Below are 72,089 nucleotides of genomic sequence, written 5' to 3' on the forward strand. Positions count from 1 at the left end.
TCTGTTAGCAATTGTTCAAAAAATTGTTTGTGTCATGAACAAAGTAGATGTCTTAACCGACTTGACAAAACTATAGTTTGTTAACAAGACATTTGTGGAGTGGTTGAAAAACTAGTTTTAATGACTCCAACCTGAGTGCGTGTACATTTCTGCCTCCAACTATAAGTTGTGAACCCTCTTCAGGCGGAGCGTCAGGCTGTTAACACGACAGTCCAGGGGTCAGCCGCTGACATCGTTAAACTGGCTACGGTCAACATCCAGCAATGTCTTAGAGACACCTATCCTGCTGCTCCCCTCTCACACCAACACACAGGTAACACACACACCTACCCTGCTGCCTCTCTCACACCAACACACAGGTAACACCTACCCTGCTGCCTCTCTCACACCAACACACAGGTAACACCTACCCTGCTGCCCCTCTCTCACACCAACACACAGGTAACACCTACCCTGCTGCCCCTCTCACACCAACACACAGGTAACACACACACCTACCCTGCTGCCCCTCTCTCACACCAACACACAGGTAACACACATACCTACCCTGCTGCCCCTCTCTCACACCAACACACAGGTAACACACACAGCTACCCTGCTGCCCCTCTCTCACACCAACACACAGGTAACACACACCTACACCTACACACCTACACACCTACACACCACACACACACACACACACACACACACACACACACACACACACACACACACACACACACACACACACACACACACACACACACACACACACACACACACACACACACAGGTAACACACACAGGTAACACACACAGGTAACACACACACCAACCCTGGAGCACCAGTGCAACTATAAGAAAATGGCCCAGATAATTGTTGTAATAACTGTACCACAGCCTCTGGGTGTCATAGTGAAAACACTGAGCTCTGGGTGTCATAGTGAAAACACTGAGCTCTGGGTGTCATAGTGAAAACACTGAGCTCTGGGTGTCATAGTGAAAACACTGAGCTCTGGGTGTCATAGTGAAACACTGAGCTCTGGGTGTCATAGTGAAAACACTGAGCTCTGGGTGTCATAGTGAAAACACTGAGCGCTGCTGTACCACAGCGTCTGGGTGTCATAGTGAAAACACTGAGCTCTGGGTGTCATAGTGAAAACACTGAGCTCTGGGTGTCATAGTGAAAACACTGAGCTCTGGGTGTCATAGTGAATACACTGAGCTCTGGGTGTCTGAGTGAATACACTGAGCTCTGGGTGTCATAGTGAAAACACTGAGCTCTGGGTGTCATAGTGAAAACACTGAGCTCTGGGTGTCATAGTGAAAACACTGAGCTCTGGGTGTCATAGTGAAAACACTGAGCTCTGGGTGTCATAGTGAAAACACTGAGCTCTGGGTGTCATAGTGAAAACACTGAGCTCTGGGTGTCATAGTGAATACACTGAGCTCTGGGTGTCATAGTGAATACACTGAGCTCTGGGTGTCATAGTGAATACACTGAGCTCTGGGTGTCATAGTGAATACACTGAGCTCTGGGTGTCATAGTGAATACACTGAGCTCTGGGTGTCATAGTGAAAACACTGAGCTCTGTGTGTCATAGTGAATACACTGAGCTCTGGGTGTCATAGTGAAAACACTGAGCTCTGGGTGTCATAGTGAAAACACTGAGCTCTGTGTGTCATAGTGAAAACACTGAGCTCTGGGTGTCATAGTGAATACACTGAGCTCTGGGTGTCATAGCTCTGGGTGTCATAGTGAAAACACTGAGCTCTGGGTGTCATAGTGAAAACACTGAGCTCTGGGTGTCATAGTGAAAACACTGAGCTCTGGGTGTCATAGTGAAAACACTGAGCTCTGGGTGTCATAGTGAATACACTGAGCTCTGTGTGTCATAGTGAAAACACTGAGCTCTGGGTGTCATAGTGAAAACACTGAGCTCTGTGTGTCATAGTGACAACACTGAGCTCTGGGTGTCATAGTGAAAACACTGAGCTCTGGGTGTCATAGTGAAAACACTGAGCTCTGGGTGTCATAGTGAATACACTGAGCTCTGGGTGTCATAGTGAATACACTGAGCTCTGGGTGTCATAGTGAAAACACTGAGCTCTGGGTGTCATAGTGAATACACTGAGCTCTGGGTGTCATAGTGAAAACACTGAGCTCTGGGTGTCATAGTGAAAACACTGAGCTCTGTGTGTCATAGTGAAAACACTGAGCTCTGGGTGTCATAGTGAATACACTGAGCTCTGGGTGTCATAGTGAATACACTGAGCTCTGGGTGTCATAGTGAAAACACTGAGCTCTGGGTGTCATAGTGAAAACACTGAGCTCTGGGTGTCATAGTGAAAACACTGAGCTCTGGGTGTCATAGTGAAAACACTGAGCTCTGGGTGTCATAGTGAAAACACTGAGCTCTGGGTGTCATAGTGAATACACTGAGCTCTGGGTGTCATAGTGAATACACTGAGCTGTGGAAGGGCCAGTGCATGTACAGTGCATTCTGAAAGTATTCAGACCCCTTGACTTTTTACACATTTTGTTACGTTACAGCCTTATTCTAAAATTGATGCTATGAGACTCGAAATTGACGTAATAAAATGTGGAAAAGGGGAAGGGGTCTGAATATTTTCTGAATGCACTGCATGGTAGGGTATATATACAATCACACTGCATGGTAGGGTATATATACAATCACACAGTATGGTAAGGTATATATACAATCACACTGTATGGTAGGGTATATATACAATCACACTGTATGGCAGGGTATATATACAATCACACTGTATGGTAGGGTATATATACAATCACACTGTGTATATACAATCACACTGTATATATACAATCACACTGTATGGCAGGGTATATATACAATCACACTGTATATATACAATCACACTGTATATATATACAATCACACTGTATATATACAATCACACTGTATGGCAGGGTATATATACAATCACACTGTGTATATATACAATCACACTGTGTATATACAATCACACTGTATGGCAGGGTATATATACAATCACACTGTATATATACAATCACACTGTATGGTAGGGTATATATACAATCACACTGTATGGCAGGGTATATATACAATCACACTGTATGGCAGGGTATATATACAATCACACTGTATGGCAGGGTATATATACAATCACACTGTATGGTAGGGCATATATACAATCACACTGTATATATACAATCACACTGTATGGTAGGGTATATATATACAATCACACTGTATGGTAGGGTATATATACAATCACACTGTATATATACAATCACACTATATGGTAGGGTATATATACAATCACACTGTATGGAGGGTATATATACAATCACACTGTATGGTAGGGTATATATACAATCACACTGTATGGCAGGGTATATATACAATCACACTGCATGGTAGGGTATATATACAATCACACTGTATGGCAGGGTATATATACAATCACACTGTATGGTAGGGTATATATACAATCACACTGTATGGCAGGGTATATATACAATCACACTGTATGGCAGGGTATATATACAATCACACTGTATGGCAGGGTATATATACAATCACACTGTATATATACAATCACACTGTATGGCAGGGTATATATACAATCACACTGTATATATACAATCACTCTGTATGGTAGGGTATATATACAATCACACTGTATGGCAGGGTATATACAATCACACTGCATGGTAGGGTATATATACAATCACACTGTATATATACAATCACACTGTATGGTAGGGTATATATTCAATCACACTGTATATATACAATCACACTGTATGGTAGGGTATATATTCAATCACACTGTATATATACAATCACACTGTATGGCAGGGTATATATACAATCACACTGTATGGAGGGTATATATACAATCACACTATATGGCAGGGTTTATATACAATCACACTGTATATATACAATCACACTGTATTGTAGGGTATATATACAATCACACTGTATGGCAGGGTATATATACAATCACACTGTATGGCAGGGTTTATATACAATCACACTGTATATATACAATCACACTGTATTGTAGGGTATATATATACAATCACACTGTATGGCAGGGTATATATACAATCACACTGTATGGTAGGGTATATATACAATCACACTGTATGGTAGGGTATATATACAATCACACTGTATGGTAGGGTATATATACAATCACACTGTATGGTAGGGTATATATACAATCACACTGTATGGTAGGGTATATATACACTCATACTGTATGGTAGGGTATATATACAATCACACTGCATGGTAGGGTATATATACAATCACACTGTATGGTAGGGTATATATACAATCACACTGTATGGCAGGGTATATATACAATCACACTGTATGGCAGGGTATATATACAATCACACTGTATGGCAGGGTATATATACAATCACACTGTATATATACAATCACACTGTATGGCAGGGTATATATACAATCACACTGTATATATACAATCACTCTGTATGGTAGGGTATATATACAATCACACTGTATGGCAGGGTATATACAATCACACTGCATGGTAGGGTATATATACAATCACACTGTATATATACAATCACACTGTATGGTAGGGTATATATTCAATCACACTGTATATATACAATCACACTGTATGGTAGGGTATATATTCAATCACACTGTATATATACAATCACACTGTATGGCAGGGTATATATACAATCACACTGTATGGAGGGTATATATACAATCACACTATATGGCAGGGTTTATATACAATCACACTGTATATATACAATCACACTGTATTGTAGGGTATATATACAATCACACTGTATGGAGGGTATATATACAATCACACTATATGGCAGGGTTTATATACAATCACACTGTATATATACAATCACACTGTATTGTAGGGTATATATACAATCACACTGTATGGCAGGGTATATATACAATCACACTGTATGGCAGGGTTTATATACAATCACACTGTATATATACAATCACACTGTATGGTAGGGTATATATATACAATCACACTGTATGGTAGGGTATATATACAATCACACTGTATGGTAGGGTATATATACAATCACACTGTATGGTAGGGTATATATACAATCACACTGTATGGTAGGGTATATATACAATCACACTGTATGGTAGGGTATATATACAATCACACTGTATGGTAGGGTATATATACAATCACACTGTATGGTAGGGTATATATACAATCACACTGTATATATATACAATCACACTGCAGGGTATATATACAATCACACTGTATGGTAGGGTATATATACAATCACACTGTATATATACAATCACACTGTATGGTAGGGTATATATACAATCACACTGTATGGAGGGTATATATACAATCACACTGTATGGTTGGGTATATATACAATCACACTGTATGGCAGGGTATATATACAATCTCACTGTATATATACAATCGCACTGTATGGTATATATATACAATCACACTGTATGGCAGGGTATATATACAATCACACTGTATGGTAGGGTATATATACAATCACACTGTATATATACAATCACACTGTACGGTAGGGTATATATACAATCACACTGTATGGTAGGGTATATATACAATCACACTGTATGGAGGGTATATATACAATCACACTGTATTGTAGGGTATATATACAATCACACTGTATGGCAGGGTATATATACAATCACACTGTATATATACAATCACACTGTATGGAGGGTTTATATACAATCACACTGTATATATACAATCACACTGTATTGTAGGGTATATATACAATCACACTGTATGGCAGGGTATATATACAATCACACTGTATGGCAGGGTATATATACAATCACACTGTATGGCAGGGTTTATATACAATCACACTGTATATATACAATCACACTGTATTGTAGGGTATATATATACAATCACACTGTATGGCAGGGTATATATACAATCACACTGTATGGTAGGGTATATATACAATCACACTGTATGGTAGGGTATATATACAATCACACTGTATGGTAGGGTATATATACAATCACACTGTATATATACAATCACACTGTATGGTAGGGTATATATACAATCACACTGCATGGTAGGGTATATATACAATCACACTGTATGGTAGGGTATATATACAATCACACTGTATGGTAGGGTATATATACAATCACACTGCATGGTAGGGTATATATACAATCACACTGTATGGTAGGGTATATATACAATCACACTGTATGGCATGGTATATATACAATCACACTGTATGGTAGGGTATATATACAATCACACTGTATGGTAGGGTATATATACAATCACACTGTAGGGTATATATACAATCACACTGTATATATACAATCACACTGTATGGTAGGGTATATATACAATCACACTGTATGGTAGGGTATATATACAATCACACTGCATGGTAGGGTATATATACAATCACACTGTATGGCAGGTTATATATATATACAATCACACTGTATGGTAGGGTATATATACAATCACACTGCATGGTAGGGTATATATACAATCACACTGCATGGTAGGCTATATATACAATCACACTGTAGGGTATATATACAATCACACTGTATGGTAGGGTATATATACAATCACACTGCATGGTAGGGTATATATACAATCACACTGTATGGTAGGGTATATATACAATCACACTGCATGGTAGGGTATATATACAATCACACTGTATGGCAGGTTATATATATATACAATCACACTGTATGGTAGGGTATATATACAATCACACTGCATGGTAGGGTAGATATACAATCACACTGTAGGGTATATATACAATCACACTGTATGGTAGGGTATATATACAATCACACTGTATGGTAGGGTATATATACAATCACACGGTATATATACAATCACACTGTATGGCATGGTATATATACAATCACACTGTATGGCAGGGTATATATACAATCACACTGTATGGTAGGGTATATATACAATCACACTGTAGGGTATATATACAATCACACTGTATATATACAATCACACTGTATGGTAGGGTATATATACAATCACACTGCATGGTAGGGTATATATACAATCACACTGTATGGTAGGGTATATATACAATCACACTGTATGGTAGGGTATATATACAATCACACTGTATGGTAGGGTATATATACAATCACACTGTATGGTAGGGTATATATACAATCACACTATATATACAATCACACTGTATGGTAGGGTATATATACAATCACACTGTATGGTAGGGTATATATACAATCACACTGTATGGCAGGGTATATATACAATCACACTGTATGGTAGGGTATATATACAATCACACTGTATGGTAGGGTATATATACAATCACACTGTAGGGTATATATACAATCACACATGGTAGGGTATATATACAATCACACTGTATGGTAGGGTATATATACAATGGTAGGGTGTATATATACAATCACATGGTAGGGTATATATACAATCACACTGTATGGTAGGGTATATATACAATCACACTGTATGGTAGGGTATATATACAATCACACTGTATGTAGGGTATATATACAATCACACTGTATGGTAGGGTATATATACAATCACACTGTATGGCAATGGTATATATACAATCACACTGTATGGTAGGGTATATATACAATCACACTGTATGGTAGGGTATATATACAATCACACTGTATGGTAGGGTATATATACAATCACACTGTATATATACAATCACACTGTATGGTAGGGTATATATACAATCACACTGCATGGTAGGGTATATATACAATCACACTGTATGGTAGGGTATATATACAATCACACTGTATGGTGGTATATATACAATCACACTGTATGGTAGGGTATATATACAATCACACTGTATGGTAGGGTATATATACAATCACACTGTATATATACAATCACACTGTATGGTAGGGTATATATACAATCACACTGTATGGTAGGGTATATATACAATCACACTGTATGGCAGGGTATATATACAATCACACTGTATGGTAGGGTATATATACAATCACACTGTAGGGTATATATACAATCACACTGTATATATACAATCACACTGTATGGTAGGGTATATATATACAATCACACTGCATGGTAGGGTATATATACAATCACACTGTATGGTAGGGTATATATACAATCACACTGTATATATACAATATATATACAATCACATGGTAGGGTATATATACAATCACACTGTATGGTAGGGTATATATACAATCACACTGGTATATATATATATATACAATCACATATATACAATCACAGGGTATATATACAATCACACTGTATGGTAGGGTATATATACAATCACACTGTATGGTAGGGTATATATACAATCACACTGTATAGGGTATATATACAATCACACTGTATGGTAGGGTATATATACAATCACACTGTATGGTAGGGTATATATACAATCACACTGTATGGTAGGGTATATATACAATCACACTGTATGGTAGGGTATATATACAATCACACTGTATATATACAATCACACTGTATCACACTGTATGGTAGGGTATATATACAATCACACTGCATGGTAGGGTATATATACAATCACACTGCATGGTAGGGTATATATACAATCACACTGTATGGTAGGGTATATATACAATCACACTGTATATATACAATCACACTGTATATATACAATCACACACTGTAGGGTATATATACAATCACACTGCATGGTAGGGTATATATACAATCACACTGTATGGTAGGGTATATATACAATCACACTGTATGGTAGGGTATATATACAATCACACTGTATGGTAGGGTATATATACAATCACACTGTATATATACAATCACACTGTATGGTAGGGTATATATACAATCACACTGTATATATACAATCACACATGGTAGGGTATATATACAATCACACTGTATGGTAGGGTATATATACAATCACACTGTATGGTAGGGTATATATACAATCACACTGTATGGTAGGGTATATATACAATCACACTGTATGGTAGGGTATATATACAATCACACTGTATGGTAGGGTATATATACAATCACACTGTATGGTAGGGTATATATACAATCACACTGTATGGTAGGGTATATATACAATCACACTGTATGGTAGGGTATATATACAATCACACTGTATGGTAGGGTATATATACAATCACACTGTATGTAGGGTATATATACAATCACACTGTATGGTATATAATACAATCACACTGTATGGTAGGGTATATATACAATCACACTGCATGGTAGGGTATATATACAATCACACTGTATGGTAGGGTATATATACAATCACACTGTATGGTAGGGTATATATACAATCACACTGTATATATACAATCACACTGTATGGTAGGGTATATATACAATCACACTGTATGGTGGCAGGGTATATATACAATCACACTGTATGGTAGGGTATATATACAATCACACACTGTATGGTAGGGTATATATACAATCACACTGTATGGTAGGGTATATATACAATCTGTATGGTAGGGTATATACAATCAGGTAGGGTATATATACAATCACACTGTATGGTAGGGTATATATACAATCACACTGTATGGTAGGGTATATATACAATCACACTGCATGGTAGGGTATATATACAATCACACTGTATGGTAGGGTATATATACAATCACACTGTATGGTAGGGTATATATGCAATCACACTGTATGGTAGGGTATATATATACAATCACACTGTATATATACAATCACACTGTATGGTAGGGTATATATACAATCACACTGTATGGTAGGGTATATATACAATCACACTGTATGGCAGGGTATATATACAATCACACTGTATGGTAGGGTATATATACAATCACACTGTATGGTAGGGTATATATACAATCACACTGTAGGGTATATATACAATCACACTGTATATATACAATCACACTGTATGGTAGGGTATATATATACAATCACACTGCATGGTAGGGTATATATACAATATATACAATCACACTGTATGGTAGGGTATATATACAATCACACTGTATGGTAGGGTATATATACAATCACACTGTATGGTAGGGTATATATACAATCACACTGTATGGTAGGGTATATATACAATCACACTGTATGGTAGGGTATATATACAATCACACTGTATGGTAGGGTATATATACAATCACACTGTATGGTAGGGTATATATACAATCACACTGTATGGTAGGGTATATATACAATCACACTGTATGGTAGGGTATATATACAATCACACTGTATGGTAGGGTATATATACAATCACACTGTATATATACAATCACACTGTATGGTAGGGTATATATACAATCACACTGTATTGTAGGGTATATATATACAATCACACTGTATGGCAGGGTATATATACAATCACACTGTATGGTAGGGTATATATACAATCACACTGTATGGTAGGGTATATATACAATCACACTGTATGGTAGGGTATATATACAATCACACTGTATGGCAGGGTTTATATACAATCACACTGTATATATACAATCACACTGTATTGTAGGGTATATATATACAATCACACTGTATGGTAGGGTATATACAATCAGGACTGTATATATACAATCACACTGTATGGTAGGGTATATATACAATCACACTGCATGGTAGGGTATATATACAATCACACTGTATGGTAGGGTATATATATACAATCACACTGTATGGTAGGGTATATATACAATCACACTGTATGGTAGGGTATATACAATCAGGACTGTATATATACAATCACACTGTATGGTAGGGTATATATACAATCACACTGTATGGTAGGGTATATATACAATCACACTGTATGGTAGGGTATATATACAATCACACTGTATGGTAGGGTATATATACAATCACACTGTATGGTAGGGTATATATACAATCACACTGCATGGTAGGGTATATATACAATCACACTGTATGGCAGGTTATATATACAATCACACTGTATGGTAGGGTATATATACAATCACACTGTATGGTAGGGTATATATACAATCACACTGCATGGTAGGGTATATATACAATCACACTGCATGGTAGGGTATATATACAATCACACTGTATGGCAGATTATATATATATACAATCACACTGTATGGTAGGGTATATATACAATCACACTGCATGGTAGGGTATATATACAATCACACTGCATGGTAGGCTATATATACAATCACACTGTAGGGTATATATACAATCACACTGTATGGTAGGGTATATATACAATCACACTGCATGCTAGGGTATATATACAATCACATTGTATGGTAGGGTATATATACAATCACACTGTATGGTAGGGTATATATATACAATCACACTGTATGGTAGGGTATATATACAATCACACTGCATGGTAGGGTATATATACAATCACACTGTATGGCAGGTTATATATATATACAATCACACTGTATGGTAGGGTATATATACAATCACACTGCATGGTAGGGTATATATACAATCACACTGCATGGTAGGCTATATATACAATCACACTGTAGGGTATATATACAATCACACTGTATGGTAGGGTATATATACAATCACACTGTATGGTAGGGTATATATAGGGTATATATACAATCACACTGTATGGTAGGGTATATATACAATCACACTGTATGGTAGGGTATATATACAATCACACTGTATGGTAGGGTATATATACAATCACACTGTATATATACAATCACACTGTATGGTAGGGTATATATACAATCACACTGTATGGTAGGGTATATATACAATCACACTGTATGGTAGGGTATATATACAATCACACTGCATGGTAGGGTATATATACAATCACACTGTATGGCAGGTTATATATATATACAATCACACTGTATGGTAGGGTATATATACAATCACACTGCATGGTAGGGTATATATACAATCACACTGCATGGTAGGCTATATATACAATCACACTGCATGGTAGGCTATATATACAATCACACTGTAGGGTATATATACAATCACACTGTAGGGTATATATACAATCACACTGCATGGTAGGGTATATATACAATCACACTGTATGGTAGGGTATATATACAATCACACTGTATGGTAGGGTATATATACAATCACACTGTATGGTAGGGTATATATACAATCACACTGTATATATACAATCACACTGTATGGTAGGGTATATATACAATCACACTGTATATATACAATCACACTGTATGGTAGGATATATATACAATCACACTGCATGGTAGGGTATATATACAATCACACTGTATGGTAGGGTATATATACAATCACACTGTATATATACAATCACACTGTATGGTAGGGTATATATACAATCACACTGTATGGTAGGGTATATATACAATCACACTGTATGGTAGGGTATATATACAATCACACTGTATATATACAATCACACTGTATGGTAGGGTATATATACAATCACACTGTATGGTAGGGTATATATACAATCACACAGGGTATATATACAATCACACTGTATGGCATACAATACAATCACACTGTATGGTAGGATATATATACAATCACACTGCAATGGTAGGGTATATATACAATCACACTGTATGGTAGGGTATATATACAATCACACTGTATATATACAATCACACTGTATGGCAGGGTATATATACAATCACACTGTATGGTAGGGTATATATACAATCACACTGCATGGTAGGGTATATATACAATCACACTGCATGGTAGGCTATATATACAATCACACTGTAGGGTATATATACAATCACACTGTATGGTAGGGTATATATACAATCACACTGTATGGTAGGGTATATATACAATCACACTGTATATATACAATCACACTGTATGGGTATATATACAATAGGGTATATATACAATCACACTGTATGGCAATGGTATATATACAATCACACTGTATGGTAGGGTATATATACAATCACACTGTATGGTAGGGTATATATACAATCACACTGTATGGCATGGTATATATACAATCACACTGTATGGTAGGGTATATATACAATCACACTGTAGGGTATATATACAATCACACTGTATATATACAATCACACTGTATGGTATATACAATCACATATATACAATCACACTGCATGGTAGGGTATATATACAATCACACTGTATGGTAGGGTATATATACAATCACACTGTATGGTAGGGTATATATACAATCACACTGTATGGTAGGGTATATATACAATCACACTGTATATATACAATCACACTGTATGGTAGGGTATATATACAATCACACTGTATGGTAGGGTATATATACAATCACACTGTATGGTAGGGTATATATACAATCACACTGTATGGTAGGGTATATATACAATCACACTGTATGGTAGGGTATATATACAATCACACTGTATGGTAGGGTATATATACAATCACACTGTATATATACAATCACACTGTATGGTAGGGTATATATATACAATCACACTGCATGGTAGGGTATATATACAATCACACTGTATGGTAGGGTATATATACAATCACACTGTATGGTAGGGTATATATACAATCACACTGTATGGTAGGGTATATATACAATCACACTGTATGGTAGGGTATATATACAATCACACTGTATGGTAGGGTATATACAATCACACAAGGGTATATATACAACCACACTGTATGGTAGGGTATATATACAATCACACTGTATGGTAGGGTATATATACAATCACACTGTATGGTAGGGTATATATACAATCACACTGTATGGTAGGGTATATATACAATCACACTGTATATATACAATCACACTGTATGGTAGGGTATATATACAATCACACTGTATGGTAGGGTATATATACAATCACACTGCATGGTAGGGTATATATACAATCACACTGTATGGTAGGGTATATATACAATCACACTGTATGGTAGGGTATATATACAATCACACTGTATGGTAGGGTATATATACAATCACACTGTATGGTAGGGTATATATACAATCACACTGTATGGTAGGGTATATATACAATCACACTGTATGGTAGGGTATATATACAATCACACTGTATGGCAGGGTATATATACAATCACACTGTATGGTAGGGTATATATACAATCACACTGTATGGTAGGGTATATATACAATCACACTGTATGGTAGGGTATATATACAATCACACTGTATGGTAGGGTATATATACAATCACACTGTAGGGTATATACAATCACACTGTATATATACAATCACACTGTATGGTAGGGTATATATACAATCACACTGTATGGTAGGGTATATATACAATCACACTGTATGGTAGGGTATATATACAATCACACTGTATGGTAGGGGTATATATACAATCACACTGTATGGTAGGGTATATATACAATCACACTGTATGGCAGGGTTTATATACAATCACACTGTATATATACAATCACACTGTATTGTAGGGTATATATATACAATCACACTGTATGGTAGGGTATATACAATCAGGACTGTATATATACAATCACACTGTATGGTAGGGTATATATACAATCACACTGCATGGTAGGGTATATATACAATCACACTGTATGGTAGGGTATATATATACAATCACACTGTATGGTAGGGTATATATACAATCACACTGTATGGTAGGGTATATACAATCAGGACTGTATATATACAATCACACTGCATGGTAGGGTATATATACAATCACACTGTATGGCAGGGTATATATACAATCACACTGTATGGTAGGGTATATATACAATCACACTGTATGGTAGGGTATATATACAATCACACTGCATGGTAGGGTATATATACAATCACACTGTATGGCAGGTTATATATATATACAATCACACTGTATGGTAGGGTATATATACAATCACACTGTATGGTAGGGTATATATATACAATCACACTGTATGGTAGGGTATATATACAATCACACTGTATGGTAGGGTATATATACAATCACACTGTATATATACAATCACACTGTATGGTAGGGTATATACAATACAATCACACTGTAGGGTATATATACAATGGTAGGGTATATATACAATCACACTGCATGGTAGGGTATATATACAATCACACTGTATGGTAGGGTATATATATACAATCACACTGTATGGTAGGGTATATATACAATCACACTGTATGGTAGGGTATATATACAATCACACTGTATGGCAGGGTTTATATACAATCACACTGTATATATACAATCACACTGTATTGTAGGGTATATATATACAATCACACTGTATGGTAGGGTATATATACAATCACACTGTATGGTAGGGTATATATACAATCACACTGTATGGTAGGGTATATATACAATCACACTGCATGGTAGGGTATATATACAATCACACTGCATGGTAGGCTATATATACAATCACACTGTAGGGTATATATACAATCACACTGTATGGTAGGGTATATATACAATCACACTGTATGGTAGGGTATATATACAATCACACTGTATGGTAGGGTATATATACAATCACACTGTATGGCAGGGTTTATATACAATCACACTGTATATATACAATCACACTGTATTGTAGGGTATATATATACAATCACACTGTATGGTAGGGTATATACAATCAGGACTGTATATATACAATGACACTGTATGGTAGGGTATATATACAATCACACTGCATGGTAGGGTATATATACAATCACACTGTATGGTAGGGTATATATACAATCACACTGTATGGTAGGGTATATATACAATCACACTGTATGGTAGGGTATATATACAATCACACTGTATATATACAATCACACTGTATGGTAGGGTATATATACAATCACACTGTATGGTAGGGTATATATACAATCACACTGTATGGCAGGGTATATATACAATCACACTGTATGGTAGGGTATATATACAATCACACTGTAGGGTATATATACAATCACACTGTATATATACAATCACACTGTATTGTAAAGAGTCATGAAAGTGAGGGGTACATATTGATGTATATATTATAGAGAGTCATGGCAGTGAGGGGTACATATTGATGTATATATTATAGAGAGTCATGGCAGTGAGGGGTACATATTGATGTATATATTATATATTATAGAGAGTCATGACAGTGAGGGGTACATATTGATGTATATATTATCACAGAGTCTTGATTTATATATATTATAGTGAGGGGTACATATTGATGTATATATTATATATTATAGAGAGTCATGACAGTGAGGGGTACATATTGATGTATATATTATAGAGAGTCATGGCAGTGAGGGGTACATATTGATGTATATATTATATATTATAGAGAGTCATGACAGTGAGGTGTACATATTGATGTATATATTATAGAGTGCCCTGGTCATGACAGTGAGGGGTACATATTGATGTATATATTATATATTATAGAGAGTCATGGTAGTGAGGGGTACATATTGATGTATATATTATATATTATAGAGAGTCATGGTAGTGAGGGGTACATATTGATGTATATATTATATATTATAGAGAGTCATGGTAGTGAGGGGTACATATTGATGTATATATTATAGAGAGTCATGACAGTGAGGGGTACATATTGATGTATATATTATAGAGTCATGGCAGTGAGGGGTACATATTGATGTATATATTATATATTATAGAGAGTCATGACAGTGAGGGGTACATATTGATGTATATATTATAGAGAGTCGTGGTCATGACAGTGAGGGGTACATATTGATGTATATATTATATATTATAGAGAGTCGTGGTCATGACAGTGAGGGGTACATATTGATGTATATATTATAGAGAGTCGTGGTAGTGAGGGGTACATATTGATGTATATATTATATATTATAGAGAGTCATGGTAGTGAGGGGTACATATTGATGTATATATTATATATTATAGAGAGTCGTGGTAGTGAGGGGTACATATTGATGTATATATTATATATTATAGAGAGTCGTGGTAGTGAGGGGTACATATTGATGTATATATTATATAGAGTCATGACAGTGAGGGGTACATATTGATGTATATATTATAGAGAGTCGTGGTCATGACAGTGAGGGGTACATATTGATGTATATATTATATAGAGTCATGACAGTGAGGGGTACATATTGATGTATATATTATATATTATAGAGAGTCATGGTCATGACAGTGAGGGGTACATATTGATGTATATATTATAGAGAGTCATGACAGTGAGGGGTACATATTGATGTATATATTATAGAGAGTCGTGGTCATGACAGTGAGGGGTACATATTGATGTATATATTATATATTATAGAGTGCCCTGGTCATGACAGTGAGGGGTACATATTGATGTATATATTATAGAGAGTCGTGGTAGTGAGGGGTACATATTGATGTATATATTATATATTATAGAGAGTCATGACAGTGAGGGGTACATATCGATGTATATATTATAGAGAGCCATGACAGTGAGGGGTACATATTGATGTATATATTATATATTATAGAGAGTGGTCATGACAGTGAGGGGTACATATTGATGTATATATTATATATTATAGAGAGTCGTGGTCATGACAGTGAGGGGTACATATTGATGTATATATTATATATTATAGAGAGTCATGGCAGTGAGGGGTACATATTGATGTATATATTATAGAGAGTCATGGTAGTGAGGGGTACATATTGATGTATATATTATATATTATAGAGAGTCATGACAGTGAGGGGTACATATTGATGTATATATTATATATTATAGAGACTCGTGGTCATGACAGTGAGGGGTACATATTGATGTATATATTATATATTATAGAGAGTCGTGGTCATGGCAGTGAGGGGTACATATTGATGTATATATTATAGAGTCATGTCAGTGAGGGGTACATATTGATGTATATATTATATATTATAGAGAGTCGTGGTCATGGCAGGGCTGGGTCATCGTGGGCATATTGATGTATATATTATATATTATGTCATGGCAGTTCATATTGATGTATATATTATGAGAGTCATGTCAGTGAGGGGACATATTGATGTATATATTATATATTATAGACCCCTGACCTCTAACATTATGGTCAGGTAACACTCTGACCTTTAACCCCTGACCATCTAACATTATACAGGTTTCCTCTGACCTTCAGCCCCTGACCTCTAACATTATCAGGTTTCTGACCTTCAGCCCCGGACCTCGCACAGGTAACACTCTGGACCCCTGACATTAACAGGTAACACTCTGACCTTTAACCCCTGACCTCTAACATTATACAGGTAACACTCTGACCTTTAACCCCTGACCTCTAACATTATACAGGTTTCACTCTGACCTTCAGCCCCTGACCTCTAACATTATACAGGTTTCACTCTGACCTTCAGCCCCTGACATTATACAGGTAACACTCTGACCTTTAACCCCTGACATTATACAGGTAACACTCTGACCTTTAACCCCTGACCTCTAACATTATACAGGTAACACTCTGACCTTTAACCCCTGACCTCTAACATTATACAGGTTTCACTCTGACCTTCAGCCCCGGACCTCATACAGGTAACACTCTGACCTTTAACCCCTGACCTCTAACATTATACAGGTTTCACTCTGACCTTCAACCCTTGACCTCATACAGTGTTAGGTTCTAAACAAACAGTAAAAACTACCGGACAACGAGGACAAGCTCAAACCAAGTGTATTCACCCAATGGGCCAGACATGCTCCCACCAGCACCAGTATATAAACCCCTCCTCCTTCCCTCTAAACATCACGTGCTTGTTGCTAGGCAGGAAGTTAAGTGATGTGGGTGATAGACTGTTCCTTCAATGGGGAGGTCTGGTAAATTCTATGTTTGTAACGTCTAGGTGGCTCAAATAGTGAAAAGAGAGATGGAGAGTGCTGTGAAGCTCTATGTTAAGCTGAAAGCCAAGGTCAAGGTGGGACCCAGCTGGGGGAACCTGCAGGACCTGGACATCTGAACAACGTCCCAATGATCTCCCCTTCCTCCCAAAGATCTCCCCTTCCTCCCAAAGGACCTGAACAACGTCCCAATGATCTCCCCTTCCTCCCAATGATCTCCCCTTCCTCCCAAAGGACCTGAACAACGTCCCCTTCCTCCCAAAGGACCTGAACAACGTCCCAATGATCTCCCCTTCCTCCCAAAGGACCTGAACAATGTCCCAATGATCTCCCCTTCCTCCCAAAGGACCTGATCAACGTCCCAATGATCTCCCCTTCCTCCCAAAGGACCTGAACAACGTCCCTGGACAATGTCCCAATGATCTCCCCTTCAAGAGGAAGGAGGTGTTATTGGGACCTATTGGTGACAGAGCAGAGGCACAGTATTTATGAATATCTCAACGAGTTCCAGTGTGTGACTTCGTGGGTTTAATGTTTGTGTCTTGAACATATTTTTAACCAGCGTACTGAGTTTAATGTAACGAGGACTTTAGTGGGTCCACATCAACCTGCTGAGATAATGTTTTGATCCCAGTAATATTGATATAACATGGTATGGTTACTGTCCACTATAAATACTATTGACATGGTGTAGTTACTGTCTACTATAAATACTATTGATATAACATGGTGTAGTTACTGTCTACTATTGATATAACATGGTGTGGTTACTGTCTACTATAAATACTATTGATATAACATGGTGTGGTTACTGTCTACTATAAATACTATTGACATGGTGTGGTTACTGTCTACTATAACTACTATTGATATAACATGGTGTGGTTACTGTCTACTATTGATATAACATGGTGTAGTTACTGTCTACTATAAATACTATTGATATAACATGGTGTGGTTACTGTCTACTATAAATACTATTGACATGGTGTGGTTACTGTCTACTATAAATACTATTGATATAACATGATGTGGTTACTGTCTACTATAAATACTATTGATATAGCATGGTGTGGTTACTGTCTACTATAAATACTATTGATATAACATGGTGTGGTTACTGTCTACTATAAATACTATTGACATGGTGAACAGGGCTCCGGGCAGCCGAGCGGAAATGGAGGAAAACTCGCCTCCCTGCGGACCTGGCATCCTTTCACTCCCTCCTCTCTACATTTTCCTCCTCTGTCTCTGCTGCTAAAGCCACTTTCTACCACGCTAAATTCCAAGCATCTGCCTCTAACCCTAGGAAGCTCTTTGCCACCTTCTCCCTCCTGAATCCTCCTCCCCCCCCCTCCTCCCTCTCTGCAGATGACTTCGTCAACCATTTTGAAAAGAAGGTCGATGACATCCGATCCTCGTTTGCTAAGTCAAACGACACCGCTGGTTCTGCTCACACTGCCCTACCCTGTGCTCTGACCTCTTTCTCCCCTCTCTCTCCAGATGAAATCTCGCGTCTTGTGACGGCCGGCCGCCCAACAACCTGCCCGCTTGACCCTATCCCCTCCTCTCTTCTCCAGACCATTTCCGGAGACCTTCTCCCTTACCTCACCTCGCTCATCAACTCATCCCTGACCGCTGGCTACGTCCCTTCCGTCTTCAAGAGAGCGAGAGTTGCACCCCTTCTGAAAAAACCTACACTCGATCCCTCCGATGTCAACAATTACAGACCAGTATCCCTTCTTTCTTTTCTCTCCAAAACTCTTAAACGTGCCGTCCTTGGCCAGCTCTCCCGCTATCTCTCTCTGAATGACCTTCTTGATCCATAATCAGTCAGGTTTCAAGACTAGTCATTCAACTGAGACTGCTCTTCTCTGTATCACGGAGGCGCTCCGCACTGCTAAAGCTAACTCTCTCTCCTCTGCTCTCATCCTTCTAGATCTATCGGCTGCCTTCGATACTGTGAACCATCAGATCCTCCTCTCCACCCTCTCCGAGTTGGGCATCTCCGGCGCGGCCCACGCTTGGATTGCGTCCTACCTGACAGGTCGCTCCTACCAGGTGGCGTGGCGAGAATCTGTCTCCTCACCACGCGCTCTCACCACAGGTGTCCCCCAGGGCTCTGTTCTTGGCCCTCTCCTATTCTCGCTATACACCAAGTCACTTGGCTCTGTCATAACCTCACATGGTCTCTCTTATCATTGCTATGCAGACGACACACAATTAATCTTCTCCTTTCCCCCTTCTGATGACCAGGTGGCGAATCGCATCTCTGCATGTCTGGCAGACATATCAGTGTGGATGACGGATCACCACCTCAAGCTGAACCTCGGCAAGACGGAGCTGCTCTTCCTCCCGGGAAGGACTGCCCGTTCCATGATCTCGCCATCACGGTTGACAACTCCATTGTGTCCTCCTCCCAGAGCGCCAAGAACCTTGGCGTGATCCTGGACAACACCCTGTCGTTCTCAACCAACATCAAGGCGGTGGCCCGTTCCTGTAGGTTCATGCTCTACAACATCCGCAGAGTACGACCCTGCCTCACACAGGAAGCGGCGCAGGTCCTAATCCAGGCACTTGTCATCTCCCGTCTGGATTACTGCAACTCGCTGTTGGCTGGGCTCCCTGCCTGTGCCATTAAACCCCTTCAACTCATCCAGAACGCCGCAGCCCGTCTGGTGTTCAACCTTCCCAAGTTTCTCTCACGTCACCCCGCTCCTCCGTTCTCTCCACTGGCTTCCAGTTGAAGCTCGCATCCGCTACAAGACCATGGTGCTTGCCTACGGAGCTGTGAGGGGAACGGCACCTCAGTACCTCCAGGCTCTGATCAGGCCCTACACCCAAACAAGGGCACTGCGTTCATCCACCTCTGGCCTGCTCGCCTCCCTACCACTGAGGAAGTACAGCTCCCGCTCAGCCCAGTCAAAACTGTTCGCTGCCCTGGCCCCCCAATGGTGGAACAAACTCCCTCACGACGCCAGGACAGCGGAGTCAATCACCACCTTCCGGAGACACCTGAAACCCCACCTCTTTAAGGAATACCTAGGATAGGATAAGTAATCCCTCTCACCCCCCTTAAGTTTTAGATGCACTATTGTAAAGTGACTGTTCCACTGGATGTCATAAGGTGAATGCACCAATTTGTAAGTCGCTCTGGATAAGAGCGTCTGCTAAATGACTTAAATGTAATGTAATGTGTAGTTACTGTCTACTATAAATACTATTGATATAACATGGTGTAGTTACTGTCTACTATAAATACTATTGATATAACATGGTGTGGTTACTGTCTACTATAAATACTATTGATATAACATGGTGTGGTTACTGTCTACTATAAATACTATTGATATAACATGGTGTGGTTACTGTCTACTATAACTACTATTGATATAACATGGTGTGGTTACTGTCCACTATAAATACTATTGACATGGTGTAGTTACTGTCTACTATAACTACTATTGATATAACATGGTGTGGTTACTGTCTACTATAAATACTATTGACATGGTGTGGTTACTGTCCACTATAAATACTATTGACATGGTGTGGTTACTGTCTACTATAAATACTATTGATATAACATGGTGTGGTTACTGTCTACTATAACTACTATTGATATAACATGGTGTGGTTACTGTCCACTATAAATACTATTGACATGGTGTAGTTACTGTCTACTATAACTACTATTGATATAACATGGTGTGGTTACTGTCTACTATAAATACTATTGACGTCCACTATAAATACTATTGATATAACATGGTGTGGTTACTGTCTACTATAAATACTATTGATATAACCTGGTGTGGTTACTGTCTACTATTATAGTAGAGATAAACCAATATTCCTGTTATGAAGAATAAATGACTAATCTTCTGTGAAATTGTAACTTATGTTGTTTGGTTTCTACAGTGGGCTGTTATCCTGACTGAGAATGTCAAGTTTGAGTTGAATGAAAATGGTTCGAATTACATCCTGAGAAGAATAACACTTGATTTATTTGAGATATATTTATTTTATTTCACAGATCTACCAGCGCCTAACATCAAGCCTGGTTCCTCTTCGGTCTTCTAGGAGAGGAAGGTTCGGACGGTGCCCTTGACCAGTCCTCTGCAGATGGGGCATTTCCTCAGAGAGGGAGCACACTCCTTACAGACCACCAGGTGACCACACGGGATGAAGACAATGTTCACCTCCTTGTCCATACACACCTTGCAGGTCCGCTCCTCCTGCAGGCGCCGTAGCTGCTCCTCCATCGGCAGGTCTGGAGGGGAAGAGGGAGAGGAAGAGGAGGAAGAATAGAGATGCAAAGTGAAAAACAACAGTAAACAGGAAGGGAGAGAGGATGCCTCAGCAGTTCAACTGAAATGTGTCTTCCTGAATCAGAGGTGCAGGGGACCAACGTCATCGGCGCCCAGGGAACAGTTGTTGGCTAACTGCCTTGCTCAAAGGCAAAACGGCAGAGTTTTCCACCTTGCTGGCTTGGGGATTTGAATGATGCTGCGCTCCCCCTTGGGGCCATCAGTGATGCGGCGCTCCCCCTTGGGGCCATCAGTGATGCGGCGCTCCCCCTTGGGGCCATCAGTGATGCGGCGCTCCCCCTTGGGGCCATCAGTGATGCGGCGCTCCCCCTTGGGGCCATCAGTGATGCGGCGCTCCCCCTTGGGGCCATCAGTGATGCGGCGCTCCCCCTTGGGGCCATCAGTGATGCGGCGCTCCCCCTTGGGGCCATCAGTGATGCGGCGCTCCCCCTTGGGGCCATCAGAGGTGAACCTACCTGTTTTTGCTTCGTCATTATGATGTCATTGTGGGGTTTGTGATGTCATAATGGGGTATTTTGTGTAGAATGGAGGTGTGTGTGTGTGTGTGTGTGTGTGTGTGTGTGTGTGTGTGTGTGTGTGTGTGTGTGTGTGTGTGTGTGTGTGTGTGTGTGTGTGTGTGTGTGTGTGTGTGTGTATATATATACCTGAGAGATCTTGACTTGGTGATGAGGCTTCGTTTGCCTGGGCTGAAAGGGTCATTGAGAACAAGAATTAAACATAAGTTTGAAATTAAACTGGACTGAGCTGGGTGAAGTGGGACTAACTGGACTGAACTGAGTGAAGTGGGACTAACTGGACTGAACTGAGTGAAGTGGGACTAACTGAACTGGGTGAAGTGGGACTAACTGGACTGAGCTGGGTGAAGTGGGACTAACTGGACTGAGCTGGGTGAAGTGGGACTAACTGGACTGAGATGAGCTGGACTGAGCTGGGTGACTAACTCAACGATACTTTATAACTCAGGCTCAGCATGGCCCTGAGCTGTAAAATAACCTTTCTATACAAGGATGGGTCAATCTGACGGTTTAGTAGGCTGACCTAGATCAGTTGTGTGCCTGACCCCTGATCTACCCACCAATCATTCCCACAGACAAGCTCAGAATGATACAACACATCCCACCATCCTTCCCAAACCTGGAAGGCTGGAGCTGCACACCCCATGACAAGGGGTTAAGGAGCTGAGGATTCCAAAACTAGGGGTTAAGGAGCTGAGGATTCCAAAACTAGGGGTTAAGGAGCTGAGGATTCCAAAACTAGGGGTTAAGGAGCTGAGGATTCCAAAACTAGGGGTTAAGGAGCTGAGGATTCCAAAACTAGGGGTTAAGGAGCTGAGGATTCCAAAACTAGGGGTTAAGGAGCTGAGGATTCCAAAACTAGGGGTTAAGGAGCTGAGGATTCCAAAACTAGGGGTTGAGAGCAGAAGGGACTAGGGGTTAGGGAGCTAGGCATTAGGAAACCAGGGCTTAGGGAGCTAGGGGTCTTAGGAAATTGAGGATTAGGAGCAGAAGAGAGCTAGGAAGTGAAGGGACTAGAAGTTAGGGGACTAGGGCGAGCCACAGTGAGGGATGATCAAGGTGAAGTCTCTAGCAGGTTAGGGTAAGGGGAAAATAAGTTAGGGTAAGAGGTAAGAGTTGAAAGGTCAGAAGTAAGGTTTACCCATAAGGTCTCTGAGCAGGTGGACATCGTTCTTCTGGATCCAGTTCCTGAAGACCTCAGCTGCTGCGTTCCCTTTAGTCAAGACCAAGTCTATCAGTCTGGCTGTCTGCTGCTGAGAGGACTGGCCCTGGAGACCACTGTATTCCTCTCCACCTGAAGAGACAGGGGTCAGAGGTCAGCACCAAGTCTATCAGTCTGGCTGTCTGCTGCTGAGAGGACTGGCCCTGGAGACCACTGTATTCCTCTGCACCTGAAGAGACAGGGGGTTAGAGGTCGGCTGCTGGGAGGACTGGCCCTGGAGACCACTGTATTCCTCTCCACCTGAAGAGACAGGGGTTAGAGGTCTGGGAGGACTGGCCCTGGGGAGGACTGGCCCTGGAGACCACTGTATTCCTCACCTACTGTAGAGGTATCATTACATCAATATAGTACTGGAGTAGTAGCTAGTAGTATATTTGTAATAATATAAAGATATACTGATGGGCGCTCCAGGACCGACTAAACATTAATATTGTAGTAGTAGCAGCTTGTACTATATACCATGCAACTTGTAGTATATACCATGTATATACTACGTCATCAGTATATACCAGACTGATGACGTTCTGTTCCCTGAGGAGGTTCAAGACAGACTCACTCTTCACAACATAAATAATAATATAATATTTGTTAGTACTGTAGTAATATATTAGTAGTATAGACGTACTGATGACATTCTGCTCTCGGAGGAGGTTCAAGACAGACTCACTCTTCACAACATAAATAATAATATAATATTTGTTAGTACTGTAGTAGTATATTAGTAGTATAGACGTACTGATGACATTCTGCTCTCGGAGGTGCTCCAGGACAGACTCAACACTCTTCAGGCGCAGGACCAACGCTGCCTGGTGTCTCTTCAAGAACGAATTACCATCTGGAGAGAGGAGAGACAGGGGAGAGAGCGTTGGCATTCGATTCAGTTGGAGCTGGCACCAGAAGCTTATTAACTGGGCCAAGCCAGAGGACAACAGCTTCTCCCTCAATGTCAGCAAGACAAAAGGGGCTGATCGTGGACTACAGGAAACGGAGGGCAAGAGGACAAGTACATTAGTGTCTAGTTTGAGAAACAGACGCCTCACAAGTCCTCAACTGGCAGCTTCATTAAATAGTACCTGCAAAACACCAGTCTCCACATCAACAGTGAAGAGGCAACTCCGGGATGCCGGCCTTCTAGGCAGAGTACCTTCTAGGTTTTCTAGGCAGAGTTGTCAAGACAAAGCCACATCTCAGACTGGCCAATAAAAAGAAAAGATTAAGATGGGAAAAAGAAAACCCTGTTTTGCGGTTCCTATTTAATTCAGCTGCCAGTTGAGGACTTGTGAGGCGTCTGTTTCTCAAACTAGACACTCTAATGTACTTGTCCTCTTGCTCAGTTGTGCACCGGGGCCTCCCAATCCTCTTTCTATTCTGGTTAGGGACAGTTTACGCTCTTCTGTGAAGGGAGTAGTACACAGCGTTGTACGAGATCTTCAGTTTCTTGGCAATTTCTTGCATGGAATAGCCTTCATTTCTCAGAACAAGAATAGACTGACGAGTTTCAGAAGAAATTTCTTTGTTTCTGGCCATTTTGAGCCTGTAATCGAACCCCCAAATGCTGATGCTCCAGATTCTCAACTAGTCTAAAGGCCAGTTTTATTGCTTCTTTAATCAGAACAACAGTTTTCAGCTTTGCAAAAGGGTTTTCTAATGATCAATTAGCCTTTTAAAATGATAAACTTGGATTAGCTAACACAACGTGCCATTGGAACACAGGAGTGATGGTTGCTGATAATGGGCCTCTGTACTCCTATGTAGATATTCCATTAAAAAACAGCGGTTTGCAGCTACAATAGTCATTTACAACATTAACAACGTCTACACTGTATTTCTGAATGACGATATTTTAATGGACAAAAAAAAGTGTGCTTTTCTTCCAAAAACAGGGAAACTTCGAAGTGACACCAAACTTTTGAACGGTAATGTACATACCTCAATTACCTCATACCCCTGCACGTTGACTTGGTACTCTGTGTGTATATAGAGCCAAGTTATCGTTACTCGTTGTGTATTTATTCAGCTCTTGGTATCCACCCGCTGTGTAAGCATATGACAAATACAATTTGATTTGAACCCTAGAAACAGACGTCTGCTGTACCAGAAGCCATCTCCTCGGTCAGCATCTCTCCTCCTCTACCTCATATCAGCTGTGCCACAAGCCATCTCCTCGGTCAGCATCTCTCCTCCTCTACCTCATATCAGCTGTGCCACAAGCCATCTCCTCGGTCAGCATCTCCCCTCCCTCTCTCCCTCCGCATCTCTCCTCCTCTACCTCATATCACCACAAGCCATCTCCTCGGTCAGCATCTCCTCCCTACCTCATATCAGCTGTGCCACAAGCCATCTCCTCGGTCAGCATCTCCTCCCTCTCCATCTCCCTCCCTCCCATCAGCCGTACCAGAAGCCATCTCCTCGGTCAGCATCTCCCCTCCCTCCCATCAGCCGTACCACAATCTCCCCTCCCTCCCTCTCCTCGGTCAGCATCTTCCCTCCCTAACAGAAGCCATCTCCTCGGTCAGCATCTCCCCTCCCTCCCATCAGCCGTACCAGAAGCCATCTCCTCGTTCAGCATCTCTTTCTCCTCCTCTCTCCTTTGGTCCTCGGCAGACAGCAGGTCTGAGACCAGTTCCTGGACCGTCTTGTAGTTCTCTCCGATGGTCAGGATCTTACTCTGGACCTGTAGATTATAGACACACAAGACTGAGTCCCTCTGCTTAAAACCTCTTGGTGTTAGGGGGCAGTATTTTCATTTTTTGGAGAAAAAAACGTTCCCGTTTTAAACGGGATATTTTGTCAGGAAAAGATGCTAGAATATGCATATAATTGACTAACATTTCCAAAACTGTAAAGATATTGTCTGTGAGTATAACATAACTGATGTTGCAGGCGAAAGCCTGAGAAAAATCCAATCCGGAAGTGCCCCAGGTTTTGAAAGCTCTGCGTTCCAATGCGTCCCTATTCAGCTGTGAATGTACCATCAATGAGCTTACGCTTTCTACGTATTCCCCAAGGTGTCTACAGCATTGTGACGTAGTTTTACGCATCTCTGTTGAAGAATAGCCGTAGGCGGCCACATTGCGTAAGTGGTCACATGGTGGCTCCGAGAGAGATTCTCGCGTAAAATACAGAGGTAGCCATTACTCCAATCGGTCCTACTGAAAAACTAATTGTCCCGATGGATATATTATCGAATAGATATTAGAAAAACACCTTGAGAATGGATTCTAAACAACGTTTGCCATTTTTCTGTCGATATTATGGAGCTAATTTGGAATATTTTTCGGAGTTGTGGTGACCGCAATTTCCGGGCGATTTCTCAGCCAAACGTGAAGAACCAACGGAGCTATTTCGCCTTCAAAAATAATATTTTGGGAAAAAATGAACTTTGGCTGTCTATCTGGGAGTCTCGTGAGTGAAAACATCTGAAGTTCATCAAAGGTAAACGATTTAATTTGATTGCTTTTCTGATTTCCGTGACAAGGTTGCCTGCTGCTAGCAAGGCATAAAGCTATGCTAGGCTATGATAAACTTACACAAATGCTTGTCTAGCATTGGCTGTAAAGCATATTTTGAAAATCTGAGATGACAGGGTGATTAACAAAAGGCTAAGCTGTGTTCCAATATATTTCACTTGTGATTTTCATCAATAGGAAGATTTTCTAGGAAGATTTATGTCCATTGCGTTATGCTAATTAGTGTCAGATGATGACAACGGTCCCGTTCACGGGATGGGGTGTCACCACAGGTTAATGGAAATATACACTGAACAATGATATAAAAACGCAACATGCAACCATTTCAATGATTCTACTGAGTTACAGTTCATATGAGGAAATCAGTCAATTGAAATACATTCATTAGGTCCTAATCTATGGAGGTCACATTGTGACGGCCCTGAATTTTCTGAACCGTCTCAGTGCAGCTCCTTCCAATAGGGCGCTTTCCCTTTAATTCCCAATTAAATAGCCAGTATCAGCTGCGCAAAAGTGGGGTTGTGATGGAGACGTGACTGAGGATGTGTTCAACCCTCAGTTCCCGAAGCTTCTCTATTCCGTTGTTTTGTTGCCGTTAAACGTGTGTTTTGTTGCCTAATAGAGTTTACCCAGGATCGGATCCACTCTTTGCGTCCCTGGACTACACCTCTCCGTTCTTCGTGGCCTTTCTCCGCTGGAGATCTATTGGCGGATTGGATTGTCTGACTGACCGACTGACTACCACCTTTTTGTATACGGTATTTCATTTGTTTGGATGTGATGTATACTGTGATTTGTGTAGTTAGTGGTAGTTGAGGACTTAATTAAGAGTTGATCCGCTTTAAGGTTCTGTGGTAAAGTAATTGTTATATTGATTGTATGTTTAATACTGGGTTTACGCTACACGGAACGAACGGACAAACATCGCGTGACAAAAGTCACTTGAGTTCACTGAACTCCTTTACCGGGCAGGACTCTTTTTAGGCCCGAGGTACAGGACATTTCTGGAGGAACCAGAACTCATTGTGATATTATTATATATGTGTGTAATCATTGTTGTTGCTAATACAACCCACGCAACAGAATATAATTGTTTTTGAAGTTCTTTTCAATGTTTTAAGGGTTTATGAAAAGTTTATTTCCATCCTGACTTTTACATACGTCCTTTGTATTGGTGTAGACTTGACGGACCAGATGGGACTCATTCCCACCCAAACTAAAAGGAGAAACCAATGTTTTCTCTGGTAGGCACAACCTACCTGGCACCCCTATAAATAATAACCTCAAGTCAAAACCGTTACAACATGACTGGGAATACATTCATTAGGTCCTAATCTATGGATGTCACATGACTGGGAATACATTCGGTCCTAATCTTTCACATGACTGGGAATACATTCATTAGGTCCTAATCTATGGATGTCACATGACTGGGAATACATTCAGATCTGCATCTGGGAATACATTCATTAGGTCCTAATCTATGGATGTCACATGACTGGGAATACATTCATTAGGTCCTAATCTATGGATGTCACATGACTGGGAATACAGATCTGCATCTGTTGGTAACAGATACCTTTAAAAGAAATGGTCTCATCACGGTATTTCAGTGCTATTCAAATTGCCATCGATAAAATGCCGTGGTGTTCGTTGTCTGTACCTTATGCCTGCCCATACCATTACCCCACCATGGGCCACTTTATTCACAACGTTGACATCAGCAAACCGCTCGCCCACACGACGCCATACACGTGGTCTGCAGTTATGCGGTCAGTTGGACTTGCTGCCAAATTCTCTAAAACAATGTTGGAGGCGGCTTATGGTAGAGAAATGAATATTAAATTATCTGGCAACAGCTCTGATGGACATTCCTACAGTCAGCATGCCAATTGCATGCTCCCCCAACTTGACACATCTGTGGCATTGTGTTGTGTTGTGTTGTGTGACAAAACTGCACATTTTAGAGTGGCATTTTATTGATATGCCACACCTGTCAAGTGGATGGATTATTTTGTTAAAGGACAAATGCTCACTAACAGGGATGTAAACACATTTGTGCATAGAATTTGAGATATGCTTTCTGTGTGGGAATAAAAAAATAAAAAATAAAAATCGGGGATATTTTATTTCAGTTCATGAAACCAACACTTTACATGTTGTGTTTATATTTTTGTTCAGTGTATTTTTATAGACACACACAGGACAGGGAGTCAATCAGCGTCATGGAATATAATTAGATTATGTACCGTCTGCTTGACCAGGCCACGCTCAAATCCCATCTCTAGAGCCGACACAACCACCGGAGTGTTCATCATCACTGCATCTTCTGACCGCTCCTCACCTGGACCCAGGTTCACCACTAGAGGGAGAGGGGTGAGCGAGAGGGAGAGGGGGAGAGAGGGGGAGAGGGGTGAGCGGGGGAGAGAGAGCGAGGGTGAGTGGGAGAGAGAGAGAGAGAGAGAGAGAGCGGGAGGAGAGAGCGGGAGAGAGAGAGCGGGAGAGAGAGAGCGGGGGAGAGAGAGCGGGAGAGAGAGAGAGAGAGCGGGAGAGAGAGAGAGAGCGGGAGAGAGAGAGAGAGAGAGCGGGAGAGAGAGCGAGAGAGAGAGAGCGGGAGAGAGAGAGGAGAGCGGGGAGAGAGAGAGAGAGCGGGAGAGAGAGAGAGAGCGGGGGAGAGAGGGAGCGGGAGGAGAGAGAGAGAGGGAGAGAGAGGAGAGAGAGGGAGCGGGAGAGAGAGAGAGAGGGAGGGAGAGGGAGGGAGAGAGAGAGCGGGAGAGCGAGAGAGAGCGGAGAGAGAGAGAGAGAGCGGGGAGAGAGAGAGAGCGGGAGAGAGAGAGAGCGGGAGAGAGAGAGAGCGGGAGAGAGAGAGAGAGCGGGAGAGAGAGAGAGCGGGAGAGAGAGAGAGCGGGAGAGAGAGAGAGCGGGAGAGAGAGAGAGCGGGGAGAGAGAGAGAGGGAGAGAGAGCGGGGGAGAGAGAGGGAGCGGGAGAGAGAGGGAGCAGGAGGGAGAGAGAGGGAGAGGAGAGGGAGGGAGAGAGGGAGGGAGGGAGGAGGGAGAGAGGGAGGGAGGGAGCAGGAGAGAGAGAGAGGGAGGGAGGGAGCGAGAGAGAGGAGAGAGGAGAGAGGAGAGCGGGGAAAGAGGGAGGGAGGGAGCAGGAGAGAGAGAGGAGGAGAAGGAGGGAGCGGGAGAGAGAGAGAGGGGAGGGAGAGAGAGCGGGAGAGAGAGGGAGCGGGAGAGAGGGAGGGAGGGAGGGAGGGAGGGAGCAGGAGGGGGGAGGGAGGGTGCGGGAGAGAGAGAGAGAGGGAGGGAGGGAGCGGGAGAGAGAGGGAGGGAGGGAGCAGGGAGAGAGAGGGGCAGGAGGAGGAGGGGGAGGCGGGCGGGAGAGAGAGGGGGGAGAGGAGAGGGAGCGGGAGGGAGAGGGAGGGAGGGAGCAGGGAGAGGAGAGGGAGGGCGGGAGGAGAGAGAGCGGGAGGGAGGGAGGGAGCGGGAGGGATGGAGGGAGGGAGGGGGAGGGAGGGAGGGGGAGGGAGGGAGCGGGTGGGAGGGGGATGGGCGGGAGGGAGGGATGAGAGGGAGGGAGGGGGAGGGAGCGGGTGAGAGAGAGGGAGGTAGGGAGCGGGAGGGAGGGAACTGTTAGCGTTATGGTTGCTGCTATGGAAACTGGTGGTTCCCTTTCAGTGGGTCACTCTTTACAACACAGCTATGGAGAGTGGAGCTCAACCAACCCATAATGAAGAGCTCTAAAATCATCACGCCTGACAAGCCCAATGAAAGGTACTGGAAGCCCTGCTTTCTCCAGGCGATAAAACCGAGGTCCGGGTTAATTCCCGCAATTCTTCCACTCTTCACCTCGCTGAGCAGGTGCTACAACAGTGTGTTCTTCATCCCTGGATGTTGTCAGAGTTTAGTCTGTTTTCCTGTTTTTCCTACAACACCTATTTATTCTTCTGCCTGTTTAGTTAACTTGCTATAAGTAAGGTGGTAAAGTCAGGTGTTCAGTTAATTAGCTGTAAACACACAGCAGCTAGTATATTTAAAAAACTACAATAATAAATTAATATATTAGTAGAATGTTTTGTTATATATTGTCAAGACACCAAGTGTCCAAAAACTTTGTTACTCACATGGTGGGTCCACAAACTCCCTGGAGATGCTGTCCCCATTGGTCAGGAGCTGTAGGGGGAGGAGCCAGGAGAGTTAACTTCATGTTTCGACTGATGTTCAGATCAGTCAGATGGATCTTTATTCACATCACAATGTTCTACCAGACACCTAATCAATACACACCTAATCAATATATGATTGTATAAACAATTCATTGATGTTAGGGTGTATAGACGGTGTATAGACAGGTCATTGATGTTAGGGTGTATAGACGGTGTATAGACAGGTCATTGATGTTAGGGTGTATAGACAGGTCATTGATGTTAGGGTGTATAGATGGTGTATAGACAGATCATTGATGTTAGGGTGTATAGACGGTGTATAGACAGGTCATTGATGTTAGGGTGTATAGACGGTGTATAGACAGGTCATTGATGTTAGGGTGTATAGACAGGTCATTGATGTTAGGGTGTATAGACGGTGTATAGACAGGTCATTGATGTTAGGGTGTATAGACGGTGTATAAACAGGTCATTGATGTTAGGGTGTATAGACAGGTCATTGATGTTAGGGTGTATAGGCGGTGTATAGACAGGTCATTGATGTTAGGGTGTATAGGCGGTGTATAGACAGGTCATTGATGTTAGGGTGTATAGACGATGTATAGACAGGTCATTGATGTTAAGGTGTATAGACAGGTCATTGATGTTAAGGTGTATAGACAGGTCATTGATGTTAAGGTGTATAGACAGGTCATTGATGTTAAGGTGTATAGACAGGTCATTGATGTTAAGGTGTATAGACAGGTCATTGATGTTAGGGTGTATAGACAGGTCATTGATGTTAGGGTGTATAGACAGGTCATTGATGTTAGGGTGTATAGACAGGTCATTGATGTTAGGGTGTATAGACGGTGTATAGACAGGTCATTGATGTTAGGGTGTATAGACGGTGTATAGACAGGTCATTGATGTTAGGGTGTATAGACGGTGTATAGACAGGTCATTGATGTTAGGGTGTATAGACGGTGTATAGACAGGTCATTGATGTTAGGGTGTATAGACTGTGTATAGACAGGTCATTGATGTTAGGGTGTATAGACTGTGTATAAACAGGTCATTGATGTTAGGGTGTATAGACAGGTCATTGATGTTAGGGTGTATAGACGGTGTATAAACAGGTCATTGATGTTAGGGTGTATAGACAGGTCATTGATGTTAGGGTGTATAGATGGTGTATAGACAGGTCATTGATGTTAGGGTGTATAGACGGTGTATAGACAGGTCATTGATGTTAGGGTGTATAGACGGTGTATAGACAGGTCATTGATGTTAGGGTGTATAGACGGTGTATAGACAGGTCATTGATGTTAGGGTGTATAGATGGTGTATAGACAGGTCATTGATGTTAGGGTGTATAGACGGTGTATAGACAGGTCATTGATGTTAGGGTGTATAGACGGTGTATAGACAGGTCATTGATGTTAGGGTGTATAGACGGTGTATAGACAGGTCATTGATGTTAGGGTGTATAGACGGTGTATAGACAGGTCATTGATGTTAGGGTGTATAGACGGTGTATAGACAGGTCATTGATGTTAGGGTGTATAGACGGTGTATAGACAGGTCATTGATGTTAGGGTGTATAGACAGGTCATTGATGTTAAGGTGTATAGACAGGTCATTGATGTTAAGGTGTATAGACAGGTCATTGATGTTAAGGTGTATAGACAGGTCATTGATGTTAAGGTGTATAGACAGGTCATTGATGTTAAGGTGTATAGACAGGTCATTGATGTTAAGGTGTATAGACAGGTCATTGATGTTAGGGTGTATAGACGGTGTATAGACAGGTCATTGATGTTAGGGTGTATAGACAGGTCATTGATGTTAAGGTGTATAGACAGGTCATTGATGTTAAGGTGTATAGACAGGTCATTGATGTTAAGGTGTATAGACAGGTCATTGATGTTAAGGTGTATAGACAGGTCATTGATGTTAAGGTGTATAGACAGGTCATTGATGTTAGGTGTATAGATAGACAGGTCATTGATGTTAGGGTGTATAGACTGTGTAGACAGGTCATTGATGTTAGGGTGTATAGACAGGTCATTGATGTTAGGGTGTATAGACAGGTCATTGATGTTAGGGTGTATAGACAGGTCATTGATGTTAGGGTGTATAGACAGGTCATTGATGTTAGGGTGTATAGACAGGTCATTGATGTTAGGGTGTATAGACGGTGTATAGACAGGTCATTGATGTTAGGGTGTATAGACGGTGTATAGACAGGTCATTGATGTTAGGGTGTATAGACGGTGTATAGACAGGTCATTGATGTTAGGGTGTATAGACGGTGTATAGACAGGTCATTGATGTTAGGGTGTATAGACGGTGTATAGACAGGTCATTGATGTTAGGGTGTATAGACGGTGTATAGACAGGTCATTGATGTTAGGGTGTATAGACGGTGTATAGACAGGTCATTGATGTTAGGGTGTATAGACGGTGTATAGACAGGTCATTGATGTTAGGGTGTATAGACGGTGTATAGACAGGTCATTGATGTTAGGGTGTATAGACGGTGTATAGACAGGTCATTGATGTTAGGGTGTATAGACGGTGTATAGACAGGTCATTGATGTTAGGGTGTATAGACGGTGTATAGACAGGTCATTGATGTTAGGGTGTATAGACAGGTCATTGATGTTAGGGTGTATAGACGGTGTATAGACAGGTCATTGATGTTAGGGTGTATAGACAGGTCATTGATGTTAGGTGTGAATACGGTGTATAGACAGAAGCAGGTGTTACCTGTTCAAAGAGCCGAGGGAAGCGAGCCTGGATCTGATGGACAAACTCCTGACCTTTCTCCTGGAGCAGGTACTGACACCTAGAGGTTAATATATACTGACGGGTTACCATAGTAACATATACTGACAGGTTACCATAGTCACAGTAATATATACTGACACCTAGAGGTTAATATATACTGACGGGTTACCATAGTAACATATACTGACAGGTTACCATAGTCACAGTAACATATACTGACAGGTTACCATAGTCACAGTAATATATACTGACACCTAGAGGTTAATATATACTGACAGGTTACCATAGTCACAGTAATATATACTGACACCTAGAGGTTAATAGATACTGACGGGTTACCATAGTCACGGTAATATATACTGACAGGTTACCATAGTAACATATACTGACAGGTTACTATAGTAACATATACTGACAGGTTACCGTAGTCACAGTAATATATAGACATTGCAGTAATCCATTCTGAGGGTGAGTTGACCAGTTCAGAGAGCTGCCTACTGGCTCAGTCTAGTACTATTTGTTGACCAGTTCAGAGAGCTGCCTACTGGCTCGGTCTAGTACTATTTGTTGACCAGTTCAGAGAGCTGCCTACTGGCTCTGTCTAGTACTATTTGTTGACCTGTGTAGCTCAGTTGGTAGAGCATGGCGCATGTAACGCCAGGGTAGTGGGTTCGATCCCCGGGACCACCCATACGTAGAATGTATGCACACATGACTGTAAGTCGCTTTGGATAAAAGCGTCTGCTAAATGGCATATATTATTATTATTATTATAGTTCAGAGAGCTGACTACTGGCTCGGTCTAGTACTATTTGTTGACCAGTTCAGAGAGCTGCCTACTGGCTCGGTCTAATACTATTTGTTGACCAGTTCAGAGAGCTGCCTACTGGCTCGGTCTAGTACTATTTGTTTACCAGTTCAGAGAGCTGACTACTGGCTCGGTCTAGTACTATTTGTTTACCAGTTCAGAGAGCTGACTACTGGCTCGGTCTAGTACTATTTGTTGACCAGTTCAGAGAGCTGCCTACTGGCTCGGTCTAGTACTATTTGTTTACCAGTTCAGAGAGCTGACTACTGGCTCGGTCTAGTACTATTTGTTTACCAGTTCAGAGAGCTGACTACTGGCTCGGTCTAGTACTATTTGTTGACCAGTTCAGAGAGCTGCCTACTGGCTCGGTCTAGTACTATTTGTTTACCAGTTCAGAGAGCTGACTACTGGCTCGGTCTAGTACTATTTGTTTACCAGTTCAGAGAGCTGACTACTGGCTCGGTCTAGTACTATTTGTTGACCAGTTCAGAGAGCTGACTACTGGCTCGGTCTAGTACTATTTTCCAGTTGTTCAATCAGCTTGTCACTAACACACACGCAATCTGGCAACGCTGTAAGGGGTGGTTACCTAGGGAACCATTTGGCGTGCTCCACCCAGGGGTCGTCACCTGACTCCCAGCATCTCAGACCCCCGTCACAGCAGAAACACTTCACGTCATCATTACGCCCTGCAACACACACACACATCATCATTACACCCTGCAACACACACACACACACCATCATTACGCCCTGCAACACACACACACACACACACACACCATCATCATTACGCCCTGCAACACACACACCATCATTACGCCCTGCAACACACACACACACACCATTATCATGCCCTGCAACACACACACACACCATCATTACGCCCTGCAATATACACACACATCATCATTACGCCCTGCAACACACACACACACACACATCATCATTACACCCTGCAACACACACACACACCATCATTACGCCCTGCAACCCACACACACACCATCATTACGCCCTGCAACACACACACACCATCATTACGCCCTGCAACACACACACACATCATCATCATCATTACGCCCTGCAACACACACACATCATCATCATCATTACGCCCTGCAACACACACACACATCATCATTACACCCTGCAACACACACACACGTCATCATTACGCCCTGCAACACACACACACGTCATCATTACGCCCTGCAACACACACACGTCATCATTACGCCCTGCAACACACACACGTCATCATTACGCCCTGCAACACACACACACACACCATCATTACGCCCTGCAACACACACACACACACACACACACACACCATCATCATTACGCCCTGCAACACACACACCATCATTACGCCCTGCAACACACACACACACCATCATCATTACGCCCTGCAACACACACACACACCATCATCTTTACGCCCTGCAACACACACACACACCATCATCTTTACGCCCTGCAACACACACACACACACACACACACACACACACACACACACACACACACACACACACACACACACACACACACACACACACACACACACCATCATTACGCCCTGCAACACACACACACACCATCATTACGCCCTGCAACACACACACCATCATTACGCCCTGCACACACACACACACCATCATCATTACGCCCTGCACACACACACACACCATCATCTTTACGCCCTGCAACACACACACACACCATCATCTTTACGCCCTGCAACACACACACACACACACACACACACACACACACACACACACACACACACACACACACACACACACACACCATCATTACGCCCTGCAACACACACACACACCATCATTACGCCCTGCAACACACACACACACACACACCATCATCATTACGCCCTGCAACACACACACCATCATTACGCCCTGCAACACACACACACACCATCATCATTACGCCCTGCAACACACACACACACCATCATCTTTACGCCCTGCAACACACACACACACCATCATCTTTACGCCCTGCAACACACACACACACCATCATCTTTACGCCCTGCAACACACACACACACCATCATCTTTACGCCCTGCACACACACACACACACACACACACACACACACACACACACACACACACCATCATTACGCCCTGCAACACACACACACACAATCATTACGCCCTGCACACACACACACACACACCATCATTACGCCCTGCAACACACACACACACACCATCATTACGCCCTGCAACACACACACACACCATCATTACGCCCTGCAACACACACACACACCATCATTACGCCCTGCAACACACACACACCATCATTACGCCCTGCAACACACACACACACACACACACACCATCATCATTACGCCCTGCAACACACACACACACACCATCATTACGCCCTGCAACACACACACACACCATCATTACGCCCTGCAACACACACACACACACACCATCATTACGCCCTGCAACACACACACACACACCATCATTACGCCCTGCAACACACACACACACCATCATCATCATTATGCCCTGCAACACACACACACACAACATCATTACGCCCTGCAACACACACACACACATCATCATTACGCCCTGCAACACACACACACACATCATCATTACGCCCTGCAACACACACACAGGGTCAGATTAGGAGGTACCGCTAAATGTTTGGGTAAAGCCCAGGGGAACAGCAGAAGCTCCAAGGTTCCTCCGATCACAGGAACAGTGTCTATGGGGATACTAACAGGGCATTTTTTGCCAATGACTTACCTGTTAAACAAAAAAAAAGTATAAACTACATGTTAACTAAATGTTATATTGGAATGCAGACGCTGAGTCTCTCTCACCGACGTAGTAGAACCCTGCCTTGGCCAGCTGGTCAGGGCGCACGGGGATACGTAAGGGCCAGTGGACGAAGGTCAGCAACCTCTCCTCACGCTGCTGCATGGCTGGGTTAGACACGTTGCTGAGACCTGGGGGGCCGGGGGGCACCCCTACACCTCTAGCCCCGCCCGCCATGGACACGTTGTCGGCCCGGTCTCCTCTGACGAAGTGACAGTTGGGGTAATGTCTCTGGTGCTCCGACACGGCCCGGTCTCCTGGCTCCCAGTTACTGAGCTAGAGACACACAGAGAGGAACGAGATTCAATCAATCATATCTCTCGCTCTCTGGACAAAGTGACCGGGAAGATTTTCATTTACCCGCCTTTTGAGAAATTTACCAGACCCATATGCATTGGGTGATTCACCCATTAGGAAGTCCACCCACGGTGATCAGAATGACAGAAATCACATCTACATTACAGTAATTCACATTAACAGAACAGTACATTATGGTAATTCACATTAACAGAACATTCACACTATGGTAATTCATACTAACAGAACATTTAGATTATGGTAATTCCCATTAACAGAACATTTAGAATATGGTAATTCCCATTAACAGAACATTTAGAATATGGTAATTCCCATTAACAGAACATTTAGAATACGGTAATTCCCATTAACAGAACATTTAGAATATGGTAATTGACATTAACATACCATTTAGAATATGGTAATTCACGTTAACAGAACATTTAGAATATGGTAATTCACATGAACAGAACATTTAGAAACCGAGTACAGTAAGCTTCTGTGAATTTATTAGGATTGTCCACTGTGTCACAAGATCAAAATGTCAAAACCAGAGTTGTTACTTCTCTTTATCTAGTTTCGGTCTGACTCAGACCCAGCCTGCAATCACACCCTCACAACAGCCCAGGCTTAACAACAATGACTAATATAGACTCAGACCCAGCCTGCAATCACACTCTCACAACAGCCCGGGCTTAACCACAATGACTAATATAGACTCAGACCCAGCCTGCAATCACACCCTCACAACAGCCCGGGCTTAACAACAATGACTAATATAGACTCAGACCCAGCCTGCAACCACACTCTCACAACAGCCCGGGCTTAACCACAATGACTAATATAGACTCAGACCCAGCCTGCAACCACACTCTCACAACAGCCCGGGCTTAACCACAATGACTAATATAGACTCAGACCCAGCCTACAACCACACTCTCACAACAGCCCGGGCTTAACCACAATGACTAATATAGACTCAGACCCAGCCTGCAACCACACTCTCACAACAGCCCGGGCTTAACCACAATGACTAATATAGACTCAGACCCAGCCTGCAACCACACTCTCACAACAGCCCGGGCTTAACCACAATGACTAATATAGACTCAGACCCAGCCTACAACCACACTCTCACAACAGCCAGGGCTTAACCACAATGACTAATATAGACTCAGACCCAGCCTACAACCACACTCTCACAACAGCCCGGGCTTAACCACAATGACTAATATAGACTCAGACCCAGCCTGCAACCACACTCTCACAACAGCCCGGGCTTAACCACAATGACTAATATAGACTCAGACCCAGCCTGCAACCACACTCTCACAACAGCCCGGGCTTAACCACAATGACTAATATAGACTCAGACCCAGCCTACAACCACACTCTCACAACAGCCCGGGCTTAACCACAATGACTAATATAGACTCAGACCCAGCCTGCAACCACACTCTCACAACAGCCAGGGCTTAACCACAATGACTAATATAGATGCTTGTGCACCGTATAGTGGCAGTGTTTTAGATACATAGCAAGTGTCTTATTATAAGGCCTGCAGAAAAACATATGAATCTTAAGGTCCCCTTAATCAATAATGGGGAGGGTCTTTGGAACCCACCTCCTACAGGAGGAATGGGCCAAAATTCACCCAACTTATTGTGGGAAGCTTGTGGAAGGCTACCTGAAAACATTTGACCCAAGTTAAACCATTTAAAAAGGCAATGCTACCAAATACTAATTGAGTGTATGTGAACTTCTGACCCACTGGGAAAGAAATAAAAACTGAAATAGATCATTCTCTCAACGATTATTCTGACATTTCACTTTCTTAAAATAAAGTGGTGATCCTAACTGACCTAAAACATGGAATTTTCTTCGTAACATTGAACAACAAAAAACGTACATTAGTCTAAAAACTATGCAGAAAAATGTATCCATGCTTTTGTTACTTCTAGGTTAGACTACTGCAATGCTCTACTTTACGGCTTCCCTGATAAAGCACTAAATAAACTTCAGTTAGTGCTAAATACGGCTGCTAGAATCCTGACTAGAACCAACAAATTTGATCATATTATTCCAGTGCTAGCCTCCCTACACTGGCTTCCTGATTCAAGGTTTTACTGCTAACCTACAAAGCATTACATGGGCTTGCTCCTACCTACCTTTCTGATTTGGTCCTGCCGTACATACCTACACGTACGCTACGGTCACAAGACGCAGGCCTCCTAATTGTCCCTAGAATTTCTAAGCAAACAGCTGGAGGCTGGGCTTTCTCCTATTGAGCTCCATTTTTATGGAATGGTAGGCTGTGATTCGATGATAAATTAACAGGCACTGCATTGATTATATGCAACACTGGACAAGCTAGTTAAACTAGTAATATCATCAACCATGTGTAGTTAACTAGTGATAATGTGAAGATTGTTCTTTATAAGTTTAATGCTAGCTAGTGGCTCATTGTACCCACAAGGTCATTTTAAAGCTGCACTCGTGTAACAGGTGGTCAGCCTGCAGTAACAGGTGGTCAGCCTGCAGTAACAGGTGGTCAGCCTGCAGTAACAGGTGGTCAGCCTGCAGTAACAGGTGGTCAGCCTGCAGTAACAGGTGGTCAGCCTGCAGTAACAGGTGGTCAGCCTGCAGTAACAGGTGGTCAGCCTGCAGTAACAGGTGGTCAGCCTGCAGTAACAGGTGGTCAGCCTGCAGTAACAGGTGGTCAGCCTGCAGTAACAGGTGGTCAGCCTGCAGTAACAGGTGGTCAGCCTGCAGTAACAGGTGGTCAGCCTGCAGTAACAGGTGGTCAGCCTGCAGTAACAGGTGGTCAGCCTGCAGTAACAGGTGGTCAGCCTGCAGTAACAGGTGGTCAGCCTGCAGTAACAGGTGGTCAGCCTGCAGTAACAGGTGGTCAGCCTGCAGTAACAGGTGGTCAGCCTGCAGTAACAGGTGGTCAGCCTGCAGTAACAGGTGGTCAGCCTGCAGTAACAGGTGGTCAGCCTGCAGTAACAGGTGGTCAGCCTGCAGTAACAGGTGGTCAGCCTGCAGTAACAGGTGGTCAGCCTGCAGTAACAGGTGGTCAGCCTGCAGTAACAGGTGGTCAGCCTGCAGTAACAGGTGGTCAGCCTGCAGTAACAGGTGGTCAGCCTGCAGTAACAGGTGGTCAGCCTGCAGTAACAGGTGGTCAGCCTGCAGTAACAGGTGGTCAGCCTGCAGTAACAGGTGGTCAGCCTGCAGTAACAGGTGGTCAGCCTGCAGTAACAGGTGGTCAGCCTGCAGTAACAGGTGGATTATAATGTAATCATAACAATAAACCGATTGTTATGAAACCGTGAAATCGGCCCTAATTAATCAGCCATGCCAATTAATCGGTCAACCTCCAATTTTGACCAACCCTTTGTTCAGGGACACATTATTCCAATTTCTGTTAGTCACATGTCTGTGGAACTTGTTCAGTTTATGTCTCAGTCATTGAATCTTATGTTCATACAAATATTTACACATGTTAAGTTTGCTGAAAATAAACGCAGTTGACAATGAGAGGACGTTTCTTTTTTTTTGTTGCTGAGTTTATATAATTAGTACTTTAAGTGGAACTGCTAATAGACTAACATGTAAAATGTAGCAGTAGTATAGTACCTGTCCTCCACAGGTGAAGCAGGCCACGCGGTCTCCCTGTCCCAGGTAATAGAAGCCAGCCTGAGCCAGCTCAGAGGGGGTGATGGTGGACAGGATCCAGGAGTGGAAGGAGTCCAGACGGTCCTGCTCTCTCCTCATACTGGGGTTGTGACAGTTAGGGGGTCTCTGGTGGGACCTACAGACACATCGTCAGATATAGTGGGCCGTACAACTATGGCTGAGCCTGTAAAACAACACATTACACTGTGGTCTTCCTTTTACATTATTATTCAAACTTTAAATATTCAACTTCTTAGTAGGTTGCTGAAGGCGAAGCGCAACTCTAGATTTCGATAGTAGGGATTGATTGATGCTCAATGTTAATTTCAAATCTCCCTTCCATCATATCTAAGCCAAAATGACACCAATGTCAATGAAACTATGTAAGTCAACGTGATTGGAGATAACCCACTCCCTGCCTCGTCATGAGCCATCCGGCCATTACCGAGAACCACATACCAGAGTTCTTACCTGGTCGTTAGGAAAAAAAAATACAATTTCTTGCAAAAACGTAGCTGAATATCTCAGATAACAACGAGACTACAGAGTCCTGAAAGTGAACATTACACTTGCCACCTTTTTCAGACAACCACAACTCAATGTTGACAATATATCCTACTTAGCTACAGTACCTTTTTCCATAAAGCATGGCTAACTAGCTAGTGAAGTAAAGTTAATTGTCAACACCAAACTTTTGGAAACTGCCATGCTGCTAATTTCTAATATATACAACGCTCATCTAGTTATTTACTCCACCATGATACAGTCAAACTGGCGAGATTAGGTACGTGTGCAGTCAGAAGTCAGTTTCTGCACAAACACTGCTAGCTAACCTACATTTCCTCAACCAAGACCAGCCTCTCACAACACAGTTAGCTATGTTGAATGTAAACCCGGCCAATGCACATGCATCGACTATGCATTGCAGTGTAATTATCTAGATCAACACGTTGCTGAGCATCAAGACCAAATTCCAGCCCTTTACCTTAACCTCTTCAACCTATGGGGGCGCTGTGTCATTACTGGATAGAAAGACCGTTAAGATAACCTGAAGATGCATTCATTCAGAACACCCAACTCATGCCATTTGAATCCACATTTGCGATGACTGATAAACAGTTCCTTTTCAGTGTGTTCCCAAAAATCTAAACCCTTACACAGTTAGCAAAATTACATTTAAAATATATATTTTTCAGACATTAAAGTTAGGTTCATTTTCAGTTCTGAATGTATGTTAAAAATACTCAGAATAAAATCAACATGAAACAATTTCAAAGATTTTATTGAGTTAAGAGTTGATATAATTTTCAAATTCTTGAAATGTTCCAGATTGACTGACCTTCATGTCTTTAAGTAATGATGGCCTGTCGTTTCTCTTTGCTTATTTGAGCTGTTCTTGCCATAATATGAACTTGGTCTTTCTGTATAACCCCCTTACCTTATCACAGCACTTTTTGGCTCAAACGTGTAAAGGAAAGAAATTCCAAAAATGAACATTTAACAAGGCACACCTGTTAATTGAAATGCATTCCAGATGACTACCTCATGAAGCTGGTTGAGAGAATGCCAAGAGAGTGCAAAGCTGTCATCAAGGCAAAGGGTGGATACTTTGAAGAACCTCAAATACATTTTGATTTGTTTAACACTTTTTTTGGTTACTACATCACCCGGGGCCCCCGAGTGGTGCAGTGGTCTAAGGACCTGCATCTCAGTACTACAGCTTACCAGTCTAGAACCATGAATACAGCCTACCAGTCTAAAACCACGAATACAGCCTACCAGTCTAAAACCACGAATACAGCCTACCAGTCTAGAACCACAAATACAGCCTACCAGTCTAGAACCACAAATACAGCCTACCAGTCTAGAACCACAAATACAGCCTACCAGTCTAGAACCACGAATACAGCCTACCAGTCTAGAACCACGAATACAGCCTACCAGTCTAGAACCACGAATACAGCCTACCAGTCTAGAACCACGAATACAGCCTACCAGTCTAGAACCACGAATACAGCCTACCAGTCTAGAACCACGAATACAGCCTACCAGTCTAGAACCACGAATGCAGCCTACCAGTCTAGAACCACGAATGCAGCCTACCAGTCTAGAACCACGAATGCAGCCTACCAGTCTAGAACCACGAATGCAGCCTACCAGTCTAGAACCACGAATGCAGCCTACCAGTCTAGAACCACGAATGCAGCCTACCAGTCTAGAACCACGAATGCAGCCTACCAGTCTAGAACCACGAATGCAGCCTACCAGTCTAGAACCACGAATGCAGCCTACCAGTCTAGAACCACGAATGCAGCCTACCAGTCTAGAACCACGAATGCAGCCTACCAGTCTAGAACCACGAATGCAGCCTACCAGTCTAGAACCACGAATGCAGCCTACCAGTCTAGAACCACGAATGCAGCCTACCAGTCTAGAACCACGAATAGAGCCTACCAGTCTAGATCCACGAATACAGCCTACCAGTCTAGAACCACGAATGCAGCCTACCAGTCTAGAACCATGAATGCAGCCTACCAGTCTAGAACCATGAATACAGCCTACCAGTCTAGATCCATGAATACAGCCTACCAGTCTAGAACCATGAATGCAGCCTACCAGTCTAGAACCATGAATGCAGCCTACCAGTCTAGAACCATGAATGCAGCCTACCAGTCTAGAACCATGAATGCAGCCTACCAGTCTAGAACCATGAATGCAGCCTACCAGTCTAGAACCATGAATACAGCCTACCAGTCTAGAACCATGAATACAGCCTACCAGTCTAGAACCATGAATACAGCCTACCAGTCTAGAACCATGAATACAGCCTACCAGTCTAGATCCAGAATACAGCCTACCAGTCTAGATCCACGAATACAGCCTACCAGTCTAGATCCACGAATACAGCCTACCAGTCTAGAACCACGAATACAGCCTACCAGTCTAGAACCACGAATACAGCCTACCAGTCTAGAACCACGAATACAGTCTACCAGTCTAGATCCATGAATGCAGCCTACCAGTCTAGAACCATGAATGCAGCCTACCAGTCTAGATCCATGAATACAGCCTACCAGTCTAGAACCATGAATACAGTCTAGCAGTCTAGAACCATGAATACAGTCTACCAGTCACATGCAATAGCAGCGGTACGACCATAATATGCATTGCTAATGCAGGTGTCATTTGACACTTTTTTGCTTATCGTTTAAATATTTGTTTTGGCTTAAAAGTTATTAAAAATTGTCAATTTGTCGCATCCCTAGTTATTAGTCTCATGTATTAAAGTAGTTATTTAATATTTCTCTTGTAACATCTACAGAAAGGTTTTAGAGAACATTTGACAAATAAATGGAAAAGAATGCTTAAATAAATGTTATTGCAGCCAGCCAATAGGAGTGTAGAAACAGCCAATAGGAGCCTTACATGTCATCTACTTCTCGGGAGCTCAGTGGGCCAGAGGGGGGTGGGACACTGGGCTGTTCACAGGACACCGGGGCAGAGACGGGGAGGGGGGCTGGGCCAGGTCCTGACACCTGGGAGAGATTACACACGTTATTAGACATCACCCCCACCATCATCACCCCAACGATCATTATAACCCCCACCACCATCACCCCAACGATCATTATAACCCCCACCACCATCACCCCAACGATCATTATAACCCCCACCACCATCACCCCAACGATCATTATAACCCCCACCATCATCACCCCAACGATCATTATAACCCCCACCATCATCATCCCCATCAACGATCATTATAACCCCCACCATCATCACCCCAACGATCATTATAACCCCCACCATCATCACCCCAACGATCATTATAACCCCCACCATCACCCCAACGATCATTACAACCCCCACCATCACCACCCCAACGATCATTACAACCCCCACCATCACCCCAACGATCATTATAACCCCCACCACCATCACCCCAACGATCATTATAACCCCCACCACCATCACCCCAAAGATCATTATAACCCCCACCATCATCACCCCAACGATCATTATAACCCCCACCATCATCACCCCAACGATCATTATAACCCCCACCATCATCACCCCAACGATCATTATAACCCCCACCATCATCACCCCAACGATCATTATAACCCCCACCATCACCACAACGATCATTATAACCCCCACCATCACCACAATCATTAAAACCCCCACCATCATCAACCCAAAGATCATTATAACCCCCACCACCATCACCCCAACGATCATTATAACCCCCACCATCATCACCCCAACGATCATTATAACCCCCACCATCACCACAACGATCATTATAACCCCCACCATCACCCCAACGATCATTATAACCCCCACCATCATCACCCCAATCATTATAACCCCCACCATCATCACTCCAATCATTATAACCCCCACCATCACCACAACGATCATTATAACCCCCACCATCACCCCCAACGATCATTATCACCCCCACCATCATCACCCCAATCATTATAACCCCCACCATCATCACCCCAATCATTATAACCCCCACCACCATCACCCCAATCATTATAACCCCCACCACCATCACCACAACGATCATTATAACCCCCACCATCACCACAACGATCATTATAACCCCCACCATCACCACAATGATCATTATAACCCCCACCATCATCACCCCAATCATTATAACCCCCACCACCATCACAACAACTATGACTATAACCTCCACCACCATAACCCCCATCATCACCACAAAAACCATCATCACCACACCCATTACCCCCATAAGGTCGACACCTGTTGTATTCGGAACATGTGACAAATACAATTTAATCATCATCATCACAACGATCTCACCGGTATGACGTGTGCGTTGCATAGCGGAGAGAAGGCGCTGTGAGAAGAGGAGAGGAGGTTGGCAGTAGAGGGTAGACTCTGGATGAAGGCGCAAGAAGGAGACAGCTGTCTGTGTCTCTCGGTAGGACAGTCACCTGTCTGCCATCCCTCCGCCGTCACGTTACACCTGGAGCAGCAACATATCAATTAGATGTCACGTTACACCTGGAGCATATCCATTAGATGTTACACCTGGAGCATATCCATTAGATGTCACGTTACACCTGGAGCATATCCATTAGATGTCACGTTACACCTGGAGCATATCCATTAGATGTCACGTTACACCTGGAGCATATCCATTAGATGTCACGTTACACCTGGAGCATATCCATTAGATGTCACGTTACACCTGGAGCATATCCATTAGATGTCACGTTACACCTGGAGCATATCCATTAGATGTCACGTTACACCTGGAGCATATCCATTAGATGTCACGTTACACCTGGAGCATATCCATTAGATGTCACGTTACACCTGGAGCATATCCATTAGATGTTACACCTGGAGCATATCCATTAGATGTTACACCTGGAGCATATCCATTAGATGTTACACCTGGAGCATATCCATTAGATGTTACACCTGGAGCATATCCATTAGATGTTACACCTGGAGCATATCCATTAGATGTTACACCTGGAGCATATCAATTAGATGTTACACCTGGAGCATATCAATTAGATGTCACGTTACACCTGGAGCATATCAATTAGATGTTACACCTGGAGCATATCCATTAGATGTCACGTTACACCTGGAGCATATCCATTAGATGTCACGTTACACCTGGAGCATATCCATTAGATGTCACGTTACACCTGGAGCATATCAATTAGATGCCACGTTACACCTGGAGCATATCTATTAGATGTCACGTTACACCTGGAGCATATCTATTAGATGTCACGTTACACCTGGAGCATATCTATTAGATGTCACGTTACACCTGGAGCATATCAATTAGATGTCACGTTACACCTGGAGCATATCAATTAGATGTCACGTTACACCTGGAGCATATCAATTAGATGTCACGTTACACTTGGAGCATATCAATTAGATGTCACGTTACACCTGGAGCAGCAACATATCAATTAGTAGGTAGGTGTCTCCAACACCAGTATAGAACCATCACCCACCTGAAACACTGCACCCTGTCTCCAACACCAGTATAGAACCATCACCCACCTGAAACACTGCACCCTGTCTCCAACACCAGTATAGAACCATCCTGCCCTGGCCAGGGTGCGCTCTGTTACAGCTGCAGTCGGGAAGAGGGCAAAGGTCGAGATACGGAACAGTTCTGAGGAGAAAATAATCACAACTTTATAAGGTGAGTGTGTGTACAGCGTGTTTAAGGTGAGTGTGTGTACAGCGTGTCTGTAAGGTGAGTGTGTGTGTGTGTACAGCGTGTCTGTAAGATGTGTGTGTGTGTACAGCGTGTCTATAAGGTGAGTGTGTGTGTGTGTGTGTGTGTAGCGTGTCTGTAAGGTGAGTGTGTGTGTGTGTACAGCGTGTCTGTAAGGTGTGTGTGTGTACAGCGTGTCTGTAAGGTGTGTGTGTGTACAGCGTGTCTGTAAGGTGAGTGTATGTGTGTGTGTGTGTACAGCGTGTCTGTAAGGTGTGTGTGTGTACAGCGTGTCTGTAAGGTGTGTGTGTGTACAGCGTGTCTGTAAGGTGAGTCAAAAACAAATCAAATCAAAAATCGAATCAAATCAAATTTATTTGTCACATACACATGGTTAGCAGATGTTAATGCGAGTGTAGCGAAATGCTTGTGCTTCTAGTTCCGACAATGCAGTGATAACCAACAAGTAATCTAACTAACAATTCCAAAACTACTGTCTTATACACAGTGTAAGGGGATAAGGAATATGTACATAAGGATATATGAATGAGTGATGGTACAGAGCAGCATACAGTAGATGGTATCGAGTACAGTATATACATATGAGATGAGTATGTAGACAAAGTGGCATAGTTAAAGTGGCTAGTGATACATGTATTACATAAGGATGCAGTAGATGATGTAGAGTACAGTATATACGTATGCATATGAGATTAATAATGTAGGGTATGTAAACATTATATTAAGTAGCATTGTTTAAAGTGGCTAGTGATATATATGTCTGCTAAATGACTTAAATGTAATGTAATGTACATCATTTCCCATCAATTCCCATTATTAAAGTGGCTGGAGTTGAGTCAGTGTGTTGGCAGCAGCCACTCAATGTTAGTGGTGGCTGTTTAACAGTCTGATGGCCTTGAGATAGAAGCCGTTTTTCAGTCTCTCGGTCCCAGCTTTGATGCACCTGTACTGACCTCACCTTCTGGATGATAGCGGGGTGAACAGGCAGTGGCTGGGGTGGTTGTTGTCCTTGATGATCTTTATAGCCTTCCTGTAACATCGGGTGGTGTAGGTGTCCTGGAGGGCAGGTAGTTTGCCCCCGGTGATGCGTTGTGCAGACCTCACTATCCTCTGGAGAGCCTTATGGTTGTGGGCGGAACGGTTGCCGTACCAGGCGGTGAAACAGCCCGCCAGGATGCTCTCGATTGTGCATCTGTAGAAGTTTGTGAGTGCTTTTGGTGACAAGCCGAATTTCTTCAGCCTCCTGAGGTTGAAGAAGGCGCAGCAGCGCCTCTTCACGATGCTGTCTGTGTGAGTGGACCAATTCAGTTTGTCTGTGATGTGTATGCCGAGGAACTTAAAACTTACTACCCTCTCCACTACTGTTCCATCGATGTGGATAGGGGGGGTGTGTTCCCTCTGCTGTTTCCTGAAGTCCACAATCATCTCCTTAGTTTTGTTGACGTTGAGTGTGAGGTTATTTTCCTGACACCACACTCCGAGGGCCCTCACCTCCTCCCTGTAGGCCGCCTCGTCGTTGTTGGTAATCAAGCCTACCACTGTTGTGTCGTCCGCAAACTTGATGATTGAGTTGGAGGCGTGCGTGTCCACGCAGTCGTGGGTGAACAGGGAGTACAGGAGAGGGCTCAGAACGCACCCTTGTGGGGCCCCAGTGTTGAGGATCAGTGGGGTGGAGATGTTGTTGCCTACCCTCACCACCTGTGGGCGGCCCGTCAGGAAGTCCAGTACCCAGTTGCACAGGGCGGGGTCGAGACCCAGGGTCTCGAGCTTGATGACGAGCTTGGAAGGTACTATGGTGTTAAATGCCGAGCTGTAGTCGATGAACAGCATTCTCACATAGGTATTCCTCTTGTCCAGATGGGTTAGGGCAGTGTGCAGTGTGGTTGAGATTGCATCGTCTGTGGACCTATTTGGGCGGTAAGCAAATTGGAGTGGGTCTAGGGTGTCAGGTAGGGTGGAGGTGATATGGTCCTTGACTAGAGTGTACAGCGTGTCTGTAAGGTGAGTGTGTGTACAGCGTGTCTGTAAGGTGAGTGTGTGTACAGTGTGTCTGTAAGGTGTGTGTGTACAGCGTGTGTGTGTGTACAGCGTGTGTGTGTGTGTACAGCGTGTGTGTGTGTGTACAGCGTGTCTAAGGAGTGTGTGTACAGCGTGTCTGTAAGGTGAGTGTGTGTACAGCGTGTCTGTAATGTGAGTGAGTGTACAGCGTGTCTGTAAGGTGAGTGTGTGTACAGCGTGTCTGTAAGGTGAGTGTGTGTACAGCGTGTCTGTAAGGTGAGTGTGTGTACAGCGTGTCTGTAAGGTGAGTGTGTGTACAGCGTGTCTGTAAGGTGAGTGTGTGTACAGTGTGTCTGTAAGGTGTGTGTGTACAGCGTGTGTGTGTACAGCGTGTGTGTGTGTGTGTACAGCGTGTGTGTGTACAGCGTGTGTGTGTGTGTACAGCGTGTCTAAGGAGTGTGTGTACAGCGTGTCTGTAAGGTGAGTGTGTGTACAGCGTGTCTATAAAGTGTGTGTGTGTACAGCGTGTCTGTAAGGTGAGTGTGTGTGTGTACAGTGTGTACTCTCAGACCACGAGAAACAAGATTCAATCTGATGAAACCAATATAGAATGCCAAGCGTCACATCTGGAGGAAACCAGGCACCATTCCCTACGGTGAAGCATGGTGGTGGCAGCATCATACTGTGGGGATGGTTTTCAGTGACTTGGAGACGAGTCATGATCGAGCGACAGACGAACAGAGCAAAGTACAGAGAGATCCTTGAGGGGAAGAGAGCTCAGGACATCAGACTGGGGTTAAGGTTCATCTTCCAACAGGACAAGGACCCTAAGCACACTGCCAAGACAACACAGGAGTGGCTTCGGGAAAAGTCTCAATGTCCTTGATAAGCCAAACCACAGCCCGGACTTGAACCCAATCTAACATCTCTAAGACCTGAAAACAACACTCCCCATCCAACCTGACAGCTTGAGAGGATCTGCAGAGAAGAATGGGAGAAACTCCCCAAATACAGGCGTGCCAAGCTTGTAGCGTCATTCCCAAGAAGACAAGAGGCTGTAATCGCTGCCAAAGGTGCTTCAACAAAGTACTGAGTAAAGGGTCTGAATACTTATGGAACTGTGTTCAGCTTGTTTATTTTTTTTGCAATTTGCAAACATTTCTAAAAACTTGTTTTTGTTATTATGTGTGCAGATTGTGTTTCCCCCTTAATCAATGTAATACATTTTAGAGTAAGGCTGTGACACAACAAAATGTGGAAAAAGGGAAGGGGTCTGAATACTTTCTGAATGCACTGTACTTACAAAAACTGTGCACACCCCATTAGTGGATTCAGTTATTTCAGCCACACCCGTTGCTGACAGGTGTAGAAAATCGAGCACACAGCCATGCAATCTCCATAGACAAACATTGGCAGGAGAATGGACTTACGGAAGAGCTCAGTGACTTTTAACGTGGCACCGTCATAGGATGCCACCTTTTCAACAAGTAGGTTCATCAAATTTCTGCCCTGTTAGAGTTGCCCCGGTCAACTGTAAGTGCTGTTATTGTGAAGTGGAAATGTCTAGGAGCAACAAAGGCTTAACAGCGAAATGGTAGGCCACACAAGCTCACAGAACGGGACTGCCGAGTGCTGAAGCGTGTAAAAATCGTCTGTCCTCAGTTGCAACACTCACTACTTAGTTCCAAACTGTCTCTGAAAGCAACGCCAGCACAAGAACTGTTCGTCGGGAGCTTCACGAAAATGGGTTTCCATGGCAGAGCAGCCGAATAAAATCCTAAGATCACCACATGAAATGCCAAGCATCGGGTGGAGTGGGGTAAAGCTCGCCGCCATTGGACTCTGGAGCAGTTGAAATGCATTCTCTGGAGTGATGAATCTCGCTTCACGATCTGGTTGTCCAGCGGAAGAGTCTGGGTTTGGCGGATGCTTTTAAAAAATAGGCAAGTCAGTTAAGAACAAATTCTTATTTACAATGACGGCCTACCTGACGACCGAGGTCAGCCTGCAGGCGCCCGGGCCGCCACAAGGAGTCGCTAGAGCGCGATGAGCCAAGTAAAGCACCCCCCGGCTAAAACCTCCCTTCACCGGACGACGCTGGGCAAATTGTGCGCCACCCTTTGGGACTCCCGATCACGGCAAGGGATCGAACCAGGGTCTGTAGTGACACCTCTAGCACTGCGATATAGTGCCTTAGACCGCTGCGCCATTCCCTAGTCCATGCTGATGACAAGCATACCCATAACATGATGCAGCCACCACAATGCTTGAACATATGAAGCAGTACTCAGTGATGTGTTGTTGGATTTGTCCCAAAACATAACATTTTGTATTCAGGACATAAAGTTGATCCATTTGCCACATTTTTTGCAGTTTTACTTTAGTGTCTTGTTGCAAACATGCATGTTTTGGAATATATTTATTCTGTACAGGATTCCTTGTGTCTAACATGTCTGTGTCTGTGTGAGGCCTACCTGAGGAGTTGTCATACTGCAATGTGTGTCTAACGTGTCTGTGTGAGGACTACCTGAGGAGTTGTCATACTGCAATGTGTGTCTAACGTGTCTGTGTGAGGCCTACCTGAGGAGTTGTCATACTGCAGGTTAACTGGGGCTCCGTTTCGACACAGACCAATGAGGAACGGGCTCTTCTGGAGATGGACTAGTGTGTCCATTTACAAACAGGGTAGATAGTCTAGATATAGACAGCCTAGAATCTAGATATATACGGCTATTAGAGTCTAGATTTAGCTTCTAGATGGAGTTTTTTGATGAAGAGTTTGTAGAATTAGAGAAAAGGAAGGGCCATTCTCCTCAGGGAGAGAGGGATGAGTAAACCCAGGGCAGGGGGAACACACACACACAACACACACACACACACACGTGATTGATGGAAACAGTAATGCGTGACCCGTCATCTCACACATCAGCCTGGAAATAAAACTGAAGGTTCCGGAACTGATCTGACTAACAACCTACAGAAGAGAAACGGACAACCTTGTGTCATAATAGTATATCACAATATGCCAGAACACCTTATAATAATATATGATATGCCATTTAGCAGATTATTTTATAAAAAAGTAAGTAGTCAGTCATGTCTGAGCCACAGAGAAGTGCATGTCTGTCTGTCTGTCTGTCTGTCTGTCTGTCTGTCTGTCTGTCTGCCTGCGTCTGTCTGTCACCACCAGACTAGGCCAAACCACTCTGTCCACTTGGTGAATATGGACAGAACACACACACACACACAGCCCTGGGTATGGCTGGTCAACCCTCTCCCCCTGAATGGAACAACCCTCCTGGGGTTGTTTACGTCTCCATGGCAGCAGAGATTAACCAGACAAAGAAATGTATCTATCTGAGAGGAAGGTTTAATGGGAGAGTAAAAGTAAAAGTTGTCCTCCTTTACTGCAGAAATGTTGATAACACCTGTAGGGGAGACAGAAATATCACATTAGTAGAATGTTATAGTAGTAGCATTTATTAGGATCAACAATTAACTGGTGCAGAGGCAGCGTCTACTCTTCCTGGGTCCAAATTACAGCTAAATTACACAGCTAATTCCATTATTTAGACAACAGCAGGTGTGGCGGCTTGTAGGGGAGAGACAGAGGAACATCGCATTAATACAATGTGTCCTACTGGTTGATTTTCCCTGTAATGAATGCATTACATAGCTACGTGGTTAAACATATTCAGACAACAGCTGGTGTGACGGGTTCAGCACTTCCTGCTTTTGAATTGGGAGGAAATGAATAGACAAAGGACACATATAAGCTACACGGTGACGATTTTATCATACCATGTATGTAGTGTTTCCCTCAGACCAGGTATAAAAATGTTTGCCTACACGCACACACCGCGTATATTGTAAAATATGTTGAAATACAGCAAGCTGACTTACTACAGTGGTGGTCAGATAGTGAGGTTAAAATTGCATTGTGTGGAGCACGAAGTCATATTGCTTAATTTCCCCTCCAGAGTTCATTTCCCCCTCCAGTACAACTTTGTAGGATATGCCGTGATTTCACATTTTAAATGTGGTGCACAAACATGTATCAAATTGTCTGAGATGGTAAAACTTTCTTTTTAAAACGAGCTGGCTGACGTTAGCGGGTCTGTGTAGCGAAATGGCGTCAGAACATTGTTGTTATCCATAGCTGCTAACTAACTAACTAAGTGGTTACAGGGGATAATATGTCAATATTACAGTCAGCAGAAGGGGAACCCTTGTTTAAATAGGTCTGTTAAGTCCCTGTCCTTCTGGCATTAGACCAGTGACTCACCCTCCAGAAAGAAATATCTCGGATCAAAGGCGAGTCTGTTCAGATACCTCAGTCAGTCGTCACTTCCGGTCCGTTTACCCGAGAAGAAACCAAGAAGTAGAAATTCCACTGTCTATAGTCCTCTAATGTAGAAAGAAACGTCCATGTGATGAAGTATTAGTTATCACGATAATTCCATCTATAATGACAGGCCATTTCATAGCAAAACAAAATAACATAACTAATGTAATGACTAATGACTTTAATTAATTACAAGATCAAACAACATTTTCATTTTCAATAAGTTTTACACACCAAGTTGTTTAAAATGTACAGTAGGCGAGGTTACAACATCCATTATAGGAAATGTATGCTTGTCCGTGAATGGACACTGTCGGTTTTAATTTAGATCACATGATCGATCATTTTATGGTGTGAATATGAACATGACAACAGAGTAATAAAATGCTTAACTTACTTTTGTCCAACAGTTTTCAGGCAGATCACAGGGAGGAAGTCGAACTAAACTAACAGCAGCCTAACCAGAAAGACTACAGACCACACGTGGAACCTTATATCTATGCGTATGACTCGACTCGCCTACACACAAGGGGAATTACCAGTAGTATTTGCACCGTACCTTGTGGGTGGTTTAGTCAAATATGGTGTGAATGTGTTATAGTGTAACATCTGCAACGTTAACTCATGAAACTTTTGATCGATGTTACCCTCATAGACAACGGCCAGTTCACCTGTTGATGTTTTCCCAGTGGTGCAAAAAGTACCCAATAAATATACCTTACTAGAAAATTACTCAAGAAAAAAAGTGAGTCAACCAGTAAAATACTACTTGAGTAAAAGTCTACATTTATTTGGTTTTAAATGTACTTAAGTACAAAAAGTAAATGAACTTGCTCAAATATACTTAAGTACAGATTGATTTTATTTTTTTATTTTTTTTACATTTACTGATAAATCAAATCAAATTTTATTTGTCACATCCTCCAAATACAACAGGTATTTGTGAAATGTTTACTTTAAAAAGCCCTTAACCAACAATGCAGTTTTAAGGCACATGATAAAATGTATACAAGTATTGTGAGGGCTGTCTTGTTAGACTTCAGTGAGGCTTTTAACATTATTGATCATAGTCTGCTGCTGGAAAAACTTGTGTTCTGGCTTTACACCCCCTGCTATAATGTGGATAAAGAGTTACCTGTCTAACGGAACACAGAGGGTGTTATGGCTTTACACCCCTTGCTATAATGTGGATGAAGAGTTACCTGTCTAACAAAACACAGAGGGTGTTATGGCTTTACACCCCTTGCTATAATGTGGATGAAGAGTTACCTGTCTAACAGAACACAGAGGGTGTTATGGCTTTACACCCCCTGCTATAATGTGGATAAAGAGTTACTTGTCTAACAGAACACAGAGGGTGTTATGGCTTTACACCCTCTGCTATAATGTGGAAAAAGAGTATCAAATCAAATGTATTTATAAAGCCCTTCTTACATCAGCTGATATCTCAAAGTGCTGTACAGAAACCCAGCCTAACCACAAACAGCAAGCAATGCAGGTGTAGAAGCACGGTGGCTAGGAAAAACTCTAGAAAGGCCAAAACCTAGGAAGAAACCTAGAGAGGAACCAGGCTATGAGGGGTGGCCAGTCCTCTTCTGGCTGTGCCGGGTGGAGATTATAACAGAGCATTGCCAAGATGTTCAAATGTTCATAAATGACCAGCATGGTCAAATAATAATAATCACAGTAGTTGTCGAGGGTGCAGCAAGTCAGGACCTCAGGAGTAAATGTCAGTTGGCTTTTCATAGCCTATCATTAAGAGTATCTCTACCGCTCCTGCTGTCTCTAGAGAGTTGAAAACAGCAGGTCTGGGACAGGTAGCACGTCCGGTGAACAGGTCAGGTTTCCATTGCCGCAGGTAGAACAGTTGAAACTGGAGCAGCAGCACAGCCAGGTGGACTGGGGACAGCAAGGAGTCATCAGGCCAGGTAGTGCCGAGGCATGGTCCTAGGGCTCAGGTCCTCCGAGAGAGAGAAAGAAAGAGAGAGAATTAGAGAGAGCGTACTTAAATTCACACAGGACACCGGATAAGACAGGAGAAGTACTCCAGATATAACAAACTGACCCTAGCCCCCCGACACTTAAACTGCTGCAGCATAAATACTGGAGAATGAGACAGGAGTGATCAGGAGACACTGTGGCCCCATCCGATGATACCCCCGGACAGGGCCAAACAGGAAGGATATAACCCCACCCACTTTGCCAAAGCACAGCCCCCACACCACTAGAGGGATATCTTCAACCACCAACTTACCATCCTGAGACAAGGCTGAGTATAGCCCACAAAGATCTCTGCCACGGCACAACCCAAGGGGGGACGCCAACCCAGACAGGAAGATCACATCAGTGACTCAACCCACTCAAGTGACGCTATCCTCCTAGGGACGGTATGAAAGAGCCCTAGTAAACCAGTGACTCAGCCCATGTAATAGGGTTAGAGGCAGAGAATCCCAGTGGAAAGAGGGGAACCGGCCAGGCAGAGACAGCAAGGGTGGTTCGTTGCTCCATTGCCTTTCCGTTCACCTTCACACTCCTGAGCCAGACTACACTCAATCATAGGAGCCACTGAGGAGATGAGTCTTCAGTAAAGACTTAAAGGTTGAGACTGAGTCGGCGTCTCACACATGGGTAGGCAGACCATTCCATAAAAATGGAGCTCTATAGGAGAAAGCCCTGCATCCAGCTGTTTGCTTAGAAATTCTAGGGACAATTAGGAGGCCTGCGTCTTGTGACCGTAGCGTACGTGTAGGTATGTACGGCAGCACCAAATCGGAAAGATAGGTAGGAGCAAGCCCATGTAATGCTTTGTAGGTTAGCAGTAAAACCTTGAAATCAGCCCTTGCCTTAACAGGAAGCCAGTGGAGAGAGGCTAGCAATTTTTTGGGTTCTAGTCAGGATTCTAGCAGCCGTATTTAGCACTAACTGAAGTGTATTTAGTGCTTTATCCGGGTAGCCAGAAAGTAGAGCATTGCAGTAGTCTAACCTCAAGTAACAAAAGCATGGATACATTTTTCTGCATCATTTTTGGACAGAAAATTTCAAATTCAACAGAAGATCTCTTTGTTTCTTGGGACCTAGAGTACTTGTCTAACATAACACAGAGGGTGCTCTTTAATAGAAGCCTCTCAAACATAATCCAGGTAGAATCAGGAATTCCCCAGGGTAGCTGTTTAGGCACCTTGCTCGTTCCAATCTTTACTAATGACATGCCACTTACTTTGAGTAAAGCCAGAGTGTCTACATGTGCTGATGATTCAACACAATACACGTCAACTACTACAGCGACTGAAATTACTGCAACACTTAAAGAGTAACCCTGGATTGTAAACTGTCATGGTCAAAACATATTGATACAACAGTAGCTAAGACGGGGAGAAGTCTGTCCATAATAAAGGTCAACAATCCAGGATGGTGTGGCAAGGTACAGAATGGCAGGCAGGGTCAGGGGCAGGGGCAGGCTCAGGGCAGGCAGAATGGTTAAAACCGGGAAAACTAGAAAACAGGAACTAAAAAAGACAGGAGCAAGGGGGAACCGCTTGACGAACAAAACTAACTGGCAACGGACAAACAGAGAACACAGGTATAAATACACAGGGGATAATGGGGAAGATGGGCGACACCCGGAGGGGGGTGGAGACAATCACAAATACAGGTGAAACAGATCAGGGTGTGACACTTATTCTGGTGAGATGATAGTCAATGCTTGGCTGCCGTTTGACGAATAAAAATAATCCAGCTCATTTGTTCATAATAATAATAATAATCTCATCATGTAGGCTATACATACGTTCGAGCCAACAGTGTGCAGATAGCGCTGTTGTCTAGATCACACGTGGCAATTGAGTAGTACAGCATGTCATAATACCCATAAAACCTCAATCAAATCAAATTGTATTTGTCACATGCGCCCAATACAACAGGTGTAGTAGACCTCACAGTGAAATGCTGAATACAACAGGTGTAGTAGACCTCACAGTAAAATGCTGAATACAACAGGTGTAGTAGACCTTACCGTGAAATGCTGAATACAACAGGTGTAGTAGACCTCACAGTGAAATGCTGAATACAACAGGTGCAGTAGACCTCACAGTGAAATGCTGAATACAACAGGTGTAGTAGACCTTACAGTGAAATGCTGAATACAACAGGTGTAGTAGACCTCACAGTGAAATGCTGAATACAACAGGTGTAGTAGACCTCACAGTGAAATGCTGAATACAACAGGTGTAGTAGACCTTACAGTGAAATGCTGAATACAACAGGTGTAGTAGACCTCACAGTGAAATGCTGAATATAACAGGTGTAGTAGACCTTACCGTGAAATGCTGAATACAACAGGTGTAGTAGACCTTACCGTGAAATGCTTACTTAGAGTTAAGAAAATATTTACTAAATAAACTATAGTAATTCAAATTTTAAAAAGTTACACAATTTCATAAAAATAACATATACATACACATACATATACATATACACACACACAAGAGGTACCGGTACTGAGTCAATGTCGAGGGGTACAGGTTAGTCAAGGTAATTTGTACTTGTAGGTAGAGGTAAAGTGTCAGGAGTAGGTTTTCTTGATTGAACACAGTTCTCTATTGAGGACATTTGGTCAACACAAACACTTCCAAGGAAAAACATACATCTTCTTCTCCAGATGAAACAGGAACACAATACGATTATCTTTAAACTACAACAAAAAGTCACGGGATTGTCACCGTCTTAGTGGTTCTTTCAGCACAGTTTCTCTCTCTCTCATTTCTAAGGCCATAAAACCCTGTATGAATATGGGTTAGTTTGTTTACCAAAGTAATTGATTACTTTCTGCAAGTTATTCACCTCTAAAACTAAGTTTGTGACAACATTTGATAGCCAGATAAGCTAGCTAGCTAGCTCAAAAACTAGCTTGTCGAACGTACATGGAAACTTCCAAGACCAGAACCAAAGGAAAGAAATGGAGAGATCGTCAGATGGACATTTTGGGTACTCCTCTTCAGAATGTAACTGTGGGGGGGAATACTGCAATGGGTGATGATAATGTGGTGAGCACGGACAACAATGCTCACAAATTGCGCCCCTCCAGTCCCCAGCTCAGGCCATTACTTTAAGACCCCGGCACTCCAGTCAAGCCCCAGGGGGAAAAGATGAGAGGCCAAGAGGGTATGTCACTTCTTGAGGTACAAAACAATATTGTAATGCTTTTGACAGCAAAGATAGATGAAAGGGCAAATGGCTTGGAGGAGAATAGGGAGAATACGATGAAAACTGAGGCAATGTAAAAATCTGTTGACTTTATCTTTGGAGAAGTGAAAAACCTCAAAAGTGACATGAAGAAAGTGGAAGTTATCTGCCAGGAAAATGAAAGGTAGGTGTCTGAACTCGAGCAGAAGGTGAATGAGGTGGAGAGATACCAGCGCAGGCGGGTGAGGACATCAAATGCAGAGCTGTTGACATCTGTGGAGCTGTCATTCCAGAGTTATTGACATATGTGGAGCTGTCATTCCAGAGTTGTTGACATCTGTGGAGCTGTCATTCCAGAGTTGTTGGCATTCCAGAGTTGTTGACATTCCAGAGTTGTTGACATTCCAGAGTTGTTGACATCTGTGGAGCTGACATTCCAGAGTTGTTGTCATTCCAGAGTTGTTGACATTCCAGAGTTGTTGACATCTGTGGAGCTGACATTCCAGAGTTGTTGTCATCTGTGGAGCTGACATTCCAGAGTTGTTGACATTCCAGAGTTGTTGTCATCTGTGGAGCTGACATTCCAGAGTTGTTGTCATCTGTGGAGCTGACATTCCAGAGTTGTTGACATTCCAGAGTTGTTGACATCTGTGGAGCTGTCATTCCAGAGTTGTTGTCATTCTGAGTTGCTGACATTCCAGAGAGTTGTTGAGTTGTTGTCATTCCAGAGTTGTTGACATTCCAGAGTTCCAGAGTTGTTGACATCTGTGGAGCTGTCATTCCAGAGTTGTTGACATATGTGGCGCTGTCATTCCAGAGTTGTTGTCATTCCAGAGTTGTTGACATTCCAGAGTTGTTGACATGTGGCGCTGTCATTCCAGAGTTGTTGTCATTCCAGAGTTGTTGACATTCCAGAGTTGTTGACATTCCAGAGTTGTTGTCATTCCAGAGTTGTTGACATTCCAGAGTTGTTGTCATCTGTGGAGCTGTCATTCCAGAGTTGTTGACGTCTGTGGAGCTGACATTCCAGAGTTGTTGTCATCTGTGGAGCTGACATTCCAGAGTTGTTGTCATCTGTGGAGCTGTCATTCCAGAGTTGTTGTCATCTGTGGAGCTGTCATTCCAGAGTTGTTGACATCTGTGGAGCTGACATTCCCGAATCAAAAGCTAAACTTAAGGAAAATGTAGACTTTGTTCATCGTTTGGGAAGATTCAAGGATCAAGAGACCGAGGACAACCATCACCCGGTTCACTAACAGATCTACACAGGATCTTCTCTGGTGGCGAGTGAAGAACAGATCTACACAGGATCTTCTCTGGAGGCGAGCGAAGAATTGTGAATTCCTCATCAAGCTAAAATTGAGGTTCACGGAGGATCTGACCTCAGCAGACAAAGTGATAAGAGAGAAACTGTGGCCAATGGTGGCTGTAGCCTGAAAGGCAGGGAAAACTGCCATGATCATAGATGAGAAAGAAATGTGGCCAAATCAGAACATTTGAGACAGAGTTTAACTCGGACAGAACTGTCAGGCCAAAAAAAAGTTCTTTACAGCGTTTTTTTACAGCCTTTTATTATAAAAAGTGTACACAAACACTTGAATGAGAAAAGGCTGACCTGAGAACTGCTAAACTAAACACTAACTGTTGGTGAATAACTGCTTATTGTAAAGTCTTATTGTAAGTCTAGTCTAAGTTTACAATGTCTCCCCCTTGTGGGCGTAACAATACTTTATGACCAATATTTGTTTTTTGTTGGAGGGGATCCTAATGGGATGGAAACCCTTTTGAGTTACATGTCCTTAGGAAAAGCTCATATTAGCATAACAAGGTTGTTGGTTGAAGTTTGTCTTAATCCCTTTGTTCAATTAATGTCAGGGGTATTTGTAATTTACTCAAGCGTAAGTCTATTTTCCTGTATTGCAAACGGTTTAATGAAGACTTTTACTTTCTACTAGAGACTCATGCTTGTTCTTCCGATCTATCTTTTTGGAAAAATCAATGGGGTAACGATATCTGGTTATCATATGGCAACAACCACTCTGCAGGGGTAGCAGTTTTGAGAGGTGCATTTAAAGGGGATTAAAGGGAAGGTCATCAGTAGTAAGAATCTCCACTCTGCTGGTGTAGCAGTTTTAAGAGGTGCATTTAAAGGGAAGGTCATCAGTAGTAAGACTCTCCACTCTGCAGGTGTAGCAGTTTTAAGAGGTGCATTTAAAGGGAAGGTCATCAGTAGTAAGACTCCCCACTCTGCAGGTGTAGCAGTTTTAAGAGGTGCATTTAAAGGGGATTAAAGGGAAGGTCATCAGTAGTAAGACTCCCCACTCTGCAGGTGAAGCAATTTTAAGAGGTGCATTTAAAGGGAAGGTCATCAGTAGTAAGACTCTCCACTCTGCAGGTGTAGCAGTTTTAAGAGGTGCATTTAAAGGGAAGGTCATCAGTAGTAAGACTCCCCACTCTGCAGGTGTAGCAGTATTGAGAGGTGCATTTAAAGGGAAGGTCATCAGTAGTAAGAATCACCACTCTGCAGGTGTAGCAGTTTTAAGAGGTGCATTTAAAGGGGCTTAAAGGGAAGGTCATCAGTAGTAAGACTCCCCACTCTGCAGGTGAAGCAATTTTAAGAGGTGCATTTAACATTGTCAATGTCAGATTTAATTTCTGCTCCTGCTGCAGTGCTAAGTCTACATCTAATTCAAACACTTCAGTCTAGATCCAATAAGTCCTTGCTCTCTCTCTCTTACTCGGAGTCTTCCTGTCTCCTCCTATTCTTATTCTGTCTTTTCTGTCTATCGCGGTATTATCTCTAAAACACTTTCTGTCATCTAATCCTGTCTATAATTTAACTATGCTCCACTCAGTAACTGTTATCTACCCATTGTGTGTCACTTCTATCTTCTCTCAGTCCTGGCTTATTATGAGATTCTAACTTTCTGCTCTCTATCTCCTCCTCCTCCTGCCCCCTCTTCCTACTACTCCCAAACCATCAAGGTCTCAGCATCTTGCGGGGGAGCCCTTCTCCGTCTGCCCTTCCTTCTATCTGTCTGACACTCTTTCCCTCTGTTCTTTCTTACGTATCTTATCTTTCCCATAACAGTCAGTGTCAGATATGGTTTCTGTTTCCAAATATACTAACTGCCTCACTGTTTGCATTCATGGATTTTGTTTGAAAAAGCAACATGTCTATGGTAGTAATCACTAAAATGATTACATAGTTGATCAAGTTTATCTCGATGCTCTCAATGATCCTGGATCACCACAGAGGTCATATATCCTTGTCTTGTTGGCTCAGAATATGTCCTAAATACTTCACATAAGTCTAACATTATTAAAGTTATTCTTGCTAACTTTATAACCTTGTTCAACAACATAATATAATAATACTATTATATCAATTTCACAGCCTCGTTGTGTTAAATTTCTCACAAAAATATCGACATACAACAACAGCTGACTACCTAAGGGAAAATACAACTTAGCTAGGTTACTAAACCTTAAGGGGACATTTTGACATTCACCATATGGTTAGTGAGAAAGACCACATTGCAAATGTACGGTCCTTTACTAGACGTCCGAAAACGTTTGTAAAATTTGAGGATGGCGTCGGGCCGTGCGGCAGGGCCGGATCTTCCGGGAAGTCATCAAACGAACTCTCTCTGACATTCGGTTTCAATTTTATAAAAGAATCAAATTTTGGTCATTTTTCCGCTGTCCCGGTAGAGTTCTGAAACTTTAGAAACCTGTTCTAGACCTCAGGTCGATAGTGCGTGGTGAGTTACTTGGCTCTAGAAGGTTCTCGGACCGAGAAACAGCCTCGTACATTTGCAATGACTTCAATTCATTTCGACCATTATGAAAATGACGACATTTAGAAAAGTCTCAGAGACGCAAGAGGTGCATTGAAACCGGCTCGGCCCATAGAGACGGACCCCAATGTTTCTGTCCGATAGCTCATTCAAGGACCCCATAGCAAGGCATGGAAAAAAGTGGATTTTCAGCACCAATTACTGTCTTGCTTGGGCACTGAAGGACCTATCGAGCCGAAACTCAGGATTTGGGGTCGCCTCACATAGGCCTACACATAATGTCAGAACTGGACCCGCAGCTAGAACATAAAAACATGTGTTTTACGTTTTTATTATGTTTTATACTGAAGGCACTGTTAATTATGGGCTTGCTCTGAAATATGTGATAGTTGGCTTCTAAATCAGTTGGAAAAAGTGGGTTTGGTGTCAGAATGACATCTAATTGACTGATGGACACTGACTTGCTAGTTGACTTTTGTACATTAGCAATATGTTTAAACGGAGAGGGACCATCACCAAAATGGCATTCTGAAATCAACACTAAAAATGGCATCACCATAGTCTCCAGACTGTGCCGAGTTCAATGAGACGCCCGCTTGTCCGTAGCTCGCTCTGAGTGCAGCGACCTTGAAAAAAAGAAGGCCAAAATTGAAACATGGCCCTAAATGTCATTTGCTTTTGGGTGACAGTGAGAGTACCGTTAGGGTGAGAAGCACAATTCGACCTCAGGTGCGTTCCTGAGGTCCTCCCGATCTGTGCAAGCCTAACCTTGACCGTGTGGCATTAACCCTTAACAGTTAAAGGTTTTTTTGATCTCACCGATTACAATGACATCTCTCCCCATAGAAATACATTGCCTGCTCCCCTAAATTCAACCTAGAGCCTACATGGGTTAATAATGCCTTATGAACCTGTCTTCAATGACAATCTATCAGGCCACTATGAGGTCTACCTGTGTCGATTCTAAGCTTTCTGGAGCAACCGGAAGTGGTTAAATTCACCCAAAAGGTATTTTGATCTACATAACCTGCTAATGTGAAAATGACTGCATTCAACCCTGTGTAGATCAGTCAATTCTTAACATAAAGACGTTAAACTCAGGATTCTGTAAGAGCATACCCCAAGAAAGACATGTGTTTACTTATAGCTTCCTGTGCCAACCGGAAGTGCCTTTAATTGGGTCACACTGTCTGTTTCGAAGGGTTAAAAAAGTCACATCTTTCCAAAACATCATATGTGTGACTAGATAACCCTCATGAACTGTAAATCAGTCATTTCTCCCAACAGATGTCAAAGAAAAGCTCTCACACACACACACAGCAAGGATGGAGTGACAAAGTGGGGTGCTTCAAGACACATAGAACAGGCAATGGCATTACCATACTCTCTAGGCCGTGCCGAGTTCAACGAGATATCCCGCTTGATCGTAGCTCGTTCGGTCTAAGCGCAGCGACCATGAGAATAGTAGGCCCAAAATGAAGCCTGCCCCTCAACGTCATTTGCTTTTGGGTGACAGTGAGAGAACCGTTAGGGTGAGAAGCACAATTCGACCTCAGGTACCTCAGGTACTGATGGATGGTGACTTGCTAGTGAGGTACCATCACCAATGTGACAATCTGAAATCAACCCGAACGAGCGATGGAGAGGAACCAGAATCACTACCCAGCCATCCCGAGTTCATAGGGCTAGTCAGTTTCGCATTCCTGCAGGATTTTTGAGCATGCCAAATTCGTGATGGTAAATGCTCATTGAAACATATTGCAAATGCACGTGCATTCGCACTTGTCAGATGCATCTCCGCCTTGTCGTTTGTTGTCCGACTGGCCGGTGTTTCCGTCCACCAGGGGTGCCTCTCATCCTCCATCTGATAGTGGAGTAAGAGGAGCATGGCAATCAACAAGCCGTGGAAGCCATAGACAGCGGCCTCCCGCAAAGCCAGAGGCCCGGAGAGGATACAAACAACTAATAGTTGCGCCGTCCTGGAGCCTGATCTTCCTGCACATTCATCACAGAAACCTTCCATTCCTACTCTGGATTGAGTGGGGCTTCTCCATCTGTCGGAGGCCTGCACCAGGCGCCGGGAGCAACGGGCTCAAGTTATCCTGCCTCTCGCCCGTCCATAAAGGGTTCTACGAATCCTGTGAAGAGTGGGCAGATGTCCTCGTCCTTCTCACCAGCCGTGATTTTTAAATTATTATTTATATTTTGTTACCCCTTTTTCTCCCCAATTTCATAGTATCCAATTGGTAGTTTGAGTCTTGTCTCATCACTGCAACTCCCATACGGACTCGAGAGGGGCGAAGGTTGAGAGCCGTGCATCCTCCGAAACACAACCCAACCAAGCTGAACTGCTTCTTGACACAATGCCCATTTAACCTGGAAGCCAGCCACACCAATGTGTCAGAGGAAACACCATACACCTGGCGACCGTGTCAGTGTGCACTGCGCCCGGCCAGCCACAGGAGTCGCTAGTGCGCAATGGGACAAGGACATCCCTGCCGGCCAAACCCTCCCCTAACCCGGATGACGCTGGGCCAATTGTGCGCCACCCTTAGGGTCTCCCGGTCGTGTCCGGCTGCGACAGAGCCTGGACTCACTCCTAGAATCTCTAGTGGCACAGCTAGCACTGCGATGCAGTGCCTTAGCCGTGCATCCTCCGAAACACACTACGCCATTCAGGAGGCCTAAACGCCAGCCGTGATTTTGGGCAGCTCCATGGGAATAAATGGGACCGTTCCTGGTGCAAAAAACAATGTCCTAGCTTGAATAAATGACATTACTAAGCTGCTCCCGAATGTACTATGTCAGAACATGGAAATCGATTCTATCGTAGTGCATGTTGGTTTTAATGACATTATGAAGGGCAGCTCTGAACAGTTGAAACTGGATTTCAAAGAGCTGATTGACTCTCTGCTAGACACTAATAAAGATCCATCATATCTGGCCCTGATCCCTCTCTGAATCGTGGCATTGTACGCTTCAGCAGGATTCTCTCTCTTCACAACTGGCTACGTGATTATTGCAGCTCAGCGGGTGTATCTTTTGTTGACAATTTCAACACCTTTTGGAAACAAAACACGTTTTATAAGAACGATGGGAACCACCCAAATCACTTGGGTTCCTGGATCCTTACACAGCGTTATAAGGCTGCATTGAGGCAATGACTTATCAATGACTCAAGTCCATCTCAGTTAATCCCTACCATTGTGAGACTAGTCATTCAAGACTAGTCATTCAACTGAGACTGCTCTCCTCTGTATCACGGAGGCGCTCCGCACTGCTAAAGCTAACTCTCTCTCCTCTGCTCTCATCCTTCTAGATCTATCGGCTGCCTTCGATACTGTGAACCATCAGATCCTCCTCTCCACCCTCTCCGAGTTGGGCATCTCCGGCGCGGCCCACGCTTGGATTGCGTCCTACCTGACAGGTCGCTCCTACCAGGTGGCGTGGCGAGAATCTGTCTCCTCACCACGCGCTCTCACCACTGGTGTCCCCCAGGGCTCTGTTCTTGGCCCTCTCCTATTCTCGCTATACACCAAGTCACTTGGCTCTGTCATAACCTCACATGGTCTCTCTTATCATTGCTATGCAGACGACACACAATTAATCTTCTCCTTTCCCCTTCTGATGACCAGGTGGCGAATCGCATCTCTGCATGTCTGGCAGACATATCAGTGTGGATGACGGATCACCACCTCAAGCTGAACCTCGGCAAGACGGAGCTGCTCTTCCTCCCGGGGAAGGACTGCCCGTTCCATGATCTCGCCATCACGGTTGACAACTCCATTGTGTCCTCCTCCCAGAGCGCCAAGAACCTTGGCGTGATCCTGGACAACACCCTGTCGTTCTCAACTAACATCAAGGCGGTGGCCCGTTCCTGTAGGTTCATGCTCTACAACATCCGCAGAGTACGACCCTGCCTCACACAGGAAGCGGCGCAGGTCCTAATCCAGGCACTTGTCATCTCCCGTCTGGATTACTGCAACTCGCTGTTGGCTGGGCTCCCTGCCTGTGCCATTAAACCCCTTCAACTCATCCAGAACGCCGCAGCCCGTCTGGTGTTCAACCTTCCCAAGTTCTCTCACGTCACCCCGCTCCTCCGTTCTCTCCACTGGCTTCCAGTTGAAGCTCGCATCCGCTACAAGACCATGGTGCTTGCCTACGGAGCTGTGAGTGTCATGTTTGTCATTTATTATCATGTCTTGTCCCTGTGCTCCCCATTCTATTCGTTTCCCTCTGCTGGTCTTATTAGGTTCTTTCCCTCTTTCTATCCCTCTCTCTCCCCCTCCCTCTCTCACTCTCTCGCTCTCTCTTCTCTCTATCGTTCCGTTCCTGCTCCCAGCTGTTCCTATTCCCCTAATCATCATTTAGTCTTCCCACACCTGTTCCCGATCCTTTCCCCTGATTGGAGTCCCTATTTATTCCTTTGTGTTCCGTTCCTGTCCCGTCGGTTCCTTGTTTAGTATTCACCGTGCTGTGATTGTGTTTCGCCCTGTCCTGTCGTGTTTTTTGCCTTCATCAGATGCTGCGTGTGAGCAGGTGTCTCTGTCAACTACGGCCTGCGCCTACCCGGGCGACCTGCAGTCTGTGGCCGCTTCTCTTGTTATTCCCCTCTACAGACTAGAGGATTTCTGTTATTCCTGTTTGGACTTGAATAAACTCTGTTTCTGTTAAGTCGCTTTTGGGTCCTCTATCACCCGCATGACAGAAGGAACCGACCAAGGAATGGACCCAGCGACTTCAGACGCTCGTTACACTGCCGTCGAGATCCAAGGAGCCATGCTCGGCAGACACGAGCAGGAATTGTCTGCTGCTCGCCATGCCGTGGAGAACCTGGCCGCTCAGGTTTCCGACCTCTCTGGACAGTTCCAGAGTCTACGTCTCGTGCCACCTGTTACTTCCTGGCCTGCCGAGCCTCCAGAACCTAGGGTTAATAACCCACCTTGCTACTCCGGGCAGCCCACTGAGTGCCGCTCCTTTCTCACGCAGTGTGAGATTGTGTTCTCTCTCCAACCCAACACATACTCTAGAGAGAGAGCTCGGGTTGCTTACGTCATTTCACTCCTTACTGGCCGGGCTCGAGAATGGGGCACAGCTATCTGGGAGGCAAGGGCTGATTGCTCTAACAAGTTCCAGAACTTTAAAGAGGAGATGATTCGGGTTTTTGACCGTTCAGTTTTTGGTAGGGAGGCTTCTAGGGCCCTGGCTTCCTTATGCCAAGGTGAACGGTCCATAACGGATTATTCTATTGAGTTTCGCACTCTTGCTGCCTCTAGTGAGTGGAACGAGCCGGCGCTGCTCGCTCGTTTTCTGGAGGGACTCCACGCAGTGGTTAAGGATGAGATTCTCTCCCGGGAGGTTCCTTCAGATGTGGACTCTTTGATTGCTCTCGCCATCCGCATAGAACGACGGGTAGATCTTCGTCACCGGGCTCGTGGAAGAGAGCTCGCATCAACGGTGTTTCCCTGCTCCGCATCGCAACCATCTCCCTCCTCTGGCTTTGAGACTGAGCCCATGCAGCTGGGAGGGATTCGCATCTCGACTAAGGAGAGGAACGGAGGATCACCAACCGCCTGTGCCTCTATTGCGGAGTTGCTGGACATTTTGTTAATTCATGTCCAGTAAAGCCAGAGCTCATCTGTAAGCGGAGGGCTACAGGTGAGCGCAACTACTCAAGTCTCTCCATCAAAATCCTGTACTACTTTGTCGGTCCATCTACGCTGGACCGGTTCGGGTGCTACATGTAGTGCCTTGATAGACTCTGGGGCTGAGGGTTGTTTCATGGACGAAGCATGGGTTCGGAAACATGACATTCCTTTCAGAGAGTTAGAGAAGCCTACGCCCATGTTCGCCTTAGATGGTAGTCATCTTCCCAGTATCAGATTTGAGACACTACCTTTAACCCTCACAGTATCTGGTAACCACAGTGAGACTATTTCTTTTTTGATTTTCCGTTCACCGTTTACACCTGTTGTTTTGGGTCATCCCTGGCTAGTATGTCATAATCCTTCTATTAATTGGTCTAGTAATTCTATCCTATCCTGGAACGTTTCTTGTCATGTGAAGTGTTTAATGTCTGCCATCCCTCCCGTTTCTTCTGTCCCTACTTCTCCGGAGGAACCTGGCGATTTGACAGGAGTGCCGGAGGAATATCATGATCTGCGCACGGTCTTCAGTCGGTCCCGAGCCAACTCCCTTCCTCCTCACCGGTCGTATGATTGTAGTATTGATCTCCTTCCGGGGACCACTCCTCCTCGAGGTAGACTATACTCTCTGTCGGCTCCCGAACGTAAGGCTCTCGAGGATTATTTGTCTGTGTCTCTTGACGCCGGTACCATAGTGCCTTCTTCCTCTCCGGCCGGGGCGGGGTTCTTTTTTGTTAAGAAGAAGGACGGTACTCTGCGCCCCTGCGTGGATTATCGAGGGCTGAATGACATAACGGTTAAGAATCGTTATCCGCTTCCCCTTATGTCATCAGCCTTCGAGATTCTGCAGGGAGCCAGGTGCTTTACTAAGTTGGACCTTCGTAACGCTTACCATCTCGTGCGCATCAGAGAGGGGGACGAGTGGAAACGGCGTTTAACACTCCGTTAGGGCATTTTGAGTACCGGGTTCTGCGTTCGGTCTCGCCAATGCGCCAGCTGTTTTTCAGGCATTAGTTAATGATGTTCTGAGAGACATGCTGAACATCTTTGTTTTTGTCTATCTTGACGATATCCTGATTTTTTCTCCGTCACTCGAGATTCATGTTCAGCACGTTCGACGCGTTCTACAGCGCCTTTTAGAGAATTGTCTCTACGTAAAGGCTGAGAAGTGCTCTTTTCATGTCTCCTCCGTTACTTTTCTCGGTTCCGTTATTTCCGCTGAAGGCATTCAGATGGATTCCGCTAAGGTCCAAGCTGTCAGTGATTGGCCCGTTCCAAGGTCACGTGTCGAGTTGCAGCGCTTTTAGGTTTCGCTAATTTCTATCGGCGTTTCATTCGTAATTTCGGTCAAGTTGCTGCCCCTCTCACAGCTCTTACTTCTGTCAAGACGTGTTTTAAGTGGTCCGGTTCCGCCCAGGGAGCTTTTGATCTTCTAAAAGAACGTTTTACGTCCGCTCCTATCCTCGTTACTCCTGACGTCACTAGACAATTCATTGTCGAGGTTGGACGCTTCAGAGGTAGGCGTGGGAGCCATTCTATCCCAGCGCTTCCAGTCTGACGAAAAGGTTCATCCTTGCGCTTATTTTTCTCATCGCCTGTCGCCATCTGAGCGCAACTATGATGTGGGTAACCGTGAACTGCTCGCCATCCGCTTAGCCCTAGGCGAATGGCGACAGTGGTTGGAGGGGGCGACCGTTCCTTTTGTCGTTTGGACAGACCATAAGAACCTTGAGTACATCCGTTCTGCCAAACGACTTAATGCC

General features: G+C 43.3%; 2 protein-coding genes across 5 annotated transcripts in view; one reads left to right on the forward strand and one right to left on the reverse strand.

The window, feature by feature from the left end:
- LOC124006930 (DNA polymerase theta-like) overlaps window positions 1–18,325 on the forward strand; it is a 43,689-nt gene extending 25,364 nt beyond the window's left edge. The window contains exons 14-16 of the mRNA XM_046317118.1: window positions 184–313; window positions 18,016–18,046; window positions 18,274–18,325. Of these exons, the coding sequence (XP_046173074.1) occupies window positions 184–313; window positions 18,016–18,046; window positions 18,274–18,325 (213 nt within the window). The remainder of the gene's footprint in view (window positions 1–183; window positions 314–18,015; window positions 18,047–18,273) is intronic.
- A 4,619-nt stretch (window positions 18,326–22,944) lies between these two features.
- Window positions 22,945–56,255, reverse strand: LOC124006988 (baculoviral IAP repeat-containing protein 2-like). 4 transcript variants are annotated; one of them, XM_046317209.1, is made up of 17 exons: window positions 56,098–56,253; window positions 55,688–55,762; window positions 53,936–54,783; window positions 49,177–49,291; window positions 47,944–48,109; window positions 46,525–46,634; window positions 43,060–43,234; window positions 39,132–39,402; window positions 36,834–36,933; window positions 35,416–35,494; window positions 32,623–32,671; window positions 30,748–30,860; window positions 27,573–27,702; window positions 25,765–25,863; window positions 24,948–25,100; window positions 23,936–23,977; window positions 22,945–23,233 (listed from the first exon to the last, which is right to left on the reverse strand). In XM_046317209.1, the coding sequence occupies exons 3-17, from the start codon at window positions 54,027–54,029 to the stop codon at window positions 23,040–23,042; spliced, it is 1,890 nt and encodes a 629-aa protein (XP_046173165.1). In that variant the 5' UTR covers window positions 54,030–54,783; window positions 55,688–55,762; window positions 56,098–56,253; the 3' UTR covers window positions 22,945–23,039. The 4 variants fall into 4 exon arrangements, with proteins under 4 accessions (XP_046173165.1, XP_046173164.1, XP_046173166.1 ...); XM_046317208.1 differs by having other exon boundaries at window positions 55,641–55,762; XM_046317210.1 differs by lacking the exon at window positions 55,688–55,762 and having other exon boundaries at window positions 56,098–56,236.
- Window positions 56,256–72,089: the final 15,834 nt, after the last annotated feature.

Source organism: Oncorhynchus gorbuscha, linkage group LG20 (genome assembly GCF_021184085.1).
Source record: "Oncorhynchus gorbuscha isolate QuinsamMale2020 ecotype Even-year linkage group LG20, OgorEven_v1.0, whole genome shotgun sequence".
In the NCBI taxonomy this organism is placed as follows: domain Eukaryota; kingdom Metazoa; phylum Chordata; class Actinopteri; order Salmoniformes; family Salmonidae; genus Oncorhynchus; species Oncorhynchus gorbuscha.

Coding starts and splice junctions, on each gene's coding strand:
- LOC124006988 (XM_046317209.1), bottom strand. CDS start 54,029: ATGGACACACTAGTCCATCTCCAGAAGAGCCCGTTCCTCATTGGTCTG. Junction 30,861..32,622: donor GGAGTTTGTGGACCCACCAT/GTGAGTAACAAA, acceptor CTCTCCCTCTAG/TGGTGAACCTGGGTCCAGGT. Junction 23,234..23,935: donor ACCAAGTCAAGATCTCTCAG/GTATATATATAC, acceptor CTTCCCCTCCAG/ACCTGCCGATGGAGGAGCAG.